We start from the raw sequence: 66599 nt of genomic DNA on the forward strand, positions 1-66599 counted from the left end.
GGCATGGGCAGGCACATCACATGGCAAAGGCAGAAGCAAGAGAGAGAGTGGAGGGGGAGATGCCACACACATTTAAGTGGCAAGATCTCACAAGACCTCACTATCATGAAGACAACACCAAGCCATGAGGGATCTGCCCCCATGACCCAAACACTTCCCACCAGGCCCCACCTCCACCACTGAGGATTACAATTCAATATGAGATTTGGGTGGGGACACATATTCAAACCATATCAGAAGGAGAGGTGGCCAGCCAGTTTGGCATGCTCATCCACACTGTTTCAGCTCCATCCATGGGCTGACAGAGACCAGGTTCCTGACTCGCAAAGCTGTGAAAGGCAATGAAGATTGTTGTTATTTTAAGCCACTAGGTTTTGGAGTGCTTTATAACACAGCAACAGATAACCAGAGCCCTCTCTTTTTCCCAGTCTCCTTTCCCTCTCTACCCTCACACAATCCCTGAAACCTCACACTCTTCCCTGTGGGTCCTGACCTACAGCCTTCTCTTGTCTACTTCCTGTGGGTCCTGACCTGCAGCCTTCTCTTGTCCATTTCCTGTAAGTCCTGACCTACAACCTTCTCTTGACTACTTCCTGTGGGTCCTCACCTACAGCATTCTCTTGACTACTTCCTGTGGGTCCTGACCTACATACAGCCTTCTCTTGACTACTTCCCTAGGGTCCTGACCTACATACAGCCTTCTCTTGACCTCTTCCTGTGGGTCCTGACCTACCTACAGCCTTCTCTTGACTACTTCCTGTGGGTCCCGCCCTACAGCCTTCTCTTGTTCACTTCTTGTAGGTTCTAACGCACAGCCTTCTCTTGTCTGTTCCCTGTGGATTCTAATCTACGGCCTTCTTTTGCCTAAATTCTATGGATCCTAATCTTACACTTTCTCCTATTTACTTCCTAAGGATCCTAACTTTATAGCCCTCTCTTTTCTACCTCCTGTGGATCCTAACCCTACAGCTTCCTTTTGTGAAATTTCTGCACATCCTAACCTTACAGTCTTTAATGTCTTATTTCTACAGATCCTAATCTTACAGCCCTCTCCTGCCTAATTCTTGCAGATCCCAACCTTATAACCTTCTCTTGTCTAATTCCTCTAGAGTTTAACCTTGCAGTCTTTTCTAATTTCTAGAGACCCAAAACAGATAACCTTCTCTTGTATATCTATTATGTACCTTAAAATACCCTAATTAGATACCATGTCCCTCTAGGAGGCTGTCCCTGATGCCCTAACTCCTAATCACACACCTCACTTTCTTAGTCCACCAGCACTGTGTACTCCTCCCATCATTGGACATATTGTCATTGCCTATTTAACTGTTTGTCTTCCTAACCCAGGCAATGGTCAGTTTTGGAGGGAGAAATCTTGCCTATCCACATTATGTTGTATCCCCAGAGGCTAACGCAGTGCCAGGTACAAGGCAGGCAACTAGTAAACATCTTTTAACTCTTATGTTGAGTTCTTATTTTCTTATTTTAAATTGTTGGGTTGAAACCAGTAAAACAAATTTTTTGGAAGAGCAACCAATGCCATGTTGACTGTGTTTCTTCACTTTTCCCAACTAGCTGTTGGACACCATGTAGATGAGCTCCAGTTCCAAGTCACGGTGAGTGCTTTCCCCCCAACCCCCATGTGGTCGCTAGACTGAACCCCACAGATGGGATCTCAGGTATCCAAGAACAGGGGTCCTGCAATGTAACACGTATGTAAGTACTTACATCTAACTAATGTTCTTTGATGAGAAATCTCATGCCTGCCAACAAAAGGAGGCCAAAAGGCTTGCCCAGCACTCACAACAACATCCAAAGCTCAAATTAGAACTGAAGTATTATTTGGTTTTGTAATGACGAGGACATTAGGCAAATTGTATTAAGTGAAAGTGGTGGATATGCCTGAATTCTGTGTTTATTACCACAGGGATAATTCAGCTGCAGACTACAGTCTTCATTGTGTTTGTTTACCAAGTGGGAAGGCCAAGTTAGTACAGATGTGCTTTTAACTTTTAAGTCACCTAAGAAAAAACAGGGGTGCTATTCTTCAGGACTAGGAGGGTAAATTAAGATAGTTATTTTATTTCTCTTCTCATTTCCCCTCAATCCAATGAATCTGTCTAATTTTAGTTTCATAGATGGAGAAATAAATATTATCACAGGAAAAAATGGCTCCAAAAGGCAAATAGCATCACTACCCAAAACATACACACATCCATGTTTAAATCTGTGGGTAGAATTTAAACATTATGAAGCACAGAGGAGCTTTCAAAACTTCTAGAGCATCCAAAGGATGCTTTACATGTTCATATCTCCATCAATTTTTCTATGAGTTTTTGAAACAGGTGGCTTTAAAGGTCAAATCGGGTGGCTTTTAGGAAGTCAAATTAGCCACTAAGAGTTTTTAATGTCCAAGAAAATTCCAACAGCTTCCTTTGAGCATTCTTGAGGCTCCAAAAACTTTAAACCAGCTGACCCAGCTAAATGAATTTGTTGAAGGAACTCAGACCACTCTGTGTTCCTACAGCATATTATCTTTGCTGACGGGGATGGCCCACCCAGCCCTAGGAAAGAACTTTGCCTCTCACACTCTGCAAGGGTCAGGGGTGGGGCAGAAGCCACCAGAAGCAAAGAAGGTAGGAAGAAATTCCCTCCCAAAAATGCCCACATCATATTAGAATCTAGTCTCAGTTTTCTCAGGCTGTTGGCAGAAGATGCTAAAGGCTATGGTTTGATTATGGTCCCCAAAGTCCACGTGTTGGCAACTTAATACCCAATGTGACTATGTTGAACGGTGGAACCTTTAGGAAGTGATTAGGTCATGAGGGCTCCACCCTCATGAATGGATTAATATTGTTACCTCAGGAGTGGGTTCCTGATGAAAGGATGAGTGTGACCCCCTTTCCTTTCTCACACATGTGCCCCCTGAGCCAGGTGATGCTTTCTGCCATGCTATGATGCTGCAAGAAGGCCCTCACCAGATGCAGCCCCTTGATCTTGAACTTCCTAGCCTCCAGAATTATGAGCCAAATAAACTCTATTGTTTACAAATTATCTAGTCTGTGGTATTTTGTTACAGCAGCACAAAATGGACTAAGAAGCTAAGGGTAAGGGTTTCTCTAAGCAAAGCTAAGCCCTATGTTGATGGCTGTAGAGAGGATTTACTAGGTGTGAGTTGTTCCTCTCTGCCACTTAGGCAGGGACTCCAGCAACCCAGGTGAGATGTGTCCTTTCAAGGTATCATCATCAGTAGACCCATCAAACTGGGTCACTCTGATTTACACCAAAAGCCTTTTCAACTTTTAATGGAAATTTTATATCAAAAGGAATATGAATAATTTTATCATACTCTATGAATAAGCTCTTAGCTGAATTTACCAGTCACTAAAATTAACCACCATAACTAACTGAAGTATATATCATGAAGGCATGTATCTTCTGTCTTCCCTTTCTTGTGCATGAAAAAACTAAACAATTTTTAGATTTGGGCAATAGGCAGCATAGGACTGGAATCCTGAAGACAGGGCACAAGCACAGGGTGAGCTCTAGGATTTTACCACCTTACTATCTGAAGGAAATTTTCAGGCTACAATGCAGGGAGGGGAAACCCAAGAAGAGCCTGGTGGTTTGTCTTTGTAGCCACAGAGATCAGAGTTTTAAGAGACCCAAAAAGCCAGAATCTGCAGGGCAGAATACTGGGGAGAAGGAAGCGTCACCGAAGGAAAGCTTTGGAAATGAGCAGAGGGGTCTCCTAAAGTCTTGGGCTGAGTAATGGTACACATATATGTAAGAAGAAACTGCTAGGAAATGAACTACCAGTAATGCATACACAAAATAATCCCCAGAGCTCATACAAAGCTGGGAAGAGTTCACGTCCCACGCATCAGAATGGAAATACCTCACAAGACACAGATCATTGACTAGAATCTTCAGAAGGGTGTCACTTTGGAGTGAAGCTAAATAAGTCTTAGAATAAAGGCTCACTGGCTCTACCTTTTAGAAAGCTTGAAAGCAAACCTGAAATCTACAGCATCCTATAGCATAGCCACTAGCCAAATATGGCTGTTTTAAATTAAATGAAATTCAAAGTTTAGTTACTCAGTTGTACTAGCTAAACAGAAAGTGTTCACAAGACGCATGTGAGTAGTGGCTATCCTTCTGGACAGATTATAGAACATTTATCAAAATAAGTTCTAAAGGACCCAACTAACTTCGAGTAACTTAGTTGTTCACCATACAAAATATGACTCCATTTAGAAGAATACAACAAAATCCAGCAATTTTCAGTAGCCAATCAAGTATTACCAGGCATGCAAAAAGCAGAAAAATACAACTCATAATCAGGTAAAAGAATTCACTCAATAGAAACATACCCTAAATGAAAGAAATAATGAGCAACCAGAGAAGGGCATTCAAACAGCTATAATAAACATGTTCTATACATCCCAGAATGTAGAGGAAAACATGAGCATGATAAGGAGACAAATGTAAGATATAAAAAATAATCCAAATGTAACTTCTGGAGATAAATATTACAATATCTGAAATGAAGAATATACTGGATCAAGTTAACAGCAGATTAGACAATTAGAAGAAAATGCCAGTGAACTAGAAGATATAGCAAGAGAAACTATATAAAATGAGACACATAGAAAAGGACTTTTAAAAAGTTAATAGTATTAATGGCTTGTGGGACAATATCAATGGGTTTAATATACACTTAATTGGAATCAAAGTGAGGAAGAAAGAGATAAGGAAAAAAATTCAAGAAATAATGGTTGATTTTTTCCAGATTTGGTGATATAGTTTGGATGTCCCCTCCAAATCTCATGTTAAATTGTAATCCCCAGTGTTGGAAGTGAGGCCTGCTGGGAGGTGATTGGATCATGGGCCGGATCCCTCATGGCTTCGTGCCATCCTCACAGTAGAGTGAGTGAGTGAGTACTCATGAGATCTGGTCATTTAAGTTTGTAACACCTTTCCTTCCCTACTCGTTCTTGCTCCTGCTCTCGCCATGTGATGTGCCTGCTTACCTTTTGCTTTCCACCATAATTGTAAGCTTCCTTAGGCCTCCCCCAGAAGCCCTGCAGACACTGGTGCCATTCTTCCTTTACAGCATGCAGGACTGTGAGCCAAATAAACTTCTTTTCTTTATAAATTACCTAGTCTTAGGTATTTCTTTATAGTGATGTAAGAATGGTATAACACAAATTTGGTAATAAATATATACCCAGAAATCCAAGAAGTTCAACAAATGCTATGCAGAATAAATCTGAAGACAATCATGCTAACCAGTGATTAAGAGAAAAATTTTAAAGCGGCTCTAGGAAAAGAAGACATAGTACATTCAAAAGATCAAAGATAAGAATCACAGCAGACCTATCACCAGAATCTATGCAAGTAAGAAGACAGTGTGGCAACATCTTTAAAGTATTAAAAGAAATACTCTGTCAATGTATAATTGTTTGGCCAGCAAAAATGTCATCCAAAAATAAAGATTAAATAAAATCAGACAAAAAATTCTAGGACAACTTATCTCTGGAATATATGTACCTCAAGAAATATAAAAGTAAGTTATTTAGGCAGAAGGAAAATGATATCTGATGGCAAGCTGAGAATCTGAATATACACTAGAGATAAAGATAATTGTTTAAAGCAAAAATAATGTCAATGCATGTGGATTTATGTAAACAGAAGCAAAATATATGTCAACAATAGCACAAGGGATAAAAAGAGGTACACAAAAATATTGTTGTAAGGTTTTTATAAGAAGTATGATAATATTATTGGAAGATTGTTTTAAATTAAGGATTAAATTGTAAATTCTACAGCAACTACAAAAAAAAAAAAAAAAAAACCATGAGATTAAACCAACAGTGGAGTGAAATGAAATTATAGAAAATAATGTTTCCAAAAGAAGATAGGGAAGGACAGAAAAAAGAAACAAAGAGGATATGAGACAAATATCAAGATGGTAGATTTAAATCCAAAATAGATAACGATATTAAATGCAAATGAGAGACAGAGATGGTCAGATTGGATTGAAAAAGAAAAACCCAATTATAACCTGTCAATAGACATTCAAATTCCATGTAAAGTCACAAACAGTTTTAAAAGTAAAAGCATAGAAAAAGACATATTGTGCTAACACTAATAAAAATAAAACTAACTTGCCTACATCAGAATTGAACAAACAGGCTTCAGAGAAACAAACATTACAAAGAGTGAAGGTGATAATATAGTTATAGGGGTCCTAAGTAAAAACAAAGCTTCAAAATACATGAGGCAAAAACTTATAAACTGACAAGGATAAATTTAAAAAATTGTAGTCAAAGTGTATTAGTCCATTCTTGCACTGCTATAAGGAAATACCTGAAGGCTGGGCGCAGTGGCTCATACCTGTAATCCCAACACTTTGAGAGGCCGAGGCAGTCAGATAACTTGAGGCCAGGAGTTCAAGACCAGCCTGGGCAACATGGCCAAACTCCATTTCTACTTTAAAAAAAAAAAATGCAAACATTAGCTGGGTGTGGTGGCATGTGCCTGTAATCCCAGCTACTCAGGAGGCTGAGGCACAAGAATCGCTTGAACCCAGGAGGCAGAGGTTGCAGTGCACCAAGATCATGCCACTGCGCTCCAACCTGGATGACAAAGTGAGACTCCGTCTCAAAAAAACAGAAAAAAAAAAAAAAAGATATACCTGAGACTGGGTAATTTATTTTTTAAAAAAAGAGCTTCAATTGACTCATGGTTCTGCAGGCTGTACAGGAAGCATAGCAGCTTCTGCTTCTGGAGAGGCCTCAGGAAGCTTCTAGTCATAGTACAAGGCAAAGGGGAACAGATGTCTCACATGGCAGGAGAAGGAGCAATAGAAAGGTTGGGGGTAGGCACTACACACCTTTAAACAATCAGTTGTCATGAGAATTCACTCACTATCCCAAGAACAGCATCAAGGGGATAGTGGTAAACTATTCATGAGAAACTGCCCCATGATCCAATCACCTCCCACCAGGCCTCACCTGCGACACTGGAGATTACAATTCGACATAAGATTTGGTGGGAACACAGATCCCAACTCTATCACAAAGATTTCAACATCAGTCTCTTAATAATTGATACAAGTAGACAGAAAATCAGTAATGATATAGAAGACTTGAAAAACACCATTAACCAACTTGATCTTATTGACATTTATATAGCACTTCAACCAACATCATAAAAGTATTCTTTTCAAGCGCACATAGAATATTTACCAAGATAGGCCATATTCTGGGGCATAAAGCAAATCTCAATAAATTTTAAAGGGTTCAAACAATACAAAGCATGTTCTCTGACCAAAAGAAAATTAAATTAGAAATCAATAGCAGAGATGGAAGGGCAGAGCAAGATAGCAGAATAGAAAGCTCACTGATCATCACCCCTGCAAGGACACCAATTTAACAACTATCTACACAGAAAAAACACCTTTCTAAGGACCAAAAATCAGGTGAGCACTCATAGTACCTGGTTTTAACTTCGTATCGCTGAGATAGACACTGAAGAGACAGAAAAAACAGTCCTGAATTGCCAACACCACTCCTCCTCCACCCCTGGCAGTGGCTTGGCACAGAGAGCCTCTCTGGGCCCTGGGGGAGGAAGAACATAACCATTGTGAGGCACTGAACTTCGGGCTATTCTGTTAGAACAGAAAGGAAAACCAGACCAAACACAGCTGACATCCACCCACAGAGGGAGCATTTAAGCCAGCCCTACCCAGAGGGGAATTGCCTACTTCAGCAGTCCAAACGTGAGTCCCTGCAAACCTCACTACTGAGGGCTACACTACTCTGTGTCTCCAAGTAAACTTGAAAGGCAGTCTATGCCATAAGGACTGCAACTTTTAGGTGAGGCCTGGTACTGAACCAGACCCAGAGACAGTGGACTGGGGGAGCTTGAGACATACTGAGACACCAGTATGATAAAGGGATCAATTTAGCAAGAGGATGTAACCGCTTTAAATATACATACACCTTTTTTTTCTTTTTTTTTTTTTTTTTTGAGTTTTGAAAATTCTTTATTTTGTATACAAACATATCTCTCTACCTGAGATACGTTTGGCCAATATTTTCTCCCAGTTCGTGGCATGTATTTTCAGTTTTGTAATGGTATATTTTGTAAAGCAATTTATTTTTATTTGGCTGAAGTCTAATTTATCATTTTTTTCTTTTTTTTTTAAATTATACTTTAAGTTCTAGTGTACATGTGCACAACGTGCAGGTTTGTTACATATATATACATGTGCCATATTGGTGTGCTGCACCCATTAACTCATCATTTACATTAGGTATATCTCGTAATGCTATCCCTCCCCACTATCCCCTCCCCACAATAGGACCCAGTGTGTGATGCTCCCCTTCCTGTGTCCAAGTGATCTCATTGTTCAATTCCCAACTATGAGTGAGAACATGCGGTATTTGGTTTTCTGTTCTTGCAATAGTTTGCTGAGAATGATGGTTTCCAGCTGCATCCATGTCCCTACAAAGGACACGAACTCATCCTTTTTTATGGCTGCATAGTATTCCATGGTGTATATATGCCACATTTTCTTAATCCAGTCTGTCACTGATGGACATTTGGGTTGATTCCAAGTCTTTGCTATTGTGAATAGTGCCACAATAAACATACGTGTGCATGTGTCTTTATAGCAGCATGACTTATAATCCTTTGGGTATATCCCCAGTAATGGGATGGCTGGGTCAAATGGAATTTCTAGTTCTAGATCCTTGAGGAATCGCCATACTGTTTTCCACAATGGTTGAACCAGTTTACAGTCCCATCAACAGTGTAAAAGTGTTCCTATTTCTCCACATCCTCTCCAGCACCTGTTGTTTCCTGATTTTTAAATGATTGCCATTCTAACTAGTGTGAGATGGTATCTCATTGTGGTTTTGATTTGCATTTCTCTGATGGCGAGTGATGATGAGCATTTTTTCATGTGTCTGTTGGCTGTATGAATGTCTTCTTTTGAGAAGTGTCACCTAACACATGAGCATCAGATATATAAAGGAAGTATAATATGAGCTAAAGAGAGAGATAAGCCCAATACAATAATAGCTGGAGACTTCAACACCCCACTCTCAGCATTGGACGGATTTTCCAGACAGAAAATCAACAAATAAACATCAGACTTAATTTTCACTATAGACCAAATGGATCTAATAGATATTTACACAACATTTTATCCAAAAGCTACATAATACACATTCTTTTCCTCAGCACATGTATAATTCTCAATAGACCATATGTTAGGTCACAAAACAAGTCTTAGAACATTCAGAAAAATTGAAATAATATCAAACATCTTCTCTCACCACAATGGAATAAAACTAAAAATTAATAGCAACACGAATTTTGGAAACTACACAAATTCATGGAAATTAAACATGCTCCTGAATGGCCTGTGAGTCAATGAAGAAATTAAGAAGGAACTTGAAAAATGTATTGAAACAAATGATAGTGGAACCACAACCTATCAAAACCTATGGAATACAGCAAAAACAACACTAAGAGAAAAGTTTATAGCTGTAAATGTCTCCATCAAAAAAGAGGAAAAACTTCTAATAAACAATCTAATGATGCATCTTAAAAAAAAGAGCAAACCAAACCGAAGATTAGAAGAACAGAAATAATAAAGATCAGAGCAGAAATAAATGAAACTGATATGAAAAATATAAAACATTAATCAAACAAAAAGTTGATTTTTTTGAAAAGTTAAATGAAATTGACAAACCTTTAGCCAGGCTAACTAAGAAAAAATAAGACAAGATCCAAGTAAATAAAATCAGAAATGAAAAAGGAGACATTACAACCGATACTGCAGAAATTCAAAGGATCATTAGTGGCCACTATGAGCTCACCATATACCATATACCAATAAATTGGAAAATCTAGAATAAATGGACAAATTCCTGTATACGTACAACTTACCAAGACTGAATCAGGAAGAAATCCAAAACCTGAACAGACCAATAATAAGTAATGACATCAAAGCCATAATAAAAAGTATCCCAGTAAAGACAACCCCAGGATCTGATGGCTTCACTACTGAATTCTACCAAACATTTAAAGAAATAATGTCAATCTTACTCAAACTATTCCAAAAAATAGAGGAGGGAATACTTCCAAATTTATTCTATGAGGCCAGTATTACCTTAATACCAAAACCAGATAAAGACACATCAAAAAAAGAAAACTATAGGCCCATATCTCTAATGAATATTGATGGAACAATCCTCAACAAAATACTAGCAAATCAAATTCAACAATGCATTAGAAAGATCCTTTATCATGACCAAGTGGGATTTATCTCTGGGATGCAAGGATGGTTCAACATACATAAATCAATCAATGTGATACATCATGTCAATAGAATGAAGGATAAGAACCATTTGATCATTTCAATTGATGCTGAAAAGCATTTGATAAAATTAAACACCTTTTTATTGTAAAAACTCAAAAAATGAGCATAAACGGAACATAACTCAACATAATAAAAGCCATATGTGACAGACCCACAGCTAGTATCATACTGAATGGGGGAAAACTGAAAGCCTTTCCTCTAAGATCTAGAACACAACGAGGATGTCCACTGTCACCACTATTACTCAACACAGTACTAGAAGTCCTAGCTAGAGCAGTCAGACAAGAGAAAGATATAAAGGGCAACCAAACTGGAAATGAGGAAGTCAAATCATCCTTGTTTGTAGATGATATGGTCTTATATTTGAAAAAACCTAAAGACTTCACAAGAAAACTACTAGAACTGATAAACAGATCCACTAAAGTTGCAGGATACAAAATCAACACACAAAAATTAGTAGTATTTCTATATGTCAATAGTGAACAATGTGAAAAGGAAATTTTAAAAAATAATCCCATTTACAATAGCCACACATAAAATTATATCCCTAGGAATTAACTTAACCAAAGAAGTGAAATATCTCTATAACGAAAACTATAGAACACTGATGAGAGAAATTGAAGAGGACCCAAAAAATGGAAAAATATTCCATGTTTGTGAATTGGAAGAATCAATACTGTTAAAATATCCATACTACCCAAAGCAATGTACAGATTCAATGCAGTCCTTATCAAAATACCAATGGCATTCTTCACAGAAATAGAAAAACCTAGCCTCAAATGTACATGGAACCACAAAAGATCCATAATAGCAAAATCTATCCTAAGCAAAAAGAACAAAACTGAAGGAATCACATGACCTGACTTCAAATTATACTACAGAGCTATGGTCACCCAAACAACATGCTACTAGCATAAAAACTGACACATAGATCAAGGGAAAAGAATATAAAACCCAGAAACAAATCCACATAGCTACAGTGAACTCATTTTTAACAAAGGTGACAAGAACATACACTGGGGAAAAGACAGTCTCTTCAATAAATGGTGCTGGGAAAACTGGATATCCATATGCAAAAGAATGAAACTAGACCCCTGTCATTCACTATATACAAAAATCAAATCAAAATTGATTAAACATTTAAATCTAAGACCTTAGATTATGAAACTACTACAAGAAAACGTTGGGGAAAATCTCCGGGACATTGATCTGAGCAAAAATTTCTTGAGCGCAAGCAACCAAAGCAAAAATGGACAAATGAGATCACCTCAAATTAAAAAGCTTCTGCACAGCAAGGAAACAATCAACAAAGTGAAGAGAAAAACCCACAGAATGGGATAAAATATTTGCAAACTACCCATACGACAAGGGATTAATAAGCAGAATATATAAAGAGCTCAAACAACGCTATAGGAAACAATCTAATAATCTGATCAAAAAATGGGCAAAAGATCTGAATAGACATTTCTCAAAAGAAGACATACAAATGGCAAACAGGCATATGAAGAGGTGCTCAACATCATTGATCATCAGAGAAATGCAAATCAAAACTACAATGATGCCGGGCGCAGTGACTCAGGCCTGCCATCCTAGCACTTTGGGAGGCCGAGGTGGGTGGATCACCTGAGGTCAGGAGTTTGAGACCAGCCTCGCCAATGTGGTGAAACCCCGTCTCTACTAAAAATACAAAAATTAGTTGGGTGTGGTGGCATGTGCCTGTAGTCCCGGCTACTCGGGAGGCTGAGGTAGGAGAATTGCTTGAGCCAGGGAGGTGGGTATTGCAGTGAGTAGAGATCGTGCCATTGCATTCCAGCCTGGCCACAGAGCAAGACTTCATCTCAAAAAAAAAAAAAAAAAAAAAAAAAAAAAAAAAAAAAAAAAAAAAAAAAAACTATAATTGTGTATCATCTCACCCCAGGTAAAATGGCTTTTATCCAAAAGACAGGAAATAACAGATGCTGGCAAGGATGTGGAGAAAAGAAACCCATGTACACTGTTGGTGAGAATGTAAATTAGTACAACCACTATAGACAACAGTTTAAAGATACCTCATAAAACTAAAAAAAGAACTACCATACGATCCAGCAATCCCACTGCTAGGTATGTACCCAACAGAAAGGAAATTAGTGTATTGAAATGATGTCTGCACTCCCATGTTTAATGCAGCACTGTTCACAATAGCCAAGATTTGGAAGCAACTTAAGTGTCCATCAACAGACAAGTGGATAAACAAAATGTGGCACCTATACACGATGGAGTAGTATTCAGCCATAAAAAGAATGAGCTCCTCTCATTTGCAAGAGCAAAAGTAGATTTTAGAACAAAAAATAAATAGAGACATTTCAGAATGATAAAGGAGCCAATTAATCAAGAAGACACAACAATCCTGAATGTGCATGTGCCTAACAATAGAGCTCTAAAGTTCAAGAAGCAAATTAAAGTCTAAATAAAACAGTATCACCTACCTACCCATCGGATTGGAAAAATCAATTCTGACAATCCCAAGTGTTGACAAGAATAGGGAGTTATGGGAATTCTAGTAGACTGCTTGAGACAACATTAATTCATACAAACACTGTATTAGTTATCTACTGATACATCACAAAATACCAAAAATATAGTGGCTTTTAAAAAAGCCACCTTATTTTCTCATACTACCAAGGGTCAGGAATAAAAGAGTGGCTTAGCTGCATATTCTGGGTTAGGGTAACTCACGAGATTGAAGCAAGATGTCAGCTGGGGCAGCATTTGTTGGGGCAGCATTTGTCTGGCCTTCCTCAGTCAAGGGGTCTGAGAGAAGGTATCCCCCAACCACCACCTCCCACTGAAGGAGATCCCCGAAGACATGCAACCGAAGCATGCCAGAGTAACATACCAATTACCCAACTCCTACTCCACAGAGGCAGCTCACAGTCACTACCAAAGAGAAGCCCCACCTATGAGGAGCTAAGGCACAGGCTTAGAATCAGATTGTCTGGGTTCACATTTCCACTGGACTACCACTTACTCAGTGATTGGGCAGGCCACTCTGACCCTCAGTATCTTCATCTGTAAAATGAGGATCATTCTAATCCCAACCTCATACAATGGCAATGAGGATTAGGTGAGTTAGTATGCCCAGGGTCTGGTACCCACTAAATGTTCATAAGTGTCAGGCACTGTCACCATCACTTTCTGGTTCCTTTGGCCACAGCCCCTCACTGCTCAGCAGAGTTTTATTGTCCAGTGATGGCCCTGAGGGCCTAGCAGGGCTGAGCCAGGGGCAGGACCCCTCCCATTCCTGGAGGCTGAGAAGGTCACTGCTCTCTGCACTTCCTCCCACAACACAAGCCTGAAAAAGTTGCAAGAAGAGCTCCAGGAGCACAGGGCCTCTCAGCACCCAGTGGAGGCTCTGGATTCTGCAGCAGCTGCAGTTGGAGTCTCACATGCACAGGGAAGGCCCAAGTTTAATAGAGGATAACACCTAGACTGAGGGACTGAAGGGGAATTGGATTCAGATGACCAAGTGAATGAGGCTTAATTGGAAAAAGTTACTCCCTCCTTCCTTGCACCAACTCCAAGAACATAATCTGGTGAAGCAATCTTGGCAGAAGTGGCTATGGCCTCTGAGGAGCATCTCTGCTTTGGGGATGGTATTCAAGGCTCAGGGCTCAGACCCTGAGCAGAGAACATCCTCATGCTGTCTGTGAGCAATGCTGGCTGTGAGATATAGGCTGGTGCTCTGCTTGAAGCTCCCAGGCAGGCCCTGAAGTGCACAGCACCTGTGTGAGAAAAGTCAGAGGGATTCGGACTCCTAGAGTTTCCGGCATGGGAAGTGTCATACCAGGCTTTGCAATGGCCACCAGCATCCCCCACCCATGAGGGCTTCCCATTCCTCACCGCCTCTCTGCCTCCTATCACCCAAGTCCATCATCCCAGCACTGCCAGGCTCCCCTCCCCTATTCCTCTTCGTTACTTTTTTCCCAGTGCTTATCACCTGCCAACATACCATGTGTCTTAGTTTGTGTTGCTACAAGAGAACACCTGAGACTGGGTAATTTATAAAGAGAAGAAGTTTATTTAGCTCACAATTCTGAAGGCTGGAAAGTTTGAAATTGCACATCTGCATCTGGTGAGGGGCTTGGGCTGCTTCCACTCATGGCAGAAGGCAAAGAGGAGCCAGACTTTGCAGAGATCGCTTGGTGAAAGAGGAAGCAAGAGAGAAAGGGAGGTGCCAGGCTCTTCAACAACCAGCTCTTGTTGGAACAAACAGAGTAAGAACTCACTCATCCTGGAGGGAGAACATTGATCTCTTCATGAGGGACCTGCCCTCATGACCCAAACACCTCACATTTGGCTCCACCTTCAACTTTGGGATCAAATTTCAAAATGAGATTTGGAAGGGACAAACATCCAAGCCATAGCACCCCATAATTTAGGGTTAAATTGAGTCTACCATTTATTGTCTCTTTTCTCTCAACAAGAATACAACCCAAAAAAAGGCAAGCATCTCTGTCTGTTTTGTTCTCTGCTGTATCCAAAGCACCTGGAACGTAGTAGATGCTCAGTAAACATGTGTGGAAGACAGGAAGGAGAGAGGGAGGGAACAGGGAGGGAGGACAGCAGGCAGAAAGACAGGAGTGTGGATTAGCATCAGATGGTAGACCACCGGTCACAAAACAGGGTTCAAGGCCCCTTGGAGCTCATGAAGAAACCAAGGAGCAGCTTGGCATGCCAGTCATGCCCCCACCGATACATGCCCTGAGCTAGTGAGGAAGATCACAGTCAGAGCCAGATGGGAGGGGGAAGAAAATGGACGTCACTGGGGAAACTCTCAGAACAACAAAGGAATAAGAATTTTTTCTCCCTGCTCACTGCTTGTGGATGTGTTAGGCAAGAGGGTCAGCACACTCTGTAGGCCCCAGGATGAAGCTGCCTCTGCTGCTGGACCAGCACTCCCTGGACGTGGAACACAGTGTCAGTACATAAGCCTGTGGCTAGAGCAGGTCTTCCTAGGGGCAAGGGTAGAGGGGGATCCTGGTGTCAATCATAGCAAAAGGGGTGGATCCCTAGACAGGAAGTGACCTTGAAAGGAAGGCCTGGGACAGAGAGACAGGTCAGCCTGGGTCTCAGATCTCATTTCTTGGGACCTTGACTGAGGACACAGACTGTCCTCAGTGGGGATTGCTGAGCTGCTGCCTGGAGTGGAGGTTAGAAGTGGAGCAAAAAGAGGAAGGATGCAGCCATGGTGGCCTCCAAACTGAAGGTGCAGTACCCTGTACTCTGATGGCCCTGGGTCATAGGTCTCTTTGCAGTCTACTTTCCTGTAGGATGAATGTGACAGATTGTATTTTCCAAAATGCTACAAAATTATTTCCTATCCTACATACTCTCCTGGAAATTTTTCATTCCCACAGTAAGAGATAGAGTCTATGTTTCTTCCCCTGCCTTCCCCTAGATGGGCCTCTGTGACTGCCTCCACTCATTAAGTACAGTGGAAGTGACCCTATGTTACTTCCAAGGCTGGGTCACAAAAGGTGATACAGTTTCTATCTGTTTCTCTCTTTGTAACCCAGGGTTAAGTAAAAAGTCTGAGGCCACCATGCTGTGAGGAAGCTCAACTAGCTCACATAGGCAGACCACAGGGAGAGGCCCTGAGACTACATGACAAGATGCTGGATCTCCCCTGATCTGCCACAGCCCTTGACCTTCCAACTCCAGCCATCACCCCAAGACAACCACATGAGAGGTCTGGTGCCAGAGCCACCAGCCAAACCATTCCCAAATGTCTGACCCACAGACCCAAGAGATATAATAAAGCATTGGCGTTGCCTTAAGTCACTGATTCTAAAATGATTTGTCACTCAGCAATAGAGCAATGGAACATTCCAGCTGGTCTCCACCATGCTCCACTATACAATAGGGAATAGGGGAAAGATGGAATGTCCGTGCTTGGGTCAGACGAGACACATCCCTCAGGGACAGCTTGGAGGAGGTGGCTGATTAGTAAGAGAGTAGGAAGGGAATCGTCCATGGCAGAAGTTGAGGCTGTAAGCCCTGGCCAGCCAGCCCTCCTTGCCTTGCATGGCAGGACTCATGTTTTAGAGGCCTGGTAAGCCAATTATTGATAGCAATTATTCTCTCAACATTGTGCTGAAGAAAAACCTGAGGCTTAGTGCACACCAAGGTCATTGTGCCCACACGGAGTGGAACTGGGATCTGAGCCCTCCGTTCCCCCAACTGCAAACCTAAGCGGCTGTGCCAACGCCATGGATGCTCAGGGAAGAGCCTAGTCATGCTGTGCAGACTGCAGCAGTGTGGGAGGAAACAGGGAGGGGTCCTGCATGGGGCAAGCTGAAGCCAACTCACGTCAGGGGCCATGCGTGGCAAGGTCTCCACCCTGCACAGAGACCTGGACCAGTCCTGTCCAGAAACCTCCACTCCCTCCACAAGCAGGCACGACTACATCCATTCAGAGACATGCTCCTCCCCATGAACCCCTGCTGCCAGCCTGCCTTGCCTTTCCAGCCCTCCACATACCTTCTGCAGAAGAACGTCCTCTTCATCAGATAGGGAACACGTGCACTGGGAGAGATGCCCTGTGCCAGCAGGTTATCATGAGGGTGTGAACCTGAAAGCTTGGATTCAGCAGGCTTCAAGCAGTGTTTGGAGGCATAGCTGTCATTGAGGGCTGCCACAGTGGAAGGTCAGATTCACCCAAAGTTAGAAAGCTCCATGCCTGGAACACACGTGGGGTGGGCAACAATAGTGAATGGGGCAATGAAGAATCTGCAGGTGGTGGCAACAGCCAATTCCCCACAGACCCAGGTCTACTACAGGAACATTTTCCCAGCACAAAAGCCTCCTAAGAAGTGGATGTTAGGAGGTGGTGCTTGGAGGGACAGAAAGGGAACTCAGAAGGTATTATGATTCTAAATTCCTCTAAATGGGGATAGAGGGAGTAAAGCGTGAAGCTGTTCAAGTACCCCCTGCCCACTGAGGCATCCTGATGAGGAGGCAGAGCCGAGCCTGCAGGGGTATCTGGGCCAAGCAAGGAGAGGAGGGTGAATGCCTGGCAGGGGCAGCCTAAAGGTGCTGTAGGCACTGGAGACCTGGAGCTACTGGATGAGGGAGGCCAGTGGGGCGCCAGGCTCTGACAAACCACCACCCTCCAAAGTCACCCCACTGAGTAAACAGAGATGAATCTTCCCCATAAAGAGGGACTCCAACTGATGCCACTACTAATCACTGGCAATAAAACTGCTAAATAAAGAACAGAGATGGAATGATAAATCTACAGGAGGGAGGCCCAACAGAACAATTACACTTGAAAGGCAAACATGCGTTCACAGACATCACTGCCAGCCATGTATTATTAATAAAATAGTCATTGAGCTCAGTCAATAATAAAAGAAGAGGGGACCCCAGTCTCCCCTACCCTAGTGGAGACTTCCATCAGCTCTCAACCCTAGCACTGAGCACTGACAAGAGCTCCTAGGTATGGGAATGTGCTGCCCTGCCCCACTCCTGGGGCCACAGGCAGGACCCTGATGGCTCCCACTGCCAAGCACACCAAGTCCAGGTCCCCCTTTCTCAGTTGTAATAACAGCATCCCCTGACTACTGTCGCATAACAAGTTATCCTGAAACGTAGCAGCTTAAAACAACAAACACTTATTATCCTGCAATTTCTCTGGGTGAGAATTGGGCGTGGCCTGGCTGGGTGTCTCTGGCCTTCAGTGTCTCATGAGGCTGCAGTCAAGCTATTGACCTGGGCTGCAGTCTCATCCGAAGTAACTGCTGGGAAAGGGCGCTCTTTCAAACTCATGCATATGGGCCTCTGCTCCTCTGGGGCTGTTGGTATGAGGCCTCCCTCAGTTCCTGCCTCAAGATATGTCAGCTGGGGACCCACCCTCTCCTGAGGGATCTATCCAAGAAAAAGTGGGAGCATGCACCCAGGATGGAAGCTGCCATCGTTTTCTACCCTAATCTGGGAAGTGGCATCCCATAGCTTATTTTATTCATCAGAAATGAGTTACTAAATCCAGTCCACTCTCAAGGGGAGGGGGCTACAGGAATCACTGGGGGACATTTTAGAAGCTGCTTGCCACACCTACTACATACAGGGATGGTGGGCAAAAAGACCAGCTGAGAGGCAGGTGGTCCTCAGAGTCAAAGAAGGTATCAGGGAGTAAGGGAGGGATGGAGAGAGGCAGGATATTCATCAACAAGATGAAATATTTCCTCCCAAGTTGTGTTTGCTTCTCCCCCTACACTCCCTACAACACTGAGGTAAAAAAGTATCCTAAAAGAACAAAGGAATTTGAGAATTTGTGTCAACCCCACATCTGCTCTTTAATCCCCCCATACACATGGTGACACAGATACCAAAAAAGGGAGCATGAGGGGGCTCTTCAGAGCATGACTGGCAGCCACGCCTGGCTGTCATGTGTGACCTTCTTCTCTCCTGGCACTCCTCTGCCCACAGAGAAATGGGAACCAAGAACAAGGTGGCCTTTTCAGGATAAGAGAAACATGCCCAATATGGACTACATTTGGGGTCCCGCTTGTGCCCGGGGCTCTGTCTCCCTCGCCTCACTCAAGATTCATTCCAGAGCAGCCATCACTGTGCCTGCTTTCTGGGAGGGAGGAGCCCACCAGGAACACTGGTCTTTGACTCAGGCCCAACACTAGGGAGCCAGCTCTGTACAGACATCTGGAGAAAAAGATCTGGATATTAATGAAAGTGAGAGTGGTGGTACCACTCATTTGCATGAGTCACTGATGGCCACTTGAGCTGGAGCTCCAAGAAGCTCACAGAGCCGGGGATGTAGACAGCCTCAGGGGGCCTAAAGGTGGGCAGAGTTGTCCCAATAGCCTCCTAACTCTGCCCAGGACTTCCTGAACTCTCACACTTTCTCCCACATCTAATTCCTCCACCTACCCCTGAGTTGACCAGGGGAGGGCTGGCCTAGGGTCAAGTTTCCCTCCCCATGTTGTGACAGCTGGGGACTCCCCACCAAGATAGGCTGGAAGGCAGAACCCAGCCCCAGTCTTGAGACACCAACAGGATGACCTGCTGACCCATCTCCAGCTGGCTTCCTCCCCACACCCTCCAGCCCCCTCCACTGCAGTGACGGGCAGTGCAGGATTGACCAGGAAGCAAAGCAGGAGGAAAGCCTGGCAGAAATATGTGTTCCCTGTCCCTCTCTGGGACTCAGGGCTGAGTGTAGTGGAATGCCTCTCCCCAGGCCAAAACTCCTGTCCAGCAGCCCCCCTCCAAGTGGTAGGGCACACTGGCTCTGGGACCCTGCCAGCCCTTGTCTACTTGGGCCCAGGGATGTAATGGCTCCCCACTGTTGCCAGCTTCACCTACACACCTGAAAACCCTCCCTCCGTGAAGCTCTTTGAAACCACCTATGGGAAGGCACCTGTAGGACCCTGACTAGTGGAGATGGGGTAGACTCAGTCCAGATCTGGGAACTGGTGGAGACGGTGGGAATGAGAATGGGACAGAGACAAGGAGGAAGGCGCCAGTGGCCATGAGATGACCTGTCAGGCCCATCTGACAGCTGTGTGGACATGTCCAGCTGCCTCAACAAGCTGCAATGAGTGTGGCATCTCCTCCTGTGACCCCATCTTGCTGCTTAGGTCTGGGTTTTTACTACACAGCTGCCAAGAGGTACAAACAGGAGTGTCAGCATCCCGCTCCCAGCTCTCTGGGTGAGCGCCCTCTCTCTAGATCAGTCTGGTCACTCACCTGCCTCGGCCAAGTACTCTCAGGACCACAGTTGATGTAATACTTTTACTTTAAATCAACTCCCTTTTTTATTCCACTAAAATATTCTAAAAGGAAACTTTATCTCAATGTTTTGCTGTGCCAGTTATCTGTTTCTTAATGCATGTCAACATGGATACACATCTACCTAAAAACTGTGTTGATGCAGGAACCATCTAAGTGTTTTTCATACCAGGAATGCAGCACTCCCCACATTCTGCTCCAGCACTGTGCCTGGTACTCCCAGTCTTCTTACAGCCGGGGCATGATCCCTGCAGCCACGTTGGGGCACAGGAAGTGGGGTGCCTGGTTCCTTGTGTTGACAGTTGGGATTCAAGCTGTCTGCCTTGGAGTGGGCAGGGTTGAGGGGTTCCTCAGCTTGGCAGTCCTGGAGAAGAAGCTTCTAATCCACTGACAGCACTGCAGACAGCAGCAGGCCCACCTCTCTCCAGCAGGGCAGGTAGGAGAGCTCAGGACAGGTTGCCAATCTCAGAAGACCATGCCTTTGCTTTGGGACAAATTCCCAGGAAAGGAGGGAGCCTAGGCATCCATGTCATATGTATTTTGGCTCTGCCGATCACTAGCCTTTTTGTCTCTAGGTAAGTCACTTAAACCCTTTGAGCCTCTGCTTCTTCCAGATGTAAAGTAAAAAACAAAATAATGCCAGCCTTATAAATGTATGTGTGCATCAGAAATAATAGGTGAGAAGCCTCTGGCTGAATGCTTGGCACATAGATGGTATCCATAAATAATCTTTATTTTCATAATCAAAGACAAATTCAGCCCAGCAACCCTTGGTATTCCAAAACTTCCTTGGTATTCCAAAACGTCCTTGCAGCCCCTACAGTGTAAAGCTCAGACCCCTACCCTGCTTCTCAAGGCCCCTGGCCTCTGGCCTAAGCCTGTGTTCTGGGCCTCCCCCACCACACCCTGGACACCTTTGCTCTTCTCAGATGGGACTACATTGACTCTTGACATAAATACATCAATTTTCCCACAGGATGGGTCTCCAAACATTGTACCTGCACCCCTAAGTCAACTTTCTGGTACCACAGTTCGACTTCAGAGCATCAGCCCGTGCGTAGACACTTTAAGCTAAATAGTCAGTGCTTTAGTGTTAACATATTTTTATCAATACCACAGTGTTGGTGCTATACCGGATTATTGGCCCTTATTATCTTTTTAAAAAGTGGGAAAGGAGAAATTAAAGCAGAAAAAAATATAAATCATGAGGCACACTGCTACTAACAAGCCACCGCTTTCACTCTGATGTTCACTGGAACAGTCTGGGCACTAGGTGTCCATCTGTGCAAGGAACAAACCAGGAGAAGAGCAGCGGCCAGATGTCAGGAGGAAGCAGAGAGGAAGTTTCTAGAGTTTAAGTGCATGGATGGAGGGAATAGAGATGCATGGATTGAGAATGAACTACAAAAGAACATTCCAGAAGCAGAAGCTTAGGCCCTGATACAGGACTCCCTCCAAAATATGTATTTAAGAAGGAAAAAGCAAAGACCCAACAGTGTGTGTGACTTGCCACTATTTGTTTGAATGAGAGATATGCATATACACCGTCTCTGGGTGGATACGAGGAACCTGGTAGCAGAGGACGTCTTTAGGGAGAGAGGCCAGAAGAGAGAAGGTTAGCAATGGGGAGAAAACATCCAACATAATTCACCAGGCTTCCTTGTTTTCTTCTTACCACATGAGTAGGTTGTAGTATACAGATCCAAATGGAGAAAAGATTCATGAGTCCATATGCTACATTGTGGCTTCCCACAGACTCCTCTACCAAGACAAGCAGGCTGGCATTGCATCTCCTCTTGACAAATTGTTCCCAAAAGTTGATAAGACATCACCAAAGTCAATTTTGCATTGTCCTACTCAATCCTGTACACGTTGAAAGAATCCCCATCAGCAAAGTTTTTTCCACGTCAGAAATAATTTCCTCCAATAAGCACATGAAAAGATGCTCAACACCACTAATCCTGAGGAAAATGTAAATCAACACACCACAATGAGATGTCATCTCACTCCCGTTAGAAGGGTCACTGTAAAAAAATTAAAAATAACTAGAATCCTTGTGCATTGTTGGTGGGAATATAAAATGATGCTGCCACTATGGAAAACAGTATGGTAGTCCCTCAAAAAATTAAAAACAGAACTACCATATAATCCAGTAATCTCACTTTGGGGAATAGGAAATATACCAAAATAATTGAAAGCAGGGTCTCAAAAATGACAATAGCCCAAAGGCAGAAGCAACCCTCATTTGGTTGCTCATCCAAGTATCCATGGGGGATGACTTGTTAGGCTAAATGTGGAGTATACTTACAGTGGAATATTACCCAGTCTTAGAAAGGAGGGAAATTCTGACACATGCTATAATATGAATGCCTTGAGGACATGATGCTAAGTGAAATATGCCATTTAGAAAAAGGCAAATACTGAATGATTCCACTTAGATGAGGTACTTAGAGCAGTCAAACTCACAGAAACAGAAAGTAGAATAGTGGTTGCCAAGGGCTAAGGATAGGAGGGATTGGGGAGTTATCATTTAGTGGGTGCAGAGTTTCAGTTTTGCAAGATGTGAAATTCTGGAGATGAATGTTGGTCATGGTAGCACATCAGTGCGAATGAACTTAATGCCACTGATTTGTATACTTAGAAATGGTCAAAATGATAAATTTTATGTCATGTGTATTTTGCCACAATAAAATATATTTTTAATTTAAAAGTTTTTTTCTGTTTCCTAAATGTCACTATATGCTATCTGATGGAATTAGATTCAGGTGTTTAAAAAGTATTTTAGAAGTTATGTGGTGTTGACTGAATGCTTGTGTCCCCACCCCCAATTCAATGGCTTCGTATGTTGAAGCCCCAATCCCCCAGTGTGGCTATATTTAGAGATGTAGCCTAAAGGAAGTAATTAAAATTAAACTACATTATAAGGCTGGGGCCCTGATCCAACAAGATTTCTGTCCTTATAAGAGGAGATACCAGAGAGTTCTCTCACTCCTCCCCTATCCCATGAGGAAAGGTTACTTAAGGACACAGCAAGAAGGCTGCTGTCTGCAAGCCTGGAAGAGAGCCCTCACCAGGAGCCAACACTGCTGCTGCCATGATCCCAAACTTCAGCCTCCAGAAGTGAGAGAAAATTAATTTCTGTTGTATAAGCCATCCTGTCTGTGGCATTTTGTTATAGCAGCCCAAACTGACTAATACATGTTATATGTAGTCAGTGTTTACTCTCTATGGTTAATGTTTTAAATCACCATGAATAACAATCATGTTTAACAATCTTCTTTAAAAAACATATACCCCTGTGAGATCTCATGTATATAATAGTCTCAAAATTTTTTAAGTATAATGATGGAAGACAGATGAGCACTGCCAGGGGTTACATCTGGGGAGGGTATGATTACAAAAGAGTAGCATGAGAGAGTCTCTTGAAGGTGAAGGAACAGTTCCGCATCCTGATGGAAAATGTATATGTGATGACATTTCATGCAATCATTACCTTCCTCCCCCAAAATGAGCATATGTAAAAATTTATGAAATCCAAATAAGGTCTGTAGGTTAGTTAATAGTATTGTAGCAATGTCAATTTTCAGTTTTGATCATTGTACTATTGTTAAGTCAGTGTTCTCTTTGGGAGAAGTTGGGTGAAAAGGACATGAGAACTCTGTACTACTTTTGCAACTTGTAAGTGATTCTAAAATTATTTCAAAATAAAAAGACTTCTAAAATATATCCACAGTTAAAGTAGCTTTTATCAAAAAGATTTTTTTAAAAAGTTGGTAATGGCATATATGTGGAGAAAGGAGAACACTCGTACACTGTTGGTGGGACCATAAACTAGTACCACTACCAAGGAAAAGAGTATGGAGTTTCCTCAAGAAACCAAAAATGAAGCTACCATATGATCCAGCAGTTTCACTACTAGGTATATATCCAAAAGAAAAAACATCAGTGTATTGAAAAAAGACATCTGTCCTCCCATGTTTATTGCAACACTATTCACAATAGCCAAGATATGAAGTCAACTTGAGTATCCATCAACAGATGAATGGATAAAGGAAACATGGTATATATACACAAGGGAATAATATTCAGTCATAAAAAAGAATGAAATTCTATTGTTTGCATCAACCTGGATGGAACTGGGGGACATTATGTTAAGTTAAACATGCCAGACACAGAAAGGTAAATATTGCATATTATCTCATATGTGAGAGCTAAAAAAAAAATAAAAATAAAAAAAATTTGATCTCATGGAGGTAGAGAGTACAATGAAGGTTACCAGAGGCTTAGAAGGGTGGTGAGGATGGGGGGATTAAGAGAGATTAGTTAATGGGTACAACAATACAGTTAGATGGTAGAGGTAAGAGCTAGTGTTTGGTAGCACAATAGGGTAGCTATAATTGACAATAATTTATTGTATATTTCAAAATAACTTGAGGAATGGATTTGGAATGTTCTCAACACAAAGAAAGAATAGTTGATTTGGGGTGATGGATATTCCTGATTTGATCATTACACAATGTATTTTTATGTTAAAATATCACATTTACCCTATAAATATGTACCACTATTTCCTGATCCTAAAAAATTAAAAATTAAAATATGTATCCGATAGTTGGAGAATTTGTGATATTCTGTAGCTCCTTGGAGACAGAAGCCACTTTACCATGTGTAAGGTCTTGTTGGACTTCTGTACACAGGATTTGCATATCATCCCAGGTGCACTCTTGGTGAAAACAGGAGCACAACACACTCAGTGGCCCAGAGTCGCTGGAATTCTGCATCCCTCTCACTTATAAGGCTTCTCTCTGCCTAGAAGATTCTTCTCCAGTTCCCTCAGTCTGAAGCCGCTGGCCATTGTCCAGGACAGCTCACACCCTCTTCTGCAGCAGCAACCTCACTGAGTGCTGGCCACAGTGCCCCTCACTGTCTCATCCCACCTAATCCTCACTGCCCCCATTTTACAGATGGGGAAACTGAGACTTGGAAAGGGCAAGAGATTTGCTTCTGTGGGTTGTGTGGGATCCTGGACTCAAGGCTGGGTCTGGTGACACCCCCATTGGGCTGCCGTCGCCCCCCACCACCACCACCACTCAGACTGCCACCTGCAGGCTGGCCTCTGGCAGCAGGTGTGAGGGAAGCCAGTGGGGAGAGGGCACTAATTCAAGTCTGCAGCAGAGCAGCTGTTCTCTGGGTCCCTGTGGCCTGAGGCCATGCTGCTCTTATGTTCTCGGGTAAAGTGCTCCACTTAGGAGAAACTCTCTCCTGGCTGCAGGGCCATTAGCTCCCTGACTCCTGAAAAAAAAACATTTGGCCAGCGCTGACAGATGTGGCCATTACACAATCACTTAGCCCCCTCTCGCTGCCCCATCCAGACCTTGGGAGGAGGAGGGGCCTTGAGGCAGGCAAAGCCCTGGGGAGAGTCCACGCAATTCACTTCCTGGCGCTGCCTCCTCTCTGCTCTTAGATTGCATTTTGCCAGGCCACACTGATGCAGCAGGAGGCAGCTTCAGACAGCACCATGTGCTGCCAATGACGTTGTTCTCCTGAGAGTGGTTCAAAAACTGCCTTCACATGCATCATTTCCTTGACTCCTCATAATAACCCTCTGTACTCAAAATTAGGATGATTCTTTCCATGATACAGATAAAGAAATGAGGCACAGAGAGGTTAAATGTCTTGCCCACGGTCACATAGCTGGGAATGTCAGGCCTCTGATTCCCAGGCCTGTGATGCTTCCTCCGCCCCAGGCAGCGAGTGTTACCATGCATGGGGAACTCCACCTCAGAGGAGGGTCTCCAGGGCCAGGGAAAGGGCAAGGGCAAGGGCTGCTTCTCTCTGCTGAGTGGAGGAATGCGGCCACCAGAGACTGCAAGGAACATCTTGCCCCCTTGGCAGCTGCCAGGCAGCCCTTGACCCGGTGGGCCACCAGCTTGGGTAATTTCCTCCTGCACCACCCTCCTTTGCTCTCTAGACCCTGGCTCAGGATGGATGAGTGCCCTCTCCCACTCAACCCCCCACCGCAGTGTGGCCCAGGCAGGGTTGGCAGCCCTCCAACAGCTGGCAAGCCTCCTCTCCCAGCCATAGCAGAGGTCCCAAGATAGGGGTTGCTGTGGCATCTGGTGCACCCAGCTGAACCAGGCCAGGATCAGGCAGCCACAACTCCTGTGTTGTCTGACAATGCACCCAGCAAGAGGGAGGGGGTGGTGCCCAGGACCTAAGGAGGTGTGTTAAAGAGCAATGGCCCATCCTGCACACAGCCAGGCTCTGACAAGAAGCAGCTTCACCCGGCAGGGGCTCTGCCGTCAGTTAAGAGGCTGGTGAGCAGATGGCAGGCAGCAGCAGCAAGCACAGGCTGGGGTCCCAGGCCCGTCTCCTTGGTCCATCTGGCAGGGTGCAGGACAGGCCCTAGGCGCTTCCAGGGCACCTGGGTAGGAGAGGCCCTAGGCACTTCCGGGGCACCAGTCAAAGCTGCTTTCCACCCAGATGCCTTGCTTTGCCTTGAGGTGGCTCAGAAAGAGGTAGCTGAAAAGTCCATATCCGGGCAGAGGCAACCACCTTCTCTAAAATGCTCTTCCTGGGGGCTGGAGGATGGATTGTGATTTATCCAAACCCATTACCCTGCCTCCTGCTTTGGGACTGAGAGCCAGGGGGCCCAGCTCTGCCAGAACAGCTCAGGCTGGGAGGAAGGTTGGGGCCACTGCTCTTGGCCTCAAGGACTGCAGGCCCCAAACACCTGCCAGTCCGACACTAATTATGTCATTCCCCTCAGACAGCAGTTGGTGGTGCTGGGGCCAAGGGTGTCCAACTTCGGAGTCCAGGGCTTTGTTGTCATTGGGAGTGTGATCTGGACACAAGCGGGCAGCTGAGAACGGCTCAAAGGGACGGCTGGGTGTTCCACAGCCCTAGGGCCTTTGAGCTTCCTGGGTGCGGCGGGCACACGCTCCGTTCCTACAAGAGTTTGTTGGAGCTGCTGTAGAAGGTATTTGGCCAAGTCTTGATTAGAAAAATAGCCAAATGTGGAATTCTGTAAAGTAGGTTGACAGTGTTCATGAGTGGAGCCCAGAATGAAGCTGCATTATCATTTAAAAATAATAAAAATATAAGCCCTTATAGTCCCTGTCTCAGGGAAACCTATCATCCTTTGGTTTAACTTGCCTCAGCAGGGACTGGGTTTTCCACATCTGTGCCCTTCTCTGCCTCTGGTGCCATCCCCGTGGGGGAGATGGGGGTATATGCTGGGTGTCGGCCCAGATCCCCAGCCCAGAGACTTAGAGCCATGTCCACTCCCCAGGGCAGGGCAGGGCAGGGCCAGAGTGGCCATGATTGACCACTCCTGATGAGACCAGAGGGGTCTGCTGGCTCAAGTCCCCAAGGGGTGTGGCTGAGGCTGGAAAGCCACAGCGATCCCTGCCTGGCTGATGGCTGTGAGAGAGCAGAGAAGGCCGAGCTGCAGGGGAAAATGAAGGAGGTCCCTGACAACCCCTTGCTTCTTGGTACCTGTCTCACTGGGGTCCCAGGACTAGAGTCTCAGCCATCCTGAGTTCCATGAGATCACTTGGTATCCTCCTCCTAAAGGCACTTTTTGACATAAACTGGCTTCAGTGCTTCCCAGTACTTGCCACTAGAAGAGCTCTTTCTAAGACATTCCCCCTACCCCAGCCTTCATGCCCACCCCTGCCTCTGGGTACCACAGATTCCCTTCCAAGCTCAAGTGCCTGGGCACACGCATCCTCCTGAAAATCAACCCTCCTACAGCCCACACAATTTGCTCAGGGAAGGGTGTGGCAATCCCAACTCCCTCTGTCGGCTCAGGCGCAGCTGAGAGCCATTCCATCGTTTCCTTCTTGAGAAAGTGAGGTTTTCACCTGAAAAAGGTTTTCACCTGAAAAAGGTCTTCAAGCCTTTGACATGTGTGAGGCTTGGTGGAACAAGAGCTGGCTTTTATACTGCACTTCATCCATGCCAGGCACCATGTAGCTATCCATTCATTTAATCTCCAAAGAGCCCCGGGAGGGGAGGCTGGTACATTATTACATAGGAGATGACTGAAGCACAGAGAGGTTAGGTGACTCGCCCAGAGTCACACAGCCCTTAGGGTTAGGATTCTGAACAAGGGAAACATGCTCTTAACCAACTTCAACCAAGCTCTGAATTTGTAAAGGCTTCACTTTTTCTGGTGAAGCCAGAAAATTAGGAAGAAAGAGAGTTTCCATTAAGTGGACTGGTTGAGTCTCAGGCACCTTCTTGGTGTCCTGTCTTGCTATATCCATTGGAGGGGCCCAGAAGCTCTGGGCACCACTGAGTTCAGGGATTGTTGCTGGGCCTGCTCTTAGACAGGCACACACCTGAAGGCCTGCTCTTAGACAGGCACACACCTGAAGGCCAGGTGCAGATAAAACGGGGGCAGGCTGGCCCCTACCCCGGCCAGGCTGGACCCAGGGGAGGGAGACACTGAGGTCTGACAGGGTGCTGGGGTGGCTCATCCTCCCCTCCCACAGGCCCACCCAGGACAGAACCCAAAAGACAGTGAGCAAAGGCAAACCATGACTCACCATCTGTGAAACCTGCTGGGACCAACGGGTCCTCATATGCCTCCATGGTGCTCCTGGCCTTGAAGACTGAGCCCAGTTGATCTCATCAAGTCATTTATTAACCACTCTCTGTGTGACAGCCAATGAAGTCGAGTTCCCTCTTCCTATCAAAGGCTATCAACTATGTAGCTTTACAGAAGTTGTCCGATCTAACTGTGCCTCGGTTTCCTTAACTGTGAAACGGGAATAGTAGGACTTACATTGTGGGTTTATCATTGGAATTAAATATGCTAACCTATGTAAAGTTTTCAGGAAATGAGACAGTGGCAGAGTCAAAGGAAGTTCTTTCTACCCAACTGAGAGATCAGACACTGGGCACCCACCAAGAAATGGAGGAGGAGCCCCCAAGTCCCCCAAGCCCTATGCCAGGGCTGCCCGCCCTGACTCCCTGCCATGCCACAGTTGCTCCTCCTCTGGGCAGGCTGTCATCCCCAACAAGGCCAGGCTGTCTGCCCCAGTCACAGTCACAACTTCAGTGGTTTCTAGGCTCCTTTCCCAAACCTAGAGTGCATTAAGGAATGGACTTCATTGTGCCTCAACTAATAAATGAATAATAATTAATTAATCAATCAATCGCTGGGGCCCCAGCCTCCTTCCCACACTGAAGCCCAGCTGCCTTTTACAGTCATGTGATGAACTCCTGCAGACAGGGCAACCTATGGGGGGCTCCAGGAACAACGACCCTGCAAGGCAGTGCTTGTCAATGACTTGGGGAGGACTCTGATCTGCACAGAGGACCCTATCTTGTCCCAGCATCCACTAAAACGTTCCTGATCCAAGGCCTCAATGCCCTCCTCCTGGAAGTTTCCAGGTTTCCATTTGCACATTGGCCAAAGTGGAAGATTGAAGAGCGCAGACTCCACCCAGCCCTGCAGCCTCAGGGCTGGGAGGAACAAAGAGAGGACCTGAGCTTTTTCGGTCTTTCTTTTAACTCCTCTAAATTTATTTGGGTATTTAAACAAACAGAAACTACATCATGCATCGTTACTTTTTGCCTTTGTACAACAAAACTAAGTACTCAATATCTCTGCAGAGGCTTGGTGCTCATTTCTTTTCCTTTCTTTCAGTAACATCAGGCAGACTTTTCGATATGATCCAGTTTTGCACAGTCACTAGAGTGTCGCATCATGAATTATTAAATCAGTGCTTCGTGGTAATACATAATTTCTTATCAATTATTCATGCTAATGTGTGTGTAGTTTACTTAATTGTGTTATTGACGATCAAAAGTAATTTCCTGAAAGTCCTCAAGGACACAAAATTTAATCAGCATAACTACTTTTCAGATGCAATGCTGTTAAGTATTCTTAATTTGCTCAACAGTTCACTTATTTATGTACCTTTCTGGAGGAAATACGAGTTTAATCAAACAATTAGATTGAAGAGTTAGTGTACATAAGGGCTTGAGCTTACATCCTTCAACCAAACATTCGTAATTACAGGGAAACGGAAGCAACTTTGCCGCTTTTTGGCAAATCGTTTCATCTTTATACTCAACAAGCAAAATACAGCAGGAAGAAGGATTTGATTTTTTTCTTTAAAGGAGACAGTGTGTTTTATCAAATGCTTCATGGTGATCATAGACGAGGCACGATACACTCAGGAGTATTATTTGGGGGTCATGGAGTGGGGGAAGGTAAAAAGGGAACAGGAAATGTGAAAGTAGAACCTTTCGATGATAATAACTGAAACCAAAATAACCATCATGAAGGCAATAACTATCCGCATGGAAACACCATCAGCAAAAGCCACCAAAGACTGCAACCTTTCAGGTGCCGGGCGCCCCTGCCAGAAAGCGGCAGAGCTTATGCTATTGCACGTTCCCCTTGGATCTCCTCCAGGTCACCATCCACACCAGAGAAAACAGCCACACTAGACCAAAACAGAAATCTCTGTGAAACTTGGCCCTTTGGAATTAATGCTCTCCACACCATGAGAAAGCTGTCTTCCCCATGCTCCATTTCTGCACATACGCCGTTCCTGTCTCCCTTCCTACTTTTTTCCCCTCAGTAAAAAAACACCACTGAAGAGCCCCCTCTACATGCCAGGCACCTGGGGAAAGGTAGTTCATCCATATGCGCAATTATTTCAGAGGCGTTCCTGAAGGGCTTCTTCCCTCTCCAAGGGCCCTTAGGCCCCCTGGACCAGAGAGCTGCTTTTCAGTTGCTTCACTTCCCATCAACCCACAGGTCTATTTGGGAGAGAGGAAGGGCTTGCAGGTGAGTGCTTCAGGTACCGGGGCCACACTGGTTCCACACCCACAGTGTCAAGATGGCAGACCCCAGTTCATGGAGCCGATGGTCTGGGTGATTAGCCCAGTACCCCTGGCCAGATGTGCAGTGAAATCTCCTGGGTCAGAGCCACCGTGGACCTCTGGGACAGGCTGTGTCGTGTTGGCCCCTCCCTACCCTACATCTTCTCACTTTCTAACCAAGCCCACAACCAATATTCTCCAACAAGAGAAAGGGCACTACTGCTCATCTTGGCCCAGGGGAGCAAGAGCCGCTTGGGATTCCACTGGTTCCCCAGTTATCAAACAATGTAAGGGGGACAGGCCCTTTTCTTATCATGAAACTTCAGCCCATGCCACAGTTCCTGGGTTTGACAAGACCTTCAAAGGCAGCCCAGGCGGGAAATAGGAAGGGTAATGGATGAGGAATCTACCTCCCTCTGAGACTGTGGGCCTGGATGAAAATTCCAGGGAGACTCCTCACAGAGAGGGCTCTGCTGCCACCAAGTGCCATCGGGATCTGTTGCCAAAGAAGCCACCACAATACAGCCGCGCTGGTGGGACTCCAGAGGGACCCTCCAGGTGCCAAGGGAGCTGTGGGTCTCACTTGCCCGTCCTGGGTCCATGCAGAGGCCCTGGGGCCGCAGGCTTCTCCTTGCTATTTGGAGAGTTTTCTGTAGGGTCTGAGGCTGGGAGAAGCAGGGGCGGGGGGAGGGCACGCCGGACAGGGCACTGTGGACCCTCATACACTCTTCTCTGCCTCGCTCTGTTCCTTGGTGGGAGAAGTCTTGTCCTGGCTGCCATCTGGGGGCGCTGGCTTGGCGACAGGGCCGGGGCTGCTGCTGGTGGAAGGCAGGAGGTTGGCTGACTGCAGGACGGCTTCTGAGTGCTCACGGGCTTTCATGCGCAGGGCGGCCACGCTGGCCGTGCGGTTACTCTGGCAGCCATAGGTGGGAAGGAAGGAGAGTCCCATGGGGTCTGGGACGCAGCAAGAGCACAGTGGGCCCCCTGGAAAAGGAAAAACAACAGGCTCCCATCACTGTCCACTTTCTGCCTCTCAGGGCTGGGTGACAGGGAACGGTCTGAGTTCTGAAGGACAGAAAGATTGATTCCCTCTGGCGCCAGATACTAAAGGGAGAAGGACAAGTGCTCAGAACCTCAAAGGGACCTAGTTAATCATTCAAAGTGTTGTCAGAGCATCAGGGACACCCGGTCAGTCCTGGCTCCCTTGCCAAGGAGCTGTGTGGCCTTAGGCCAATATCTTGGCTTCTCTGAGCCTCAGTCTCTACTTCTGTAAAATGGGGTAATACCTACATCGCAGGATTATAAGGAGGACCCCATTAAGTCATTCCACATTCCCAAACTGTGTCAAGCACCCCTAAGAACTCACTGGGGCACTGGGGGATACCTTAAATGAAGGGAAACCCAGCCACACATGTCAGGTGCCAGGCAAGCTGCTGGCTGCAGGCAGTTCCCGGCTTAACCACGAGATCCTGCTGCATTCCTGTCAAGAATGTTATCGCTTTGCAAAGCTGGATTTTGCAAGTACCACACAAAATTCCACATTGGAATATAAAATGTGGGTGGCGGAATCTAAAAGAATTCCAAGTTTAGAGAATCTGTACAAAGCTTATAAGGCACATAAGCCCCTTAGAAAGGAATAGTGGCTATTTAAAAATGAAAACAGTCAGGCGCAGTGGTTCACACCTATAATCCCAACAGTTTGGGAGTCTGAGGTAGGAGGATCGCTTGAGCCCAAGAGTTCAAGACCAGCATGGGCAACATAGTGAGACCCTATTGCTACAAAATAAAAATAAAAAATAAATTAACCAGGCACAGTGGTATGTGCCGATAGTCCTAGCTACTCAGGAGGCTGAGGCAGGAAGATCACTTGAGTCCAGGAGTTCAAGGGTGCAGTGAGACATGATTGCATCACTGCACTCCAGCCTGGGCAACAGAGCAATTCCCCGTCTCTAAAAATAATAATAATAAAAAGAAAAAGAAAAGAAAAACATTATTTTTCTTTCATTTTATAAGTATTATTTTTCAAATGGCTACTAAGCTGTCAGGACATACTTAGTGAGCTGCTTGGACCTAACCATTGAATTAACAGAACTGTTAACTGTTATATATTGCTTATGGTCCAGGGGGTGTCGTGAACTGAGGTTTGAGAACCTCATAGGGAACCAATTTGGAAAGTGCTTAGTGTGGGTTCAAGCCCAGGTCAATCCTTCTCACCCAGGTGTTGCCTCTTGCCTGGTGATAATGGAAAACATGGAGAAGATGGAATTTCTGAAGTGGTCCCAGCCAAGGCTGACGTCTGCAGCAAGGTCAGCACCAAGGTCAGCACCCTTGTGTCCCAGCTCCCTTGCAGTCCTAGACATGTCCACAGGCTGCAAGTGAGCCTTGAGCTGCTGTCCTGCCTTTCTAAGCATGCTCTGGAGTCCTTCCTCGAACCACCAAGGGGCAGCAATCGTGAGACAAATGCCTGTGCTCACTGGAGCCTGGAAGGCCACTCAGGCCCAGCATCCACTTTTAGAGATCAACCTCAGGGGCAGCTGCAGCTGCACCAGCTTTTCCAGCAGCTGGGACGTCCCCACCCTCCCTTCCCAAGACAGCCTTCCTAATGCCAAAGCCAGGGTACCTTCTGCTCCCCTCAAGCACATTCACGAATCCTCCTCTTCCTTGCCAAGCCTGCTGAGAGACAAAGGGAAGCTCACCTTTGCCACCCACTGCTCCTCTTATCACATTATGGTTACCCATACTGTAGGCGTGGCTCATCCCCCTCTCCAGGTAAGGAAACTGAGTCTCCAAATTTGCACAGTTTATTGTAGAGATGGGACCAGAACCTCCTGGTGACCTTTCCCTCTCCTGTATCGTAATGGGAGGTTTAAATGCAGCTTCACCTCCTGCCTCAAGTTTGACTGAGGGGCTGATCCATTAGGCAGCAGATACCAAGATGAGTGTGAGGCAGCACACACGCAGAGTGTGCAAGGGAGCTCTAGGACCAGCCCCACTGCCCTGCAGGCCCGCTGGCCTCCAGCCTGTCATGCATTTAGTCAAACCCCAGGACCTGGCTGCTCCACTTCTCCTAGGGGCTCTTACAGGCATAGCCACATTCTGACACCAGTCACTGAGAGACTGTCAGAGGGAATGACAGCTTTTGCTGGGAACAATGCCTTCTATGAGTCTCAGGCCTTCCTGATGGTTAGAACCCACCCCCAGGGGGCCTTGTCTTCCTCCAAGTCTCCCTGCCCAAGGGCACTCACTGGTGAGGAGCACCTAAGGTGTGAAGACACCAAGTTATTAAGAATGGTGTTCCCCTTGGAGCGGGTATGCTGTAGATTTGTATTTTCCTCTCTATGTCTATTTAGAATTTTTCTTGTTTTTCTACAATGAAAATGAATTTCTTTTAAGTTTAGAAACATAATGTTAATTTTAAATGAATGTTAAAAAGAAAGAAGATTGAAGACAGACCCAGCAGGCATATCTGAGAGTAGAGATTGGTTGGGGCTATAGGCTCTCAGGGACCTGGAAGGGGCCACTGTCCTCAGGCTTAGCCCTGGGTAGCCGGCCCTGGGTCAGGCCAGATGAGAAAGATGGGCTCAATCCATCTCAGGCTGGTATTAACCCAGCCAAGGCCTTGCTTCAATGTAAGCATCAATGGTGAGTTCAATGTTCTGTAACTCAGTGGGAAATCTAGCCATGTACCAGATGTAGAAGCGACAGAGCCTCCTTCCCCTGGAGCCATAGCTTACAGCCACTAGGTCACACCTGCAGTGGACCCCAAGAAAGCCACCCATAACTATACTGCTGGCCCTTAAAACCCAAACTTAGAAGTTAAGAGGAATAAATTAACTCACAGAACCAAGGCTGCAGCAGGGTAAAGAGTCTATGTGTGCCTAGCTCACCCCCTACGCACATACACACACAGCACTGGATTGATGGGAAACTGAGGACCAAGTGAAGCCAAGGACCCTGTGGTTAAAAACCATAAGGACTGTACATACCATGGAATATGACTCAAAAGGAAGGGAATTTTGACACTTGCTCCAACAGGGATCAACCTTGAAGAAATTATGCTAAATGAAACAAGCCAGTCACTAAAAGAACAAATCCTGCAGGAATCCTCTTCTGTGAGGTCCCCAGAGAATTCCCAGAGACAGAAGTAGAATGACACAGACCTGGGGCGGGGGAGGGGAAGTGGGAAGATGGGGGAAGTGGGAAGTTTGCAAGATGAAGAGTTCAGGAGATTGGCTGCACATCAATAGGAATGTGCTTAATACAACTGAGTCACACACTTAAAAATGGTTAAGATGGTAAATTTTATGTTATGCGTATTTTACCATAATCAAAAAGAAAATAAGACAGTTTTTTTTTTTTTAAGTATACTGGCCAGAGGTGAGTTGAGGGCAAGGTGATCCAGGAAGATGAAGTGTGCACAGGGCAGCCAGGGCTGTTTTTATGGCTCCTTCAGTGAGCAAGAATCTCCAAAGCCCCTTGAGCTGCCAAACACTCACCCAGCCACACCCAGTCCCACGTCCATGGGGCTGGCACTCTCAACCAACTGCACTCACTGGGCCTTTGCCTAAGGAAGCTTTGCAGGGTTTTCACACATCCCTCCAGTACCTGACCATTGGTGGCAGGGGCAAGGGGGAGTGGAACTCCTCAGCAGGCAGCTGACTCCGATAGGTGTGCACTGACCAACAAGAGCCTTGGGGCCCAGCACAGTGGCTCACACCTGTAAAACCCGCACTTTGGGAGGCCTAGGCGAGTGGATCACCTGTGGTCATGAGTTTGAGACCAGCCTGACCAATATGGTGAAACACCGTCTCTACTAATACAAAAATTAGCCGGATGTGGTGGCATGTGCCTGTAGTCCCAGCTACTCCGGAGGCTGTGACAGGAGAATTGCTTGAACTCGGGAGGCGGAGGTTGCAGTGAGCCAAGATCGTGCCACTGCACTCCAGTCTGGGTGAAAGAGTGAGACTCCTTCTCAAAGAAAAAAAAAAGAGCCTTGGGCACACACCCCGACACGTGCCATCACTCCCTTTCCTCATCTGCACCCTTTCTTCATCTGCACCCCAAGCCTGAACTGCAACTAAGGCATCCGTCAAAGGGGGCGGATGCCTGCAGGTGGACACAAAAACACAGAGCCACACCCAGGAATGTGGCAAATGAGCCCTGGCCATCTGAAGGGAAGTCCTCAGAGGCTGCCAAAGGGGCTACCCCTGAACCTGCCCATACCTGAATGAGAACTGGGAAGATGTGTGGATCCAAGACAGAGGTATGGACAAGATTGAAAGAGGCCACTGTGTAAGAAACAAGATTAAAAGCAAACGGGACAAATCTAGTGAGATGGTTAACAAGGAAAAGTATAAAGTCTATAATCTGCATCCAAGGATCTATCTGCACAAAGGAGACATGGTTCAGTGATCAATAATGTGTGGTCAATATGACTTCACAGTGACTTCACAATAACTTCACAGCCATCCCACAGGGTTGTGGGTTGCCTTAACAGAGGCAGAATCTGCAGAAAAAGGGAAGGTAAAGTCCTTCTTTCTTGTGTGATGGTCACACCCTGCCTTATGTCTCCCATCAACAGACACTTCTGTCATCACCCTAAAGAGAAAAGTAGTTGGGGGGATAGGAAATACAGTGATCTGGGCACATACACATGTTAACTTAAATTGTCCAACAACCAGCATCTCCCTTGAATTCTATAGCCATTTTTTGCAAAGGAAAAAAATGATTTTGATTTCTCAGTGATCTGACAGTACCAATATGCTGCCTGCACAAACAACTTCATGGACCCTGAACACTTTTGAGAACTTGAAATAACATGATGGAGCTTCATCCTCAATATAGAACACACTGCGACTATGACAAATTATATTAAAGGAGGATATTTAGTTCCCAGGGTGACTCATTAGTAAATAGTTACTGAGTGAAAATCTAGACCCAAAGCTCATGCACTTTGGCCATGAAACATGTGCTCAAGTAGAGGCCGGGCACAGTGGCTCGCACCTGTAATCCCAGCACGTTGGGAGGCTGAGGCGGGTGGATCGCTTGAGCCCAGGAGTTTGAGACCAGCCTGGGCAACATGGCAAAACCCTGTCTCTACAAAATATACAAAAAAATTAGCCAGGTGTGGTGGCAGATGCCTGTAATCCCAGCACTTTGGAAGGCCAAGGCAGGTGGATCACCTGAGTTCAGAAGTTCAAGACCAGCCTGGCCAACATGGTGAAACCCTGTCTCCACTAAAAATACAAAAATTAGCCAGGCATGATGGTGTGTGCCTGTAATCCCAGGTGCTCTGGAGGCTAAGACAGGGGAATTGCTTGAACCCAGGAGGTGGAGGTTGCAGTGAACTGAGATCATGCCACTATACTCCAGCCCGGGCAACAGAGTGAGACTCCATCTAAAAAAAAAAAAAGCCGGGTGTGGTAGCACACTGCTGTAGTCCCAGCTACTAGGACCTTCACCAAATGCTTAAAGATTCTCCTGTGTGCAAAGTGCATTTCTATTTCTAACATAAGTTGTATGATTTCCAAGACTGCCACAAACTTTAAGTGGCTACTAGTGGCAGACACATTGATGGTTAATACTGAGAAAAGAGACAAAATTTTATAAAACAGCCAAAAACCCTCCAAATGCACAATAAACTGGAGCCATTTGCACAGAGGCAAGCAGAGCAGAATCCCGGGATAGCCCAAAGCCATTGCAGCGGCCACTGTGGGTCTCAAGATATGATGTTTGACAGGGCTTTGAAAACTGCACCAAGCCTGTGACTATTAGTCATGGGGCCACTGAGTTGGTCATGAGAGGAGCTAGACTCTGCCTCTTTATTACATTATATGTGTTTATCATAAGGTGACAAACACACTTAGAAAAAGTCTACCCTAAAACCAAGTCATCATTATGGAAACCCTATAAACAAGTGACAATAGGACGTCTCTGGAGCCAGAAAGCCCAGTGCATCTGTGTAGGGCAGAAGAAGGTGAACAAAAGAAGAAGGTGGTCAGAAGAAGGTGGTCGGAAGAAGGTGGTCAGAAGAAGGTGGTCAGAACAAGGTGGTCGGAAGAAGGTGGTCGGAAGAAGGTGGTCGGAAGAAGTCTGACCCCTGACCCCACTGTTAACCAGACACAGGACCCGCCTTCATCCACTCAAGCTTCAGCTTCTGCACCTTAACACACCTACTTTGGTGATAAATCCTATAAAGCACCTGGTACTTAATCCTCAAACAATTATTTCCTCAACGCCATAAAAATTAAAGGACAATTCTAAGTCACAATCCACAGCTTATTCCAATTTCTGGTTCAATTTCATGACCAGCTGAAGAACCCAAGTTGTCCCGAGTATCCGCCAGAGGACACCATGATGGACACAAGACCTGCAACCATACTCATGCACACACACGTAACACTACATATGTGCACATAGGGTATATGCAGTGACTGTGCTCACTGGCACTGTGTGCCTACCCTGCCTTTGGCACAAGCCATACGCCTTTTCACAGCTGTATTTGTTCCTCAGTGAAATCTTCCCGTCTGGCCAAAAGGTAATTTATACTGCCAAGAGAATTTTGAAGAGTGAGCCAAACAAACTTTCAAAGCCCCCTCTTAATTACTTGATTTCTATACATGGGGCTCTAGAAGGGAATAGAAGAGTATTTTTTTGTTTTTGTTTTTTTAAATTTGTCAAAAAGCTATCATGTGCTCACTTCAGCAGCACATACACTAAAACTGGAATAATAAAGAGAAGATAAGCAAATAATATTTTTTAAAGATAAAAATTTAAATAAAAAAGTTTAAGCTAGTATTAATGGGCTAAAAATTGAATTAGCTACTAAGGAAGTCATACTTGTGTGCATATAACAACAACAAAAAACATAAATCAACCAATGGTCCAATAATAGGGAACTAGCTGAATAAGTTATAACCATATAGAGCACATTGCAACTATGACAAATTATATTAAAGGAGGATATTTAGTACTATGAAAAAGATACTAATGAAATAAGACATTAAAGAATCGGTAAAGGAGCAGTAAATAAACAATAAGTCATTAGTAAGTCAACATGCATACATTTTGGAATACATATGCGTGTGTATAATACATACACATGTGATAGACTGAATGTTGATGTCCCCCCACCCCAAAATTCATATGTTGAAATCCTAAATCCCAAGGTTTGGGAGGTGGGGCTTTTGGAATATGATTAAGTCATGAGTGTAGATCTCTCAGGGACTAATGTCCTTACATAAGAGCCCCAGAGGGTCGCCCTGTCTCTTCCTCTTCCACTATACAAGGACACAGCAACAAGACACCATCTATGAATCCAGTGCCCTCACAAGACACTAAGTCTGCCAGCACCTTGATCTTAGACTTCCCAGCCTCCAGAACTGTGAGAAATAAATTTCCATTGTTTATAAGCTCCCGGGTTTATGATATTTAGTTATAGCAGCCCAAACTGACTAAGATGATCCATATCCACGTATACTCACACACATATATGCACATAGTGTACATATGTATATGTACAGCCATAGACCACATCAATCTAGCATCATAGATATATGTATGTAAATATAAATTTACTTAGAAATAGAAAAATGTATAAATTTAAATTCTCAATTTAAACTTTTTAATTTGTAAGTTATTAAATATATGTTTATCAGATATATATATATATTCATAAATGACATCTTGAAATGTTCCAATACCAAAATATTCAGTGTGTGGTTCTGGGTGTTGAGGCTATGAATTTTTTTTATTTGTGTTTTATTGTATGTTTTGCTCTTTCTAAACTGACCAGGTATTACTCTCATAGAAAGAGTAATCTCCTTGGGGTTTGTGATTTCCTGTCTTCTCTCATTCAGAGATGGCGACAGATGTTCTCCTTCAGCACAGAGTCTCCCACAGGTTGCTAAGGGATAAAGACCGTGTCTTCACCACCCAGTGAAGACTCCAAGATGACTAATGGCATCCGTCTGCACTCAGGGTATTGACAGCAAACACGGGGCTAAGGGTGCGCCATGAGATTCACCAGCAACCTTCTATTCATCTCCCCTCTCATTTGTGTGGACCAAAGTCAGTAAGTCCCTTCCTGCCCGCCCCCACCCCATGAAACCCCTAAAAGGCCATGACTCCCTCCCTCCCCCTGGCAGACTTGTGCCATCACAAAAGTCTACGCAAGAGCCCTCTGGTCTTTAAATGCAGTCTGAGAACATGCTACTACCTCCTGGACACTAAATTAAAACACACAATTTGATTTCCATTAAGTTACAGCAAATTCTGCTGAATTGATCTAATCGGCCTCCATTCCTATATGACATCATGCTTTAAAGGTTTGGTCTGAATATAAATACTTAATGTAATAAATACAGTCTGAAATATTTGATCTCCTTGGCAGTTTAATTGATCTACTACCAAGACTGACAGGAAAAATTAAGTTAGCTCTGTCTCGTCTCTGCCAATAGCACATTTTCATCATAAAGGTATGTGGACTCCAATGCTCGTGACAAGGAGAGCTCTCACACCCAGTTTTCCTGTTGAACATTCAGGTTAGGGTAACAAGAGTTGAACAGAAAATGAATGCATGGATTTATGAGACATCTAGTGCAAACAGCATAGTTCACTTCTTTTCACTTTATAGTAAAATAAATGAACTGATAAACATTCTGTGAGTCATCACACCAGTTCCTTATAGTTCACATGGAGAGTTTAAGTGGGAATATTGGTAGATGCCTACAATATTTAAGCATATTTTTAGCTGCTGTGTTTAAGTGCTATCACCAATAATCAAACAAAAAACAAGGCCAAATCACACCTGGACACACTTTCTTCTCCTAATGGAACTCCTGAAGTACTTTCTCCTCCTCTTGTTTTATGGCTTATTTCTTGTCTTTTCACCATGAGCCGTGTTTGTTTTTGTACACACCTCACCTCCCAAGCTTGATGTGTGTGCCTCCCCCATCCAATCTCACAGCCCTGATTGCAGAACAAAACTGTCCCATTTAGGTACAAAGTAAACACTCAGTGAATATTTAGTGAAGGGAGAAAAGGAGAGAGAATCTATCTTTCTTGACTGAGTTGGCATATTTTAGTTCTTCAAAGTTGCCATCTCCCGAGTTCTAAGCTTCCTCAATACCCCATGGAAAGAAAAACTGTATTCTTAACAAAGTTACCCAATCTGATTAATGTCAAAATCCCTGGGCTAATTTGGAAGGGGTTTTGTTGGAATCAGCTCTAAATCCCATCCGTCCCTTAATTTCACCTATTACATGTAAGGCCTTTGTCTCAACAATTACTTATGCACTCATCAAACACTCATTGATGGGGGCCAACTCAGCTGACCATTCCAACCAGAGCTTTGTGTTCTGACACAGTCTCAGGGCCAGTGCACATGTTCTATTTCTGCTTGGATGTCTCCGCAGGGTCAAACAAATAATGACAGTGGCCCCAGATCCAAGGACCCCCAGCACAGCCAGAACAGCCACAGGAACACATGTTCCTGGCAGTCAGATGCCGATTCACACAACCCTGCCTCCTTTCAGTGGCAGCCAGAGCTCGGCATGGGCAGGCTGCTTCTCCTGCTGCCTCTGGAACCAGCCAGAGCCTTCTGCTCCTCTCCATGCACTCCAGGGCCCCATTGATTCGCAGGAAGGGCAAACCCATCAGCACCCATAGGAAATGGCTTCTGGAAAGTGAGTTGCAGGTTTTCAAGTCAGAAGATGACAGAAGGTGCCTGTCAAAGGAGCAGAATCAATACAGGGTGTAGGGGGCTGGAAGGTAGCACACCCAGATCCCTGAATTGTGCCTCTGACATTCATGCTATGTGACCTTGGACAGTTCTATCTCTTCTGCAGGCCTCAGGTTCCCCCACTATATTCTGCAGAAGCAGTGGTAACATGCTCGTCAAAGAGATTCCTTACAAATCTTAAGTGCCAGGATTCTCCGCCTGTCTTCCTGACATCAGCTAGGCATGGAGGGGCCAGGGTTGACCCAGTCATTTTCCCCATGAGGAATGACCACTTCTGTCCCTTGAGTCCTCTGCTCCCCAAATACCTGTATCCTCAGAAACGAGCCAGGGGCCCTGGGAGACTGTGTTGTTTTCGTGGAGCCCCATGTGCTGCCCACACACCATGAAGCCCACTCACCATGCACTGGGTACTGGGAGACTCTCCCATGGGAGAGTAAATGCTTGCAGGAAGCAGAAATCTCTGCCCCAGCAAGCCCTAATCAGATTCCAAGTGACTTTTTGGCCTCAACATCATGACTCTAACAACAATTACAAGCACTTAGGTGGATTTGGATGTGCCAGATACATGGGCACCATTAGGTATGGCCTTTACAGTCTTTGTTTCACAGGTGAGGAGCCTAGCATCCACCCCAAGGTGACCCAGTGTCAAGAAAGAGGCAGCACTGCCAGGTTCCTTCCCTGCATTCATGCTTCTCTCTGCCTGGAGTCTCTCACCCACTCACAGCTTAAGCATATTCTCTGGAAAGACTTCTTCCTGTGAAGAAAGTTCCTCCCTCCTCTGGGCTTCCCCATACCTTGTATGCCCTTGTTTGCTTCTATGAGAGTACATGACTGTCACCTGAACTGGGATTCTTGGTGGACCTGTCTGTTTCTCCAAGCCCACCCCCTCAAACCGCCAGACCCTTTGGGTAGGGATAGTCTAATTCATTGGTCTAATTCATTGCTAAGTGCTCAACCTGTGGTTCAGAGTCTGGCAAAGTGTAGCTACTCAGTGGGTGCTGAATGAAGAACAGGAAAGCCTCGTCTCTGGAGTCCAGCAGGTGGCCAGCAGTGCAGAGCCAGGTGCCAATATCTTTGGAATCTCCTAAGAAAGGACCTTCTCTCAGGCCCAGAGCAGCACAAGATTCTTTCCTTCTTTTCCCAGACTGCATTACATTTTACTCTGCACCACACTCTGTGCTGGGGTAGAGGTAGGTGGAAGGATCCAGAGGCGCGTTGGATGTGACCAGTGCCCTTAAAGTGTAAATAGTCACAACTGGAAGTACGGGTGGTCAAAAACAAACACCCCAACTCATGGCAGGGGCCAGCATAACCTTGATACTTGTGGCAGTTAGTGTCTGCAGTCACTCTCAATGGACCACACCTCCCAGGACTCACGCCCATGTGCAGTCCCCTCTGCCTGAGTCTGGGCTGGCTCGGCGATTGGCTTTAATAGGATGCAGCAGCAGTGACACTATACCCATTCTGGGTGTGACCCTTAAGAAGGCCTGGCATCTTCTGCTTTTATACTCTTGGTACCCAAACACCACTCAACCCCACCCCAAGCTAACCATAGGAGAGACCATGTGGAGAAAGAGGGAGAAGTTCAGTCTCCCAGCATCTCTGTAAAAGCACCAGACACCTAAGTAATGCCATGTTGTATATACCAGGCCCAGCTGCCATGTGACTGCAACCTCACAAAAGATCCTAAGGAAAAGCAGCCAAAGAACCACCCAGTTGAGCCCAGCCAGTCCTCAGAATGATGAGAGATAACAAAACAGTTGCTATTTTATAATACTAACTTTTGGGGCAACCACAGTTAAGTAAAACCATACCAAAACCTGGAATGGAGATTATTAGAAAAAAAAAACCACACATCCATCTCCTCATGATCATAGCTGCAAACACCCTAAAGAAAACATTAGCAAACCAAATTCAGTAATATGTAAAAAGAATAGCATGTCACATCTAATTTGGGTCTATTCCAGGAATGTGCAGTTGTTTTAACATTAAATAAAAAAAGAATCAATATAATTCATCCTACTAATATATTGAGAAAGAAAAAAACATACAGTCAGCTCAACAGCTACAGAAGAAGTGATGAAATTCACTATTCATTAATATTAGCAATTTTTAAAAATGATAATCAAGAAAAAATTCTTAGAAAACTAGGACAAGAAAAAAATATATTTAATTGATAAAGAGTATCTTTAAAAAAAAAAACAGGCAGCAAACACAACTGTCAAACCCTAAGAGCTTCCTCATGAGATCAATAAAGCAACAGCAGGTCACACACACCACGTATGACATGATTCCATTCACATGAGATGTCCACAGTCTACAGAGACAGAGGGCAGGGTCAGGGTTGCCCTGGGCTGTGCAAAATGGAGAAAGTGCCAGTGACTGATAATGGATACAGAGTGGTAAAAATGTTCTAAAATTGATTGTAGTGATGGTGAACACTCAAATGGTGAATATACTAAAAGTTATTGAATTGTACACTTTAATGGATGAATCATATAGAATGTGAATTATATCTCAATAAAGCTTTTAAAAAAATAGAATAAGGCCAGATGCCTGTTTTCACCACTTCTGTTCAATACTGTACTAGAGGTTCTAGCCAGCACAGTCCCACAAGAAAAAGAAATTGAAAAGTATAAGCTTGGAAAAGAATAGACAAACAGTCTTTATAGACATGCTTGTGTACATACAATATCATAAAGAATCTATGACTAAACCTAATTGCAACAAATCTTGTAAACATAATGCTCAGCCAAAGAACTCAGACACAAAAAAATACATACTGTAGGACTCCATGTATATGTGTGTATATATTTTTGTGTGCTATATATTTACTATATATATAGTACATGTATGTATATGTGAAGTTCAAAAAAGTCAAGACTATAGATTGAGCCTCCCAAGTCCAAAATTTGAAATGCTGTAAATCTAAAGCTTTTGCATGCCAACACGACACCCAAATAAAATGCTCATTGGACTGTTTCAGATTTAGGATTTTCAGACTTGGGATGCTCAACCACTAAGTAAAATGCAAATATTCTGAAATCCAAAAAAAAAATACAAAATCACAAACACTTCTGGTCCAAGCACTATGGATAAGGGCTACTAACCGGTACAGTGTTTCAGAATGCCTACTTCAGTGGTAAAGTTATATCATCATAAAAGTCAGCAGAGTGGTGTCTTTTGCTAAGAGGAAAAGTGACGTGAGTAAAACAAGGCACATGGAGTTGGGAGTGTGGAGTGCAAGCAAGGTAATCTGGATGCTTGAAACCATTAATGAAGAGCCAGGTGCATGCTTCATGCATTTCTCTAATGAATATCCTATTTTACAATACAACCATTATAAAAAAATTTAAAAATTTTTTAAAACATCACAATTTTTTAAAAAAGGAAAACATCATTAAAGAAGAAAAGGGGAAAGATGGTTTCAGGGGGCCTCAGAGGAGGAAGAGGTCACTTCTGACTCTGAGGTCAGCCTTTGTGGACAAATGCTAAGGCCAGTACAGCCCTCAGAAGCTGGACATTTCAGCCTGGCCTGGAAGCCCAAGGGCGAAGGCCAAAGCAAAGCAAAACATTCTTGACTAATGCCAGGGCCATACCCTTAGGAAGGCCATGGCCCGACCTCTGCTAGCACTCCCTTCCCCTGCACATCCTTCCCCTCATCCTCACGCACTCTGTGCAGGACCAGGACTGCCGCTCAATTGCTCGTGTCTAGTGAGTGCCACTGCATGCCTGCACAACGTGGGGCACGTGACCTACAGCAGCTCCTTCAGTCCTCACAGCGTCCAAGGTCTCTGCGGGGAAGATGGGGCCAGACTCCAGCCTGTCTGTCCCCAGACTCCTCCCAGCCTGGGCCTTACCTCCAACTGGCTGGAACCATCTCACCTCTCCAGAGGGGATGAGGAGGAAGGCAAGAAGGAGTCAGATCTTACTCCATTGTCCTGCCGCTGTTCTCTGGCCTCGGGCTCTGACTCTAGGGAACCACACTGGGGACGAGGGTCCCCATCATATCCACCTTGCCCAGAAGGCTGACCCCTCCCACCTGGGAAGTTCAGCTATGATGCTGCCACTCGGCAGGCTGCCCTGCCGGGTGCAGGGGGTTGCTGTGACTCCTGCAGTATGAACATGCAGTGAGTTATGAAAGCTTTCCCCTGGCAGCTGTAATTATGTCCCACCTCACACCCAGCTCTGTGAATCACACGTTAGAGGCAGACCAGCTAAGTGCACTGGGGAGAGCACCTCCTCCACTGTGACTCTCCAGCCCCAGCTGCTCCCACCCGGCCTGTGGCCAGCACTTCCCCGGAACAAACCCAAGCGCCTCCCTGGCCATTAATAACCTCCTCTGCATTAATGAATTGTGAATGCAATCATGGCCATTAAGACAGCCTAAGAAAATTCTTTGTAATGGGACAGATTTTTTTCTAGACACCCATTATTGTCATGTTAATCCTCTCTGCACAGGAGTAGGGTCCTGCTCTCTTCTTATTTGAGAGTTTCCATAAAATAAAACATGCCCACAGTGAGCCCAGCAAACCTGCCTGGCCATCCCCCCAGAGGACAAAGCACATCACTGCATAAAGCCCCAGGGAGCCCCAACCACGAAATCCTACAAACGACATCTCAACAGGGTCAAAAATTGGAGCAACAAGGGTTACAAGGAAAGGGTAAATTTCAGTAGCAATAAAGTTTACAGAAATGGGAGAAGTTTTGGAGAAGAAGATACTTTACTGAGTCCTTTAAAAGTGAATGGGGTCTAGGGACTGCAGCTGGGCATGAGAATGGAGGACTCTGGTCAACAATAGTAGTTGGTGTTCAATGATGGTTAGTGATAGTGTTGCCTCCCACATGCTACACACTGTCCTGAGGGCCTCAAATGCTCTAGCTCGTGTTCTCCTTATTCAGTCTTACAAAGTCAGTGCTATCGTGATCAAGATCCCCATTCTGCAGATGAGCGGGCAGAAGTACAGAGTGTTTTGGTGATTTACTCAAGATGTGCATGGCTACAGAATGGGAGAACTACGGCTCACACCAGCAGGCCTTTGCTGGAAGCTACTGTGCTAGTCAGCTGCTTCAGAATTAAAGGAGAAAATCCCCGCAAGAGTCTGGTTTCTGATTGCCTAGCTTTGTCTCTGGTGGGCAGCTTCCTGACTCGAGGCAACCAGTTGCCTCACTGCCTGATGGGGTCAGCCCGATGGCCATCCAGGCGCCCGCCTGGTAACCCTGCAGGCTAGTCTGCCACACCTGCACCCGTGGACACTCCACCTGGCCAGCCTTACTGGAGCAGCCAGGAATTCCTTCCCAAAAAGGGCTGCCGTCTCCCACACCCCACCTCCAACCCTTGCCCAGCTCCCTCTGGCCCGAGCAGCCCTGCTGACCTTGGCAGCCACATCTTTCTTGTGCACATGCTGCCCCCACAGGCCCCAGCACCAATCCTGCTGGGCTAGCATCGCCAGCTTTCTCAATATGTGGAGGCTCTCTCAATACGTGCAAGACAAGGACTTCACATCCATGGCAACCATGCCCAGAACCAAACGACCAGGACCCCAAGTTCAGAGTCCTCTGATGTGTAATCACACATAATGCTCTCAGCGGTACCCCAATTGCTCACTGGGAGAACAGGTCTTGCCCTGGGGCATTCGGAGCCCTGCATCGACCTCACATCCTAGCTGGGGGCTGGTGGAGCACGGAACAGCCTTTGCTTGGATTCTCAGTTACAGGGGAGCAGCACTCAGATGGTATCCAGGGCTGGGCCCAATCCTCCGTGGCCTACCCAGAGACATTTGTTGTCTTTGGTCCGGGGCTGTGTGATACCAGTAAGACCACAAAGCCTGGGGAAGGAGACTAGCACTGATTTGGGGCTGGGAGCTGAAAACAACTTTGATTCATTTCTTCCGGGTGAATTGCAAGCTGCTTGGAGAAGTGGTTGGGATGTCTGGGCTAGAAGGGGCCCCAGGGCTCAGCCCACATTGGTTCTGGTCTCTGTGGTCCTGGGCAAGTCCAGCCCCTCCCCCAGTAGACTTATGACTGTCCTCACTTGCTGGGGAGCAGCAAGGGGGGATGTCCAAGGCCTCTCATTGTCCCCCAACCAGCCGTGCTCATCCAGAGGAATGAATGAAAAAGTGGTGTCTGGTAGTGCCAGGCAGGGAGGGAGGGACACATCGGGAACCCGAGGATAGCAGCCTCCATCCCAAGGGGGTGACCCACCCAAATCAGTGATTTGTGAGCAAGCGACTTCCCCTCCCCAAGCCTTGGTTTCTCATTTATAAAAAGAGCTCAGTCAGGTGCCTTCTAGCACCGGCATGCATGCTGTGCTAGTCCCCTAGTTGACTAGCAGCCCCTAGGGAGCAGGATTCAGGCCTGAGAAAAGGAGAACTGGTTCAGCCAACAGCTGTGCCCAGCCACCTCTGGGGATGCAGGAAGATGAGGGAGGCTATGTCATAGCCCAGAGCTCCTCAAACTGAGCTAGGACCTAAAAAATTGGGGTCATTCCTTGGCCAGGCTTACATTGGGCTGTGTGCTTAATTTCTGCAGCTTGGGGAAACCTAAGAGAAGGAGAAGACTGGGCTGCAAAAGCCAGAAAGCTGTGCGGCCCCAAGCCACATACCACATGTTCCACCCTCACCCTATCTCTGGGCACCCTCCCACGGGCACCCAACACGCCAGCCATTCTCCAAAGGGATCTGGTTCTTCTACTGGCCCCTGGAATGCTTTGCCTATGCCATTTCCTACACCCAGAATCCCTTCCCTCTTTCTTCCTGGACACTATCTAGGGAGACTCTATCATATTCTCCTTCTGTCTCCAGAAACCACCTTTGAAACACACTGTGTGTGTGTGCGTGTGCGTCCCACCTACTGGAGAGGGACCCCGGGGATAATTGAACCCCGGGGGTGTTAGAAGCTGACTATGCTGCAGGCACACACCTCCCATCCCCACCCAGGGTGTTGAAGCAGAGACCCCCACACACTTCCAAGAGTGAGTCAGTGCTGACCTGCTGACTCCAAGGCAGCCCCAGGGACTGGCAGCTCAGAAGACCTCACTTCCAGAAGTGTCCCATGATGGAGCCAGGCGCTTTTAGAATGCAAACCTGCCACGACCCACATAAGCAATCCCAGCTTCACCCACTGGTTGTACAACTACAGACCCCCTCTTGCTATAATGCTGACCATACTACTGTGAGAATTGAATGGCAGGTTGCCTGGTAGAGCACAGGAGAAGTTTCCATAATCACTCACTTGCCTCCCTTTCCAACACGACTTAGCTTGTCGGAGATTTAAAAGCCACTGCTCAGAGAGACCAGGCAGGAGTGGGCCATGGAAGGGAAAGGTGTCAGGATGAGCCCAGGGAGGAGAGCTTTGCTGGGGACAGGAGGCAGGTATGCAGAGAGAACTCAGAAAGCAGAAATGGGACACCCCCTCACAGCCCAGGGGGTGTCACAAAATGGCAGGGCCATGGCAGGTCCAACCAAGGACCTGCCAATTTGGCCCAAAGACTTGGAGGCAACATTTAAAAGATGGAAATTGTTATGGACTGAATGCTTGTGTCCCCCACAAAATTTGTAGGTTGAAATCTTGTGAGGGTGTTCAGAAGCAGGGCCTTTGGGAGGACTTCGGCTGTGAGGGCGGAGCCCTCGTGAATGGGACTCGTGCCCTCTTAAGAAGAGTCCTAGAGGAGCTTGCTCTCTTTCCACAAGGAGCAGTCCGAAGCCTGCAGCCCCAAAAGAGGGCCCTCACCAGAACCCAACCCTGCTGGCGTCCTGATCGCAGACTTCCAGCCTCCAGCACCGTGAGACATAAACTTCTTCTGTGTCTAAGCCACCCAGCATAGGGCACTGCGTTATAGCAGCCTGAACCAACTAAGACAGGAATACTTCAAATATAAATACAAATCTCCAGCTTCTCTGGAAAATGCAGCAATTCTGGCAACACAGAATCCACATTCCCACACAGCCACAATCAGCTGGCAGAGCAACAGCTGCCCCTTGAGTGGGCAAAGGCCCCCCATCCTGCCTCTGCCCAACCCTAATCTGAGGGTGCCCCCAGCAAGGCTCCTCCCATAGCTGCTTCTGATGGTAGCGACATGTGCATTTTACCCAGGCCTCTCTCAGAGTGGGAAAATGACAAACAGACCCAGAGGGTCTCCTGTTTCAAGAAAAGGGAGCAAGAGCTCATTTGTAACTGGGGAAAAAAAAACACCTGCACATGCTCACTTTGTGCCCACCTTCCTGGCTCTGGAAACACGGTAGGTCGCCGACCTCAAGGGCCTGCCACGCCCCTGATTAGACATGAAGGGGGTCTCACAGGGGTGTGCTGGCTGCCCCTGAAGGGCCCCTACAGTGCACAAAGACACGTCCAAGTTTGATGAGCACACTGTGATTCCTGCCACCTCCACAGGGCCCTGCAGTCCCCAAGGTCTGGCAAGAAAGGCAGCAACAGAGGAAAGTCCATCTCCAGCAAGGCAGGCATGGGGCAGGCTCCGGGGGAGGTGGGGGCAGGTCACAGCCCAGTCAGAAGGGCTTAGGGAAGGGGTGGAGGGGAGAGGAGGAGAGTGGACAGATGTTTGTGGCCACGTTCACTCAGGCCAGTTGGTCCAGTTCAGCACCACCCCTCCTGTCTGCACCAGCCTCTGTCCTGGGTTGCTGCTGAGCTGGGCACCCCCAGGGTGTGGGAGCCACAAGCCCAGCTCTGTCTCCCTCTCACACACTGCCCTTAGCCTCCCCACCGTCCTAGCTGCAGTCTAGTCCTCAAGCCCCATTCAGCCACTGCTGGTGTCCAACGGGGACTCAGCTCAGCCTATCATAGATGCCGTGGGAATCACTTCCTATTCATGAGGCCAGAGTCGGGCGAGCAACTCTCATTTGTAAAAGAGAAGATGACTTTCAAGAGCTGACCTGGCCCTTGCTGAAGCAGACAGTGCTGGGTGGACATGGGATTGACTGCTCCTTTGCCAAGCCCCAGCCCCCTGGATGATACCCGCATCCCACTGGTAATCTTCTGGATTCCCCTTCTAATTGGTTGCCTGCACCCCTGTAGCCCCTAAGCAGCCCACTGTGTCTTGTAAATATGTCCCAAGTTTGCTCTATGGGGTTGGGGAGCAGGGTTGGGTTCTATGTGGCCCCCCGAGCACCTGGACCCTGGAGCTGAAGGAAGTACCAGGAGAAGGTACTGAGCTAAGTCTTGTCCACATCAGCCAACTGAGCCAGGGGATGCACCCAGCTGCCTGGACCACTCAGAAGCAGCCCCAGGCTAAAAGGGCTCCACCTCCTGAAGTGGGAAGTCCAGACTCAGAATCCTGGCATCCAGGGCCATCAAGCTCTGGCCCCCGCTGGGCACCCTCACCGATCTCTGGGCACTCTCCCATGGGCACCCTCCTCGCCCCTGGAAGTCTTTGCATATGCTGTTCCCTACACCCAGAATCCCTTCCCTCCTTCTTCCTGGACACTGTCTAGGGAGACTCCATCATATTCTCCTTCTGTCTCCAGAAACCGCCTTTGCAACACAGATTGCCATACTGTGTGTGTGTGTGTGTGTGTGTGTGTGTGTGTGTGTGTGTGTGTGTCCCACCTGCTGGAGAGGGACCCTCCTCCAGAGCCAGGAGACCCCAGGCCTTAGCAGAACATGCAGGGGACACCCTAAGGGTGTGTCTCCTACTTCCTATTATCAGAAAAAAAGCCTACAGCCTACCCCTGTGCCCCCACCTCCCAGACCCCCTGTGACAAATGAGCCCCCTAACACTCCCCCAGACCCACGCTGGGACCCAGCTCTGCTCCTGGCCAACACAGCTGCGCAGCCTGATCACTGAAGGAATAGGTTTGGGGCCAGTATCTGAGAAACACTGGATGAGCCCATTCCAGTGAGGCTGCTCAGAAATCCCAAGGGCCAACGCCACAGGAGCTCCTTTCTCTAAGTCTGACAAAATGTCCCTAACAATTTCTATCCTTCAGACGAGACAACAGCCACTGAGAAGAGAGCACATCCTGGAAAACCACAAATCCTGACAGCTCAGACATCTGGCATCAGGAGACCTGAGGAAAGCAAGTGGGCCGGCTGCACGCATGGAGAGGGAGCTGGGAGCAGGGATGATTGCCCCACCCAGGCCCCACCCATGAGCTACAGGTTGGCACCTAACACTGTTACCAGGGAGCAGGAGAAAGCTGCGAACATGGAAGGTCACTGTGGGGCAGTATCCTCTAGGACCAGCTCTCTGTGGGTGAAATGATGCTTAGGACATTCTTTCCATGCTCAGGCCGCATGTAGGAAGCAATCAAGATAGTACTGGACAGCACCAGTGGCCCTGGCTGTGACTGACAGGAGGCGAGGAAGCTGCACAGGCCCAGATGCAAGGATGGCCAAGCTGAGACCCAGGCTGGTCACACAACCTCCACCACCCCCACAAGGTCATGCCCACCAGCCCAGCTGAACCCAAACTCACCTTTGAGGGAGGCCACATGGGACAAGGCCTGGGCATAGGTGGCCGTGTTCAGGAGAGTCCCCGGCAAGCAGGAGGGGAAGAAAGGCCCTGCAGGACCTACCGTTCGCCCCAGGCTGGCAAAGGAAGGAGATCACATTGAGGTCTCGCCCTGTGTCTGCAGTGCTGCCCACGGCCCACCGGGCCTAGAGACCCACAGTCTCACCTCTGCTGGGCCTCCAGCACCTCCTTCTTGCTCCGGGCTTGGTCCCCAGGGGGTGGGGAGTTGATGTTTCTCACTGGAGGAGGCGTCACCTCTGCCATGGGTTCCTTGGCTCCTGGCTCCTGGTCCGAGGCCCCTCTCTCCGTCTTCCTCCATTTGGCTCTTCTGTTCTGGAACCAAACCTGAATCCCCGATGGAAACATGCACCCAGTGAAAATCAGACAGGAGGAGGGAGCCAGAACCCTGGACCCAGTGCTGGCACTTGCAGCTCACCCTGCAGCCTCCTCTCCACACCACGCCCTCTGAACTGCAGTGTCAGGCCCACAGCGGTTAAGAGGTTAGGACAGGCATTTTTTAATGAACGTTAAATAATAGAAAGTATCCGAATGCCCATAACAAGGGTAAAAGCACTATCTTGTGGAAATCCTTAATGTTGAGTCACACGCAAGTTCATTTATTTGATGTGAAAAGTATTTCCTACTGGAGGTGGAGGATCACCAGCAAAGCAGCTAATGAAACCTGACCCAGGGCTTCCTCATCACAAAGACTCACTAGGTCTTCCGACAGCTGTGGCCTGGGTACCTGGGTGTGTCTGGTCTGGCCTCATATCTATGATATCGTCTGATACACATCACGACATATTCGTGATCAGCAGCCCAGTGTACCCATTAGAAACATTGACTCTGGGTCAGGTGTGGTGGCTCAGGCCTGCAGTCCCAGCAGTTTGGGAGGCCGAGGTGGGCGGATCACTTGAGGTCGGGAGTTTGAGACGAGCCTGGCCAACGTGGCGAAACCCCGTCTCTTTTTGTAAAAATACAAAAAGTTAGCTGGGTGTGGTGGTACATGCCTGTAATCCCAGCTACTCAGGAGGCTGAGGCAAGATAATCACTTGAACCTGGGAGGCAGAGATTGCAGTGAACTGAGATCATGCCACAGCACTTCAGGCTGGGTGACAGTGAGACTCCAGGAAAGAAAGAAAGAAAGAAAGAAAGAAAGAAAGAAAGAAAGAAAGAAAGAAAGAAAGAAAGAAAGAAAGAAAGAAAGAAAGAGAGAGAGAGAGAGAGAGAGAGAGAGAGAGAGAGAGAGAGAGAGAGAAAGAAAGAAAGAAAGAAAGGAAGGAAGGAAGGAAGGAAGGAAGGAAGGAAGGAAGGAAGGAAGGAAGGAAGGAAGGAAAGGAAGGAAAGGAAGGAAAGGAAGGAAAGGAAGGAAAGGAAGGAAAGGAAGGAAAGGAAGGAAAGGAAGGAAAGGAAGGAAAGGAAAGAAAGGAAAGAAAGGAAGGAAGGAAGGAAGGAAGGAAGGGAAGGAAGGAAGGGAAGGAAAAAAGGGAAGGAAGGGAAGGAAGGGAAGGAAGGGAAGGACGGAAAGAAACACTGACTCTGGATCCAGCCATGGCCTAGAATTTGGGACCTCAGTAAATCTGGTTTAGAATCCACGGCATCCCTATGAGGTAAGTAGTCCTGCTATCCCCATTTTACAGATGAGAAAATTAAGTGCAGAGAGGTTAATTAACTTGCCTAAGGCCATCCAGGTGGGTAAATGGCAGATCCATAGTTTGAAGCCCACTGGCTTGGCTGGGAACTGTGATTCAAACTGTTTGGGGGTAATAACTGTGGCCACCCCGTAAGACTTGTTAGGAAGATTGGCATGCCTGCAAAACACTGAGCACAGGGCCTGATGCATAGCCATCCACCACTCAGTAAACATGCACTCATGTCATCTCCATCACCCTCAGGTTACAAAAAGGCTGGTGATTCATCTTGACCTAAGCACCTTCTTCGAGTCAGGTTCAGGGTTCTTTAAGCCCTAGAAACCAAAACTATATTCTGCAGGACAGCCTCATGGAAGCCGGGCAGCCCAGGTTCAAGGAGTTTCCAGAGGTCAGTGAAATCCTGCTTCTGTTTACTCCTTCCAGCAAAACCTCTTCCCTCCCCTCCTGGGAGATAATTCCTGACTACAAAAAAAAAAAAAAAAAAAAAATGCTTGGCGAGACCTCCCTTCAATTCCCCAGCGCATCCTCTCCTCCTCCCCTGGCTGCTGGCACACTGGCCCCAGAGAGAGCCTGGGTCCTTGAGGCTGAGCTCTCTGCTGGGCTGGCCCACCCTATCTCTTAATTTTCATTCTTCCTTAACTGGGTTTCTTTCTTTCTTTTCTCATCTACTTGGCTTTTAATTGCACATATCAGCAACCATTGAATAATGATTTTATCTATATTCTAAATTTAGGGCAGTTAAATGCAAAGCAAAATGCAGACACTTTCTTGCGTCTTAATTGAATGAAGGTCACAGCTATAACAACATTTAATTGAGCTATTTTTCATTATCATATTTTAATGACTTTGCACTGACAGTTCGCCTGCTTCTGAGGAAAGAGCATGATGGAGTCGTTTATTTCCCTATTTAGTTATTGTTTGACAACATCAGCTTCGATTAAGACCCTGCTTTATAGAACATTAATCATATTTGAATGAGCAAGGGGTATAAATGTAAACACATCTCCCTTCCCGCCACCGAAGCCCACGTCCCCACACGGAGGTTCACTAAACAAACGTTTCACAGCCATTGTCTGTCTGCATAATAGCCAACAACAGCCTGAACAACAATTCCCAGCTTTAATTGTCACCACCCCTATCTTACCCTTGCACCTTTCAGGGAGAAGTTATGATCTTCCACTTCTGAATGCTCAATAATTGTGTCATTTATCTCAATTTGCAGTTCAGTCTTTAGGCAGCTATTGGCAAGCTGGCATTAAAAAAAGAAAGGATAGACGGTATCCTGGCCAAAGGAGATTTTCATTTCCAAATAATAATCAGTTTAATTTGCCTGCATATGACCAATGATTCATGTTCGGATTTAATAATCAGGATCACATAATCTGATTATAGGGGAAATAATTTGTTTACAACCCCCAATTTACTGCTCAGAATTCCATTATCTCTCTTCAGCCATTGGTTTTTAAGAGATACTAACATGACCCAGGGGAACCGAAAGCAAACTATTATATTTCCTACAATTAGATCTTTGCATAGTCTTAACCCCAAGCCCCTACATAAAAAAAGAACAGAAACAGCATGGAGGAAACCCCATAAATAAAATGAATATATAATTGTGCTCAAAGAACAGCTCGCCCGGAGAGGCGGCACTGTGGATCCCTTCCTCTCGCGCTGAGGCACATCTGCTGGGTTTGGCGGGCGGGTTTGTGCACCTAAATGTAATCACTGTGTAGCTTCTAAACAGAAATCCTGTTTAGAGACGGCCACCGCAGGCCATACTCATCTCTGAAGCAGCCCTGTTGCTTTTGCTGTTTCAAGATTTTTAAATTGCACATCTTCTTCCGATCCACTTTGTTGAAAGAGTCAGAGAGCAGGGGAAAAGTTGGACATGATGCAATTTCTGGAAAGCAGATCCTACCCTGCTTCCCATCTGAAAACGCGGTTCTCTGCAATTGACTGGCCTTACACCAGAGCGGTCAGAGCTGCTTTGAGAATAGCATCTCAGCTCTTTTCTTTCTTTCTTTTTTTTTTTTTTTTTTTTTCCAAAGCAAGGAAATGGATGTGCATTGATGTAATTTAGTACCTTAGAGACGCGGACAAATTAGTGTAGAACATTATCACTAGTTAATTATGAATGACCGATTAATCAACCTAATCTAATATTCCACATTATGTTGATGTTATTAAAGTGCATCATGAAAATGACAGATAGTCTTCATTTGCTTTCTTTGGCCAAATGTGCACTCTGCAGTCATGATGTCAAAAAAAAAGTTTGCCAGTTTTAATATTAGAGAGTTAAATAATTAAAAAGAAGGTTTACCTGCACTCTGGCTTCTGTGAGGTTTATTTTCATGGCGAGCTCTTCTCTGGTGAAGACATCTGGATAGTGTGTTTGGGCAAAAACGGCCTCGAGAGCTTCCAGCTGGTAAAAGGAAAAAATATGTACTGGTGAGAGGCTGTGGCTAGGTGAGGGGAAGCAGATGCATATTTCAAATCTCCTATGAGTGGTGAGGAAGCAGTTTCACAGATCAAATCAAGGAAGGACAGGGAGAAAGGAGCTCTTTGGAAGGATCCCACAGAATGAGAATTTCAACCGCGGATGACTTAGGAGCTACAGCTTACCGGCAACCTCAGTGCTCTGGCAAGAAGTAGAAATAAGAGAGATGTGAATATTTATATGCTTTTACATTTAAGTATTGTCATAGGAATCAAAAAAACCTAATGGTCACCTTATGAACAGTTACAGTAATTGGTATCGCTTTCACCATAGGAAGCCAGGGAACAGAAACAACTTGCAGAAGCCCTCATGGTGTCATCCCACAAAATGCCATAGGGACATTTGGTCACCTTCGCAACCACTCCAGTTCACTCCAAGAGTGGGACACAGGCTGATCGAGGAGAAAGAGCCCAGCTCTGGGAAACACAGTATCAAGGTCCCAGTTGTAGCCCTTCCACTTGTGGGCAACTATACCTTATCCAAGTCAGCCAACTTCCAGGGATCCGGGTTTTCATCTCTGTACTGAGAATGAGAATGTCTGACCTGCCTTCCTCAGAGGGTCACTGTGAGGTTCAAACGATATTGCTGACATGGAAGTGTTCCCCAAACTATCAACCTAAGGCAAGTGGGAGAGAACGTTGCTGCTTCTCTCATCTGGGATTACAAGGCTAAAGTCATCTGCACTCCCCCTAAAACAGATTCCTTGGCACATAAGTTGTTCAAGAAAACAGAAAGATTCAGTTAACGTAATCAATTGGTCTTATTTTAAAAGACAAAGAAGAGTTGCTCAACTCTGATTTGGGAGAGGTAGGAAGTAGCTGATGTTTGAAAGGAGAATCAACTTTGGTACCTGCTGAAGAGTGAACGTCGTCCGGTTCCGGCGCTGTTTTCTACGTAGAAACCCGTCGTCAAAATCCCCCGAAGAGTGGTTGCCAAAGGGTGCAGTGCCTACCAAGAGCAAACTGATCAACCTGGGCTGGAAGGGGCCCCAGTCCTCAGACCGCCCCCGGACACAGTTCAGAGGGCACACACCTGACCCACCAGACAAGCAGCCCTGTTTGTCCCAAAGGATATTTTTCTGTTCCTCCTATTAAATCCCCCTCTTTTCCACTCTGTCCCCAAAACCTCTGACTTTAAACCCAGTTATCCCTATTACACAGGGCAGGTGGTAACCTTAATCCCCGAGATGGCCAAGTTCAATTCTTGTGAAATTCTGGACTCTGAACCAGGAAGGGTCACTGACTTGAGGCAGAGCCTTCACCTGCTCTCCAGCTCCCGGCTCCACCCCTGTTCAATGTGCCTTTATCTCACCCCTACTCCAGATCCTTTAATAGAAGCCTGTGTGTCTCCCTTTGGCTCATCTGGTAGTTTACTTTCCTTTATTTCTATAAAGAAGAATTAAAATCTGGGAGCTGGGAGAGGCTGGGGGAGGAAAGAAAACACCAAGAGCTTTTCACAGCACTTTTCTCCTAGAAGTGCAGAACGCGAGGAGGGAAGAAGTTTATAAATGAATATTAATTACTGTTGGTCACAGCTCATCAGCACCATAGTGGATCTGTTATATAGATGTCAATTAACAGGAGATCTGCACCAATAGTGACTGTCCTGAATGCCAAGCAGACTTGAACAAGGCCACTCTCAAAGGGCACCCCGCCCTCTGGCCAGGCCTTATAAAGCACCTATTGCTTCTACTTCCCCACAAAAGAAAGACGTTGTCCTCCCCAGCAGGCTTCAAAGCTCGCTATAAACCCAGAACAGAGTTTGGCCCCAAACGTGCATTCAGATCATTTTCCAAATGTGCTCTATTTACTTGATAGTCCACAATGGCTTCTTAGGAAAACAAATGAGCAAGTTGCCATTAACCAGTGAATACTTTACCTGCTATGGGCTCTGTTCTCAGAATCACGGCATTAGGAGTTCTGGAGCCACACTGTCCCAGACAAGGACCCTCAGAAGGGCCTCAGTCTCAAAGATTGAAAGTCCTTTGGGCTTCTTAAAATTCTGTCTACTAGAGGAAGTTCCTTCTAGTTATTCTTTCACCCTCCAGGGCCACATCCTTTGCCAAACACCCTAACTCTCTGCTAAAGTGTTCTCCTTCCATCTTCCTGTCCAAATTGCGTTGTTCCTCAAAACCCTAGTTACAGTTATTTCTCTCCAGCTCATTGGAAACTTAAAAGGAATGGCCTCAATGCAGTCTTATTTTCATTACTTTGCATGAAAACAAATTGTCTTTTTTTGAAACAATGCACTTGACTGGTGAGGATGGAATACAATCTCTGAGGATCTCCAATCACAATTTCCCTCAGTCTTCTAATTTATACCTCATGGTCCCAAAGTGGCTCACAATGTGTACATGCAGAATCTTTAAGTGAAACACTGCATGTGAAACTGAATCCTAGAAAAGGATGACAGTTCACCAAATTAATAAAAGATTGACAAGCTAATAGAAAAGAAGAAAAAATGAGAATAGCTATTTTACTTAAAAATAAGTAGGATAGTCGATATTATGAAAATGTTAAACCTTAAAGATAATTCAACCAAACACAACAGAACAATGAAATATTATTTTCAACATTTTGGTGAAATAATGAAGTGCATAAAGACACCCAGTACAGATATGAGTGTCATAAGATGTGCAGGTTAATTCACCATTTGTAGGAGTACAAATCAGGTGCAGCCTTATTAGAAGGTAATTTGACAACATCCATCAAACATTTAAGTACACATACAGGTATTTAATCTCTGAATATATTTGTAACGTGTGCCAAAATAGAAAAAAATGTGTTTCTGGAAACACCATAGTTGAAAAAAAAAAAGGAAAACAACCAAAATGCCCATCAGCAGACCCTTTCTCCCTTTCTCCACAACGCAGAATGGAATACTACGCAGCAGTTTAAAAGAAATCAGTAGATCTACACATATTGGCATGAACAAATCTCCAAGATACACTACAAACTAAGAAAAGCAAAGTACAGAATGATGTAGCAACATAATTTCAGTGCAAATAAGGCAAAACATGTATTTTTAAAATACATAAATGAGAATTAAATCATATTTTCTTGAAAGAATGACAAAAAAATAGCAGATACTTTTAGGAAAAGAGGTGGAAAAGGAGGATTTTACTTTTCAATGTATAAGTTTCTGCTGTATTCAAACTTCTCAGGCAGGTGCCAGTGGTACTTTTTAATGTAACATCAGCAAAATTATACGACAAGTAAGATTATGAGCCATTCTTTCTCTTCTCCTTTATGTCTCTCTAGATTAGCAAAAAATAAATAAAATAAAAAAGATGATAGACTATAATTATGTCATGTTCCAAAGGTCTGTTCTCAACTTTTCCATTCTCAGGAGATCCCTTTCACCCAGCAACACTCAACTAAACTAAATTACTCCTTTCTGCAAAACTGGCAGAGAAACACATCTACAAACGGAAGAAAGGCTCTGAAAGACCCATCTCCTCTTCTTCTGGTTATACCACAGAGTCAGCACTGAGGTGGGATGTGCCCAGGGTATGGGGAGCACAGTAAGCCCGCTAAGCTGGGCTGAGAGCTGGGGTCATGGCAGGCCAGGCCAGGACTCTCCCTAAGTCACTCCTGCAGCCCACCCTGCACACAGACACTCATGATGTCCCCTACCTGCCAAATGCCCAAACCTCTGCCTTCCCCAACTTTGACCAGAAGGGTGGGACACTGGCTGGCAATTAGTCCAGACCCCTGGTTCAGATGCACAGAGAAGGCACCCTCAACATAGGAGAGACTCCCTCAACCCCTAGAGTACACTGTCAGGGGATGCACATCTCCCACCCTTCCATAAAACTCACCCTGCATGGGACCTTGGGGATAAAAGGAGGTGAAATGCAGGCAAATGTGTGGCCTTCCCTTCCTAGCAATGCTGACAGAGCTAGCAGGGCTTAAACACTGGTCCTCATTAGCTTCCTTTAGAAAATCCTACTGGACTCTTAAGAGCTTTTATGAGAAAAACAAAAACAAACTTTCTGAGGCTCAGCCACTGTTCAGGGCAGCCTGCGGCAAGACTGACAAGTATCACCTGAAGTCTCAGGTCTCCCAGGGCCTCACAACATTTACCCTGCCCCTTGTCTTCCACAACTACTTGGCTCCCCAAATTCTCCCACCACAATAATAAATCAAAGGAGTAGGTTGCCAAATGCCACTCCCACGGTTACAAAAGTCCCAATACCCCAGGGCTGAGACTGCTGCTCTGCAGAAGGCCCCATTAAAGCCCACAGTGTGGCTCACCTGATGGCTACTAATTGGCCCCCTGATGTGAAGACCCCATCTTAGATCCCCCGGGTCCTGAGCAGGGGCATGCAGGAGGTCCCAACTGTCCCCTTCTCACCAACCCACGCCCCCCTAACAACTGGGTGCCGAAGCCAGACTGGGGATCCTGAAGGGAAACTTCTTCTCAGGCCTGGAGACCCTCAAAGATGGAAATTCTGGTCCGGGGGAGTGGGGAGTGCTCGACATTTAGGATTAGTGAGTCACAGAGAAGGAGCCACGCTAGGTCAGTCCGGGCAGGTGGTGGGCAGGGCCACCTAGTTCCAGGGACAGCCAGGCGGCCAGGAAGCGAATTGAGCTGCACAGAATCCAAGGCGGATGAGGCCCCTGCAGGGCTCTCGCCAGCGGCCCCAGTGAGAGCAGCCCAGCAATGGGCCCTTCTAGGCTCGTGCAGCTCGTGATCAGGGCCAGGACGCGGCGGGCTCACTCGCCTTCGCTTTCTGGGATGTTTGCAAAAGCACCGTGAAAGATTGATGCGGCACCCTGGGTTGGGGAGCCCCAATTAGAGGCGTGACACCAGCATCTGTGCTGGGAGGATTCGGCCGGTCCCCGCAGCACGCATAGCCCGGGGCGTCCTGGCCCAGGCAGGCAGGGAGGTGGGAGGCAGGTGGCGACGGGGCGGGGAGCTGGAGCGGGGCTGCAGTGGGGTGTAGGGAGGGGGACAGGGGCACCCCTACTCACCTGCCGGCGGCTGCGCTCCCCGCAGGGCGGGGACCCCGCCACCCGCCAACCCTGCTGCCGCTCCGGCCCTTTCTGGCCGGCTCTGGCTTCATGGAGAGCCTGGGGCGCGGCGCTTACTTACCCTCTAGCTGTGGCGGGCAGTGGAAATAAAACATCGCCGGCTGTCAGATCGGCTGGACGGCCAAGACCTGGGAGGGTGGCAGCGGAACGGACCGGCGCGCGTTGCTCCTGCCTGGCTGCAAAGCAAACAGCGATAGAGCTTCAAGTCTCCCTCTGCCAGCGCTCCCGCCCGGCCCTAGGGCGCACCCGGGGCGCTCCCCTCCTGGAAAACCCTTCCCAACGCCTTCAGCTCACTGCCGGAGACAGGAGGGAAGGCGTCAGCCCCGTCGCAAGCGGCAACCCCACGGGGCAGTCCTTCGGCTGTGTCCACTTCCTGGAGTGCAGTGCCCTCACCCTAGCCCCAGCACCAAACCCGCGCGGCGTAGTTTCTGGCTCTCCGGGGTCCCATCCAGAAGCCCTGCACCCGGGCCGCCGCAGCCAGGTCCGGCTAGCGCGCAAGGCCATCTGTGCGCTGCAGCTCAGGCCAGGAAGGCAGCCGAGCCCCAAGGCCCGGCGCTCGGGGACCGGCGGGTGGGTCCAGAGCCGAGCATACCTCGGCGGGCGGCGGTCAAGGAGGCCGGAGCGTGACCGCCTCCGGTCCGCACGCCCTGCTTGGCTGGCGGCGGGCGGGGCTCGGCGCGGCTGGCGCCCGCAGGACCAAAGAAGTGACTCGGGAAGTGGCCAGATGTCTTGCTGTCTGTCTGCAGCGCGCGCCGCCGCTCAGCACTCGCCTTTATAATCTCACGCATAATTGGCCTTAATCTGATTATTTCCAGCGCTGTCTACAGCGAGTAACTTGGATAGGTCTATTGGGCCTTACAAATGGCCCACGTGGTGTTAAAAAAAAAAAAAAAAAAAATCCGTCATTTCTCAGCAAACATCAGGAATGGTTTTTCCTCTTTTAAAACAGAACGATACAACAACCACCACCATCACCCCCAAAAAATTCATTTTCCGAAAATACACTAGGCCCCACCCCCCACCTCATGTCCCCTCAGAGGCAAACCTTTCTCCGAGAGCGAGCGCCCGGTTTGGGCTGCCCTTGTCAAAGGCCTGGCGACTCCCGGGCTGCAAATTGACAAAGCACTGCTAATTGTCGCCGCCGGATGGGTTTTGGGGGGACTCTTTGCACACGGCTTCCCTTTCCAAGCGATCGTACAAAAGGAAAGTTTGATTTTGTTCTCAGCAAGGGGTCCCTGAATTTATGTTCGCTTCTCGATGCAAATGATATGCGGTGGGACCCTTTGCAATTACTTTTAAAATGCATCGGAGGCAGACACTCAACGGAGAGAGACCGCCCTTCTCTCTGCCTGGGTGAAAATTAAACTCTAAAGTACCAGGCTGAAATTTTCAAGTCAGGGGCGCGGGATTGGATCAAATCACATAAACTGCAAAAAAAGCAAGTCTAATGGCGCATAATTGGTTCTGTAATAGCATTACACCAGGATAATAGCCCGTTACGGCCCCCTGCACTATTAAGTGCTTCCCTGGCGGAAAGCCTTTATGATATTAAAGGGGGAATATAATGATATTTTGGTTATTAAATGCGTGTAATTAATTTATGCACCACTGAAAATAAAGTTGGTATTATGACCCACTCAAGATGCATCAGAAGATGCAAGTCAGACAACTGTTGATAAGTTCTGGTGTCTGTGCTCCGTCTAGACTGCTGATTTTATTTTGGGACGATGGCTTCTTGGACAGACAACATAAATTGAATATTTTATAAACATTCTAATGCTGCGTTAGGGAGCCTTGGCGAGGTGGTGGGTCGGGTCCCTGCACTGCCCGGGATCCAGCCTTCATCTTAAAGACACAGCGCTTCGGAAACAAAAGGCCTGGCAGGCCCGCCGCTGGACACCAGCGCTGGGGGAGGAACATCTTGCTGCGGGACAGAGCGCTGGGTCCCGGCCGCCGTCGACGCCCCTTAGAAAACAGCCTGGAGGAAGACCAGTCCCTCTCCGGCCGGCCGAGGCAAGTCAGGACCTATTTCAGTGAAGCGGCCCTTCCTGGGCTCAGTCGCTCCAGAGGAGAGTCTGCTCTGCCTCGGGGAAAGAATCACAGGAAACTCCCACTCGGTTCAGAGCGGAGAGAGCTCGCGACGCCGGCTTCGCCGGGGCCACAGACTCCGAGAGTCCAGGCAGCCGGCCCGGGAGGAGCAGCTGGCAGGTCCCGGAGGCGGGTGCGGTGGCAGGCGGGGGCCGGCAGGGCAGCTGAGGGTCGTTCATACGTCATGCCAAGAGGTCTGGGAGCCCCTGGCGCTGATCCTCCCTTATCCCAGGTCAAGAGACCAGCTCTCGCGCGCTGTCTGTCTCCCTGTCTCCCTCAGAGGGCCCTTGCTCTCTGGAGCTCTTGACAAGAGCCCGAAGCTCCTCTTGCTGCCTAGGTCTGCCGAAAGTCCCCTCGGGTTCCCTCCTGCCCTAGGCAGCAGTTCCCTGCCTGTGCGCTCTGGGAGCCCGGTGGCCGTGAAGCGAGGTGCGGACAGCGTCTGGGCCGCCCGGGCCAAGATACTCAGGCGCACCTGGGGGTCTGTGCGGGAACCCTCAACGGCAGCAGACCAGCGCAGGGTGCTGCGTTGGCCCCAGAAACCAATGAGGTCCAAACGCCAGTCTCAGCTCCCCATCCCTGACATCGACCGAGGCAGATTCCTATTAAGGCCCAGAGATGACCCCGGGACGACACAGGCGCATCCGGGGTCTGAGAACTGAGCGCTCGCCGAGCCTCCCGGCAAGGTCAGAACCCTGGACAGCGGCGCCGGTTTCCCCACCCCACCCACCCCCGTCTGCTGCGGAGAAAGAAGACGGTCCCGGGGGCCCAGCCGGGGCCCCTCGCTGCTCAGGAGTGGGATCAGCCCGGCCGGACCCCAGGCTTCCGCGGACCGACCCCAATCCTCTCCCAGACCAAACCTGCGAAAGTTACTCCGGACACGCTCTCAGCGCTGGCAACAGGGACAAAATCCCTTCTCCGCAGTCCCACGCGCCGCTCTTACCCGGCGGCTGCAGTCGGAAACCATCCCGCGGCCCCCAAGGCGAGTCTGGCGGCTTCCCTTGCTAGATAACCAGCCGAGCTCCGGTAACACACCCAGCTCGCGGGGTTCTAAGCCGGCTCGGGACCCTCGGCCTCGCCTCGCCCGGCGCTCCTCTCCCGGAGCCGCTAGGCTGGGCTCCTTCCTCTTGGCAAAACAGCGACTAAACAAACAACCAAACAACCTTAGAAACGAAAGGCTACGGCAAACTTTGATGACGCCAGCCCCCTTTTTTTCCGAATGTCTCCGACACCCGGGAGAAGGTGACTAATAGGTGTTCACTACGGTCCCCCTCCCCCTAAAAAAGGGCTTTAGTAACGAAAAGGTTATTTTTCCTTAATTCTTGTGCGGTAAAATGTATTTTCCAATTAACCAAATTCACCGATCTGTCCCGCTTGGACACTCTGATAATTTACAATCTAAAAGTGTACTTTCTTTATCTAAAGACCAAGGTGACTGCTTTTAATTTTCTCTAACCTCTTTACACTTGATGTTCACCAGACTCATAATGTTAATTGGCTTCATATACGGATCATCAGTTTAATGAAGAAATAAATCCTGTGTTGCTTTATGTTTTAACAGTGATTGCTTTAATGAGGAATGTGACGTGTTCCAAAATCAAAGCTGCAGGAGACATTAGAGGAGCTTCCACTAGGACGGAAATGCTTATTTAAAGTTAAAACTGCGGGGGTCTTATTTCAGCAGATTCACAGTCCCCCGCTCCCGGCCCTCACCTAGGCTGCCTCCAGCCTCTGTAGGGAGACAATCCTGGGTTCTCAGTGCCCCTTGTCTCCGCATCTCATACCCGCAGCCACAGCATCTGCATTCCCGAGAATCATTTCCTGGTTGCTAAACAGGGTGCGCTACTTTGCCTCCTGTCCCATAGGGAAGAGAGAACCCAGCTCAGGGTGGGGAGTTCAACTTTCAAGGATGTTCATGTTTTTAAAAATAAAATGGGAAGACAGTAACACACACCCCTCAAGACTGGCATGCAGATGTTGTTACAGAGGCAGCTCCCCCCGTGCCGCATGTCTTAGTGCTGAAAATTCAAGGCTTGGCTCCTAGAGGCTGACAGCTCCGACTCAGGCCCAGTGAGTGGGATGCAGACCCCCTAGGTTCTAGCCACTGCAACTGTCTGCAGGAATGCGCTAGGCTTCTGCCCAGGTGATGGAAGCTTTACATCTCTATATCAATTAATAGCACAGTAAATCTGCTTTCTCTAATGGGTGTTTGATTTTTCTAATTTTAAGCTGGTTCTATGAAAGGAAAACTGTCATCTCAGAAACACTAAGAGCAGCAATAAAAAGCTGGAAATGCGAGCATCTATCTAAGCCCTCAATTGTTTTCAGTTGAATTATGAATCATTTTAAATTGATTCCTGAAAAGAATTCCAAATCCTTAGAAAATGTAGGGGTTTGAAGGCTCGGAGTTGAGGTCTTAAATACCATGCATAGTATTCATTTCTTACTGTTTGGCTTGTTTTAGGAAAATTGGAAAAATATTTGGAGACACCTCTGTCCTCATCTTTTGAGGCCAAATACAAAAATATGTGTTGGATTTGACATCTTAATTGTGCTCAGAAGGGATTTTCACAACCTCCCTTTTAAAACTTTCCTTAGCAGAAATGATTTCAGTACACATGGCTCAAACCCATAGCAACAAGGTAAAGCAGGTAAAATACTTAAATTATAAGGGAGGAAAAAACCACACTGAATTCCTAATTATATGTTTTGGAAGGGCTCAGGTTATTTGTGCTGTCATTTTGATATTTTTACAAATGTTTTAAAGGCTCTCTAGCATAATCCCTGGTGGATACATCTCAGTGTGAATATGGCATGTTCTCTACTTGTCAGCAAATCTATTGTTATATTGCAGTTTTGGAAATTGCCAAAAAACTTAGCTTAGCTAAGCTAAACATGAGAGAATATGTGAAGAACATAGCAGTTAATTGAAATTCCAGATTTCCTGGGGACTTGGAAACAGAAAATATATGTATACAACAAGTGATAGATATGCATTTTTATCATCCTGAAAATTCCTTATAATTCACTAGTTCTACTGTCATATAAAACATGGTAGCTGCTCAAATGCAAGCCAACTTCCAATAACTTCACCTGTTC

At 46.5% G+C, this 66599-nt stretch overlaps 1 protein-coding gene across 1 annotated transcript; it reads right to left on the bottom strand.

Moving 5' to 3' along the window:
• Positions 1-29724: 29724 nt before the first annotated feature.
• On the bottom strand, positions 29725-60613 carry DRGX (dorsal root ganglia homeobox). The gene is made up of 6 exons (XM_074000849.1): positions 60563-60613; positions 57230-57433; positions 56203-56304; positions 52397-52575; positions 52195-52307; positions 29725-32008 (listed from the first exon to the last, which is right to left on the bottom strand). The coding sequence occupies exons 1-6, from the start codon at positions 60611-60613 to the stop codon at positions 31743-31745; spliced, it is 915 nt and encodes a 304-aa protein (XP_073856950.1). The 3' UTR covers positions 29725-31742.
• Positions 60614-66599: the final 5986 nt, after the last annotated feature.

The sequence above is a fragment of the Macaca fascicularis genome, chromosome 9, assembly GCF_037993035.2.
Source record: "Macaca fascicularis isolate 582-1 chromosome 9, T2T-MFA8v1.1".
In the NCBI taxonomy this organism is placed as follows: Eukaryota; Metazoa; Chordata; class Mammalia; order Primates; family Cercopithecidae; genus Macaca; species Macaca fascicularis.

Bases quoted from the DNA above. Each gene is read 5' to 3' on its own strand.
- DRGX (XM_074000849.1), bottom strand. From the start codon at position 60,613: ATGGGGCCTTCTGCAGAGCAGCAGTCTCAGCCCTGGGGTATTGGGACT. The intron at 56,305-57,229 runs GTACCAAAGTTG...TCCTTTTACCAG, and splicing joins CGACGTTCACTCTTCAGCAG to CTGGAAGCTCTCGAGGCCGT. The intron at 52,576-56,202 runs GTAAACCTTCTT...TCGGGGATTCAG, and splicing joins TCACAGAAGCCAGAGTGCAG to GTTTGGTTCCAGAACAGAAG.